Source organism: Gorilla gorilla, chromosome 20 (genome assembly GCF_029281585.2).
Source record: "Gorilla gorilla gorilla isolate KB3781 chromosome 20, NHGRI_mGorGor1-v2.1_pri, whole genome shotgun sequence".
Taxonomy (NCBI): Eukaryota; Metazoa; Chordata; class Mammalia; order Primates; family Hominidae; genus Gorilla; species Gorilla gorilla.
Genome location: NC_073244.2, coordinates 26,452,626 through 26,511,395, shown reverse-complemented (window position 1 = coordinate 26,511,395; position 58,770 = coordinate 26,452,626). Strand labels below are relative to the sequence as shown.

Below are 58,770 nucleotides of genomic sequence, written 5' to 3'. Positions count from 1 at the left end.
TACTGACTTAGCCTCTTTCAGGCCCCATCTCCCAAAGAGAATCAGAGAGGGGCTCTGGAAGCCATTTAGACTGTCTGGCCTCTTCCCTAGTGAAAATGGACTTGGATACAAAAAGGCAACCTACTGACCTCAAAGATATCAGCCCAGATACTGAGCATGGACCTCCTGCCTCCCCAGGACAGACGTCATCTAAGCCAGATCAAAGCCCACACTGTTCCTCCATGTGCACCTTTCAGACATGTTCCTGAACAGCCCTCCAGAATTGTCTGGAGATGGGACAAGAGGTGATGGAGCTCCAGGTTCAGAATGGCTGCCTCATCCCTCCCTCCTGAAAAGTCTATACCTGCTGATTAGAGCTCTCACACCTTAAGGGGCTTAGCCCTCCCCAAGTAAGTGTTCCCTAAAAGGACCTTCTGGTCTTTTTCTACTCTGAGCAGAGTGCTCAGGAATGACACCCTCTATGCTAGGGAATATATGACCTCCACTCCCACATGACTTGGTTGACTGATGAACTGATGCCCTGAAGAGGAAAAAGAAGCAGGAACAGCCTGTTTCCCCAACCGTGATGTCTGTTGGAGGAACCCCAAATAATATTGGGTGGTAAACACACAGGCACTGCCTAATAAAATTAAGGAAATTTAAGTTGAATGTAAAGGGAACTTATATGTCATATGCAAAATTTAAGTTAGTGAATTTTAGAAGAAAACTTTGTAAGGGCATTAACATATAATTTTAATATATAATTTTAATTTAATTAAAATTAATAAATTTAATTTTAATAACATAATTTAATAGGAAGCTATAAAAATTATCTGCACTTGCTGTGTAAACAACTGAATTTTGGGTAACTATGTAAAGGCCATCTATGGGCTTCAAAAGGTATCTGCTACTTAATGTTATAAGACATTTACTTTCAAATATTTGCTATTTTTAACCAGTGCCTTCCCATGATATGAATTTTCCTCTTTTTTTCTTTTTTTTTTTTTTTTTCCTGTGATGGAGTCTCACTCTGTCACCCAGGCTGGAGTGCAGTGGTATGATCTCAGCTCACTGCAAACTCCACCTCCCAGATTCAAGAGATTCTCCTGCTTCAGCCTCCTGAGTAGCTGGGATTACAGGCACCTGCCACTGTGCCTGGCTAATTTTTGTATTTTTAGTAGAGACGGGGTTTCACCATCTTGGCCAGGCTGGTCTTGAACTCCTGACTTCGTGATCCACCCGCCTCAGCCTCCCAAATTGCTGGGATTACATGCGTGAGGCACTGTAACTGTTCCTATATGAAAATGTTTTATTGTGAGGGAGCATTTCTATGAAAACAATAGTAAGAATTTTGCCAATTTGCATTATTAAAATAATAAAACTTTTTGGTGAGTTTATACTTTTCTTAACCAAATGCTCCTACAGATAGCATATTGCACAGATGTTTTGATTTGTCCTTTCACCTTAGGTCAATTTTTCTTAATTTTATTCATCCAATTGTATTTACTTTAGATAAAAGAGACTCTGTAGTTACCATGTGGTCTATGGATCCGTACTTTGTTAGAAATATGAATTCTCAGTCCAAACTCAGACCTATTTTATAAAAATCTAGATTTTAAATAACACTTTGAGGTAACTTATGGGTACATTAATGATGGTTAAGTGGAGTAATTCTGTTCTTAAAAGAGGAGATGTTTATATGAGTGAGTTGATTTGTCCAAAAGGTACAGTTAAGATCGTACCTTTCAATGTATATACATTTTATCTAAAAAAAAAACTAAAAAATTAATAAAGGGATGGGAAATGGGTTGAAATATCAATGAAACAAAAATGGCACATGTCAAGTTGCTGTTAAAGCTGGGTGACAGGTCTATTATACACCTTCTTTGTATTTTGGATATGTTTTTAATGCTCTGTAATAAAACACTTGTACAAAATGACAAAGTTGATCTACACTTAGCTCTTAAGCTCTTACTTTTGTGAAGAGAAGGAGAAAGTGACTGTCGGGCATGAGCAAGTCTGATTCTATTTCTTGGTTACACGAGTTTGGTCTATAATAATTCATCAAGTTTTCCATAAATGTTTTGCGCATATATTTATGTATGCATGCTATACAGCAATCAAAATTTAAATATTACATGTTTGCATAATAGTTATAAATTAATATTTGAGAATAATAGTAATGCTTTATTTTGTTTTCTTTTAAAGGCAGACACGTGGCTGTGTGCAGTGGCTCACGCCTGCAATCCCAGCACTTTGGGAGGCCGAGGCAGGCTGATCACCCAAGGTCTGCCCAACGTAGTGAAACCTCGTCTCTACTAAAAATACAAAAAATTAGCTGGGCGTGGTGGTGCATGCCTGTAATCCCAGCTGCTGGGGAGACTGAGGCAGGAGAATCGCTTGAACCTGGGAGGCAGAGGTTGCAGTGAGCCGAGATCCGCGGCACTGTACTCCAGCCTTGGCGACAGAGCAAGACTCTGTCTCAAAAAATAAAAATAAAATAAGGTAAGATAAAATAAAATAAAATGGACATGTGTGCTCAGGGCACCATCAGATGTATATTAATATTCCAAGTTATTGATTCATGTTCTAACCTTTGGGTGACCCCCTAGGTCTTTTAATTTTCACTTCAATTCGGTAAGTAGCATGGTTTTTTGTTTTTGTTTTTGTTTTTTTTTGAGACGGAGTCTCGCACTGTCGCCGGGGCTGGACTGCAGTGGTGCAATCTCGGCTCACTGCAACCTCTGCCTCCCAGGTTTCAAGGATTCTCCTGCCTCAGCTTCCCAAGTAGTTCGGATTACAGGCGCCCGCCCCCACGCCCGGCTAATTTTTTGCATTTTTTGCATATTTAGTAGAGACGGGGTTTCACTACGTTAGCCAGGCTGGTCTCGAACGCCTGACCTCGTGCTCCATCCGCCTCGGCCTCCCAAAGTGCTCCGATTACAGGGGTGAGCCACCGCGCCCGGCCAGTAGCATGATTTTAACTTTTTGGGATGTGATTTTGTTTTCAGCAAGGTTCTCCCCCGAGAATGATGCTCACCGGGACCAGGGCACACAGCACAGTGCCCTGTGCATAGTATGCACTGAGCACACATGGAACCAGGTTCAATCAGGAACAAAGCGAGTAGCAGAGGTTGGTTCTGCAAAGTATAGTAAGTGGGAAATGAGTTAAGATTGCAAGGTCACAACTCAGCAGCAAACGTTTTTACATGCATTTGAAAAACCATTTATAACTAATTCATCAAAACTGTTGATGAAGGCCAGGTGCGGTAGGTCACACCTGTAATCCCAGCACTTTGGGAGGCCGAGGCGGGTGGATCACGAGATCGAGAGATCGTGACCATCCTGGCCAACATGGTGAAACCCTGTCTGTACTAAAAATACAAAAAGTTAGCCGGGCGTGGTGGCAAGCGCCTGTAATCCCACCTACTTGGGAGGCTGAGGCAGGAGAATCGCTTGAACCCGGGAGGCGGAGGTTGCAGTGAGCCGAGATCGCACCATTGCACTCCAGGCTGGGCAAAAAGAGCAAAACTCTGTCTCAAAAAGAAACAAAAAAGAAAAAGCTGTTGGTGAAAAGCAATAGTTTGGGTACTTGGCTACACACTGTAATCACCCTGAGAGCTTTAAACCATATTGTTGCCCAGATCCAACTCCAAGGATTCTAATTTAATTGGTCTGTTGCAACTTGGGCTTCAGGGATTTTAAGTTTACATCCTGCCCCGCCCCTCCAGTCATTCTCCACACCCCCCCGCCGCCACCACCACCCTCCCCACGAAGTCTCACTCTGCAATGGCGCGATCTCTACTCACTGCAACCTCCGCCTCCCACGTTCAAGCCATCCTCCTGCCTCAGCCTCCCGAGTAGCTGGGATTACAGGCGTGTGCCACCGTGCCCGGCTAATTTTTGTATTTTTAGTAGAGGTTGGGGGGGGGGGGGGTTTCACCATGTTGGCCAGGCTGGTCTCGAACTCGTGACCTCAGGTGATACGCCTGTCTCGGCCTCCCAAAATGCTGAGCTTACAGGCGTGAACCACCGCTCCCAACCCCGCAGGTGATTTTTATTTGCCAGGGGTAAGAAGCACTGGATCTGATGAGGAATGCATTAGCTGTGAGTGATTTTCATGTATGCTGCGGGGATTTGCCCCATGGCAACTCTGGAGACTGGGGTTTTAGAAAACATCTTTGCCCTGTTAAAAATTAGAAGATGACTTCAAGACATACTCAGCTGCTTGGCTAAATTGCAGAAAGAGAAAATGCCTTCTTCAGAGATCTTTTTTTTTTAAACTTGGTTTCACTCTGTCACCCCGGCTGTAGTGCAATGGTGTGATCGTGACTCACTGCAGTCTTGGTCCCCCAGGGTCAAGTGATCCTCCCGCCTCAGCCTTCTGAGTAGCTAGGACTACAGGCGTGCACCACCAGACTTGGCTAAATTTTTAATTATTTTTTGTAGAGATGGGATCTCGCTATGTTGCCCGGGCTGGTCTTAAAACTCCTGGCCTCAAGTGATGCTCCCGCCTCAGCCTCCCTAGTAGCTAGAACTACAGGCACAGGCTACCACGCCTGGTTTCTTTTTTAAAATGTGGCTACTAGAAAATGTAAAATTCATATGTGCTTCACAGTTTATTTCTTAGAGAATTGTCTCCCTTGCGACATCTTAGGCTGCCTGCTCAAAAGACTGGAGGCTAGGAAAATGATGAAATCTGAGATTTTAAAATAATTGTCATTATATTGTTTCCATTTGCGAATAACATATGTATACTATTCACAAATAAAAACTTTATATACAAAGTTAAATGCAAATGTTCCCCAGGAAGGGCCAGTTTCCAATTCAGGAAGGAAGCGCGCCAGAAAAGGGTTCAGGAAAAATCTTTAACTCTTGCCTTATTCAACGCATTCTCAGATCACGCCTCCTGGCAGGCATGACCTGAGGGGGCGGGGCATGGAACTGTATCCAATCATGGGCGCTGGAGTGGGAACTGTCCAATCAGGTGCGCAGCCAAGGTAGAGGGGGCGGTGTCCTGGAGCTGGCGGGGCCTTTGTCTCGCTCCAGCCAGTGCTCAGGGTCCATCTTCATTGCTTAGTATCCTCTGCTCTAGTAGGTCCCGGTGACTGTCGCAGCCTCTGTTGCCCTCTGACTTGCACATGCTGTGAGATCCAGAGCTAAGACTCCAGGACATCCCGGAAGCAGAAAAATGGTGAGTGTGCCAGGCCGCGCATCCCGAGGTGGGGGCAGGGCTGGTTGAAACCGGCCGGAACCGGCAGTGACGGGACTGGGGCCTCCCAGCTGTCAGCTCCGGAGTCTGCGGACTGGAGTCCCGGCAGGCACAGCTCGGCCCTCGGTCACCTCCGGGCACAGGATGCGAGGTGGGCCAGCAGCTAGGACCCTGGGCGGGCATCCCGTTCCGTTCTCCCGCTTCCCGCCCGGAGCCCACCCTGGGAAGCGCCCCGCGAGTTCTTACGTCTGCCCCGACTGCGGGGACAATGGAAGCGTCCTCAGGGCAGAGTCCAGACCCCGTGTGTGGTTTGTGCGTGGGAAGTGCTGTGATCCCGGGGGTCCTCAGTTTTTTCCTTCTCCTGTTTAAAAACAATGGGAGTCACCTTTAAAATGTTGAAAACTTATTGAAGTTAACAGTGATTCATGCTCAGAGAGCACCCAGCCACGGTTTGTGCTTGGGGGTCCAGCCGAAGGGCTTGAAGGAAAGTTTTTTATAAAGTGCAGGATGAAGCAAACCGAATTCAGTAACTGACTCGTTCCAGTTACGTAGTCATCTTATTTAGACTATTCAGGTTGTCATTGCCTGGTTATGTAATCAGAAGTTAATTGAAGGTTTGTGGTTGCTTAAATCTGAATTTTGTTTCCCCCTAAGGTAGCAATTTACAAGAAATGTATTTGCCTTTGATTTTTTTTTTTTTTTAATGTAGGAACTCAGGGCACTAGAGCCACCTCAGTCTAACTGCCTGCTATTTATTTAACACTGCACAGAAGTGGTTTTCTCTTGGATTTTCCAAATGTGTGGCAAACACAATCTCAAATCTACTACTCTGTTGCCCCAGCCTAACTCTGACTTGCAGTTGAATTTTAAATTTTCAGTTCTTTCCTGACATTCTTCAACACCAACTTCCCCTCTCTAATTCACAACATTATCAACTATTAGTCCTTTTTTGTACATTTCAGACACAGTATTTTGATCATTATTTCAAAGAGCAGCGGATGGCACTTTTTAGAAAAAGAATTCTTTTTCATTTGCAAACATTTTACAGGAGATGAAAGCAGAGAATAATCCCAACACTCCACCATAAAAAAAAAAAAAAAGACCAAAAAACAAAAACCTTTGTGCCAATCTCCCTTTAATCTTTCCTAGGCACAGACACCTTATCAGAATGTTTTTGGGTTGAGGTTCCACTTTGGAAACTTCACAGGGCAATGCATCCTCAGCCACCCTGTGTTATTTTCCTGGTTTTGAGTTTCAGAACTGTCTGGGGATGACATGAGATGCCCACAGTGGCTGTGTCTCCTGAGGTGTCTAGTGAATATCAGCCCCTGGGCCATCTCCTCTCAGGGGCGACCCTGCGAGGTATGGGAATGTGGCCTCTCTGTGGAGTAGTTGGTGCATTGTGCCTGGGAGAAATCAGGTATACCTTTCCTCTGAAAGCAAATCCATTAGGACATTAAGATTTTCTTCCCCAACTCCCAGTTTCCATTTCTTAAAGATACAATGCTGGCCAGGCAATTTGGATGCTGGTATTGAGGAGAAAATTTTCTCAGATTGGTGAAGAGAGAAAAAAAATATCCCCAAGGACAAGGAACACCCAACCCAGTGAGGCAGTGCAAAAACCTGCAAAGCAAAATGCATCTAAGGGACACAGTGGGGCACAGCACAGTGGCTCTTGGTAGAGTGGTTATTGTCCACTTCAGTGAGCAGGATGGGGGCGGGAAAATGTCCCAAATGATAGAATGGCTTGACTTGACATCTGAGTCAGATATGTCTGTGTTCCAATCAGCATTGCCGCTTCCTGAGTTTGTCACCTTGGAAAGATTTCTTTGCTTATTTTAACTTCAGTTTTTAATTAAGTGTAAATTGCATTTTATCAGTAGAGCTTGAAAGGTAGTCTGTACTGGCAACCTGGTTTTTTCACCAACCCAGGCTTCTGTGCCACCTGATTATAGTCTCATCTGCCTGCATGGACACAGGAAGAAGTCAGAGCATAGCCTCTCCTGGGACACAGTCTATAGCATGAACCAGTCCTTCCCTAACCCCGCACTGTCCCACCCATGGCTTCTTGATAGCAACTTTCCCTCGTTTGCCTTTTAGTTCCCCCCCAAACCCTTTTTTTATGTGCACACAGTGTGCCCAACGCCACCCCTCAATTGTCAGATGTCCAGTAGTTCAAGACCATGGGCCTAGACCTACCTTTTGCAGAAGCAAATACAAATTAGAAATAAGGGGCTTCATTCCCCCACTTGAAAATGAGGGAAGACATTTTGTTCTTTTGCCTTTTCCTGAAGGATATAATTTAGAAAACTTTTATTATTGATTAATTTATTTTTTTGAGACAGAGTCTCACTCTTTCACTTAGGCTAGAGTACAGTGGCATGATCATAGCTCACTATAACCTTGAACTCTTGGGCTTAAGCAGTCTTGCTACCTCAGCCTCCCAATTACCTAGGACTATAGGCATGCACCAACTTGCCTGGCTAATTTTTTTTTTTTTTTTTTTGATAGAGACAGCATCTCACCATGTTCCCGGAACTGGTGTCAAACACCTGGCCTCAAGAGATCCTCCTGCCTTGGCCTTCCAAAATGCTGGGATTACAGGCATGAGCCACCATGCCCGGCCTAGACAACTTTTATATGTACCATTTTTCTCTGCTTCTTCAAAATATATGTAAATCTTTTTTTTTTTGAGATGGAGTTTCACTCTTGTTGTCCAGGCTGGAGTGCAGTGGCACAATCTCGGCTCACTGTAACCTCTGCCTCCTGGGTTCAAGCAATTCTCCTGCCTCAGCCTCCCGAGTAGCTGGGTTTACAGGCGCCCGTCACCACACCTGGCTAATTTTTTGTATTTTTAGTAGAGACAGGGTTTCACCATGTTGGCCAGGCTGGTCCTGAACTCCTGACCTCAGGTGATCTGCCCACTTCACTCCAGCCTGGGCAATAGGAGCGAAACTTTGTCTCAAAAAACATGAAGGATAGGATTTAATTCAGCAATCCAGAAAGCTAAAGGGTCACAGATACTGAAGGGTATCTCTTCAGTATCTGGAGAGATAAAAACGATAGGTGTTTTCAATAGAAAACTGCTGCTCCAAGGTAATTACTAATATGTGCAGGCTGAAGGGCTTATGCTGCGATAGCAAGACCAGCTCAGAGTACGCCCTGTACCTTGGTTTCTATTTATATTTTAAGAAGAGTTGGCATAGTTATATGTACTCTTGTGTAGACAAACTGCATCCATTTAAATTAAAGAGTATTTTTTCGGCTGGGTGCAGTGGTTCACACCTGTAATCCCAGCACTTTGGGAGGCTGAGGTGGGAGGATCACCTGAGGTCAGAAGTTCAAGACCAGCCTGGCCAACATAGTGAGACTTCGTCTCTACTAAAAATACAAAAATTAGTTGGGTGTGGTGGCGAACGCCTGTAATCCCTGCTACTTGGTAGGCTGAGGCAGGAGAATTGCCTGAACCTGGGAGGCAGAGGTTGCAGTGAGCCAGGATCACACTACTGCACTCCAGCCTGGGCAAGAGAGTGAGACTCCATCTCAAAAAAAAAAAAAAAAAAAACAGTATTTTGTACTATAGTGTAAATATAATAGCACAATATTTATTTTGGACAAACCGCTTTAAAATAATGATTTTAACATTCTGGGTTCTTTTGAAATATAAATTATTTTAACTGAATTAATATTACAGATAATTTTCTAATACTACATACATTATGACTAATATGTTAAAATTGTTTATCCTAAGATATTTATATCTTATATCAAAAGAAAATAGGCCAGGTGCGGTGGCTCACACCTGTAATCCCAGGAATTTAGGAGGCCGAGGCGGGTGGATCACGAGGTCAGGAGTTCGAGACCAGCCTGGCCAACATGGTGAAACCATGTGTCTACTAAAAATACAAAAATTTGCTTGACGTGGTGGGCGCCTGTAATCTCAGCTACTCGGGAGCCTGAGGCAGGAGAATTGCTTGAAACAGGAAGACGGAGGTTGCAGTAAGCCAAGATCATGCCACTGCACTCCAGCCATGGCAACAAGAGCAAAACTCCGTCTCAAAAAAAGGAAAAAATATAGTAACAAATTGTTACAATAGATATTAACCCCACCTCTGTCACATCAATTAATATGCTTATTAATTAATCCAACAGGTATGATTATAGGTCAGCATGATTTTAGTGTCTATATGTATATATGTATTTGAGACAGAATTTCAGTCTGTTGCTTAGGGTGGAGTGCAGTGGCATGATCTCCGCTTATTGCAACCTGTGCCTCCCAGGTTCAAGCGATTCTCATACCTCAGCCTCCTGAGTAGCTGGGATTACAGGCACGCACCAACATGCCCGGCTAGTTTTTGGATTTTAGTAGAGACAGGGTTTCGCCATGCTGGCCAGGCTGGTCTTGAACTTTGGACCTGAGGCTATCTGCCTGCCTCAGCCTCCCAAAGTGCTTAGATTACAGGCATGAGCCACCGGGCCTGACCTTATTTTTTCTCTTCTTTCTTTTTTTTTTTTTTTTTTTGAGATGGAGTTTTGTTCTTGTTGCGCCAGACTGGAGTGCAATGGCGCAATCTTGGCTCACCGCAACCTCTGCCTCCCAGGTTCAAGTGATTCTCCTGCCTCAGCTTCCTGAGTAGCTAGGATTACAGGCATGCGCCACCAAGCCCAGCTAATTTTTTTAGTAGAGAGGGGGTTTCACCATGTTGGTCAGGCTGGTCTCGAACTCCCAACCTCAGGTGATCCGTCCGCCTCGGTCTCCTAACGTGTTGGGATTACAGGCGTGAGTCACCACGCCTGGCCCTATTTTTTCATTTTACTAACTTAGGCATGCAGCATTTACAGAACTAATAAATGCAACGGATGCAGTCACCCACCCATGGATATAATAGCTCTTCAGTTAGCTATGCCACAAGCTCAGATATAATTCCAATATGTGAACAACGTTGGTTTCCTATTCCTCATCAAAAGATGCCAGTGGATGTTGTTAGATGGCTTCCAATATAAATCCCTAGTCCAATGGCCAGCAGATGAGACAGCAGCAAAGATGGAAGAAAAACCTCTAGAAATTCTGGATAGAATATGTATCTGTTCTTCAGAATGCGTGTGTTTCTCATGCTGAGAGTAGCTGTGCACTTTGGTTCTTTAAAGAGAAACATTGGGGGGAATTTTTTCTTGCTCACTTAACCAATCCCGTATCTAATCTGAGTATTCCTTCAATATGCTTTCAATTTCTTTCTTTCTGTCAATATAATCTTCCACAGACTAATAACTGTTTTTCTCTCCAATGCCTTGGGTGTTTCAGAAGCTCTGTTGGTTCCTTGTGTCTGTGAGTGAGGTGGGCTGTCACGGTGACAACTCGTGGAGCAACTCCATCCAGACTTCTTGCTGGGCATCCAGTAGTACTTTTTCCATGTCATCGTTGTCAGTAGTTACTGAGGCTGGAGGCCGGGCGTGGTGGCTCATGCCTGTAATCCCAGCACTTTGGGAGGCCAAGGCAGGAGGATCACTTGAGGTCAGGAGTTTGAGAGTAGTCTGACCAACATGGCAAAACCCTGTCTCTACTAAAAATACAGAAAATTAGCCAGGCGTGGTGGTGGACGCCTGTAGTCCCAGCTACTCGAGAGGCTGAGGGAGGAGAATCACTTGAACCTGGGAGGCGGAGGTTGCAGTGAGCCAAGATCACGTCACTGCACTTTAGCCTGGGTGACAGAGCGAGACTCCGTCTCAAAAAGAAGAGAACCCCAGAAACTTAGGCTGGAACACCACTTTCATTTCCATTATTGTGAAAATACAATTCTAACCAGGAGTGCTCCAGGCCCTCCTCCTGCAGCCCAGGGCTCTGCTCTGTGGCATGGTGCTGGAGTGCAGATGCAGCAGTGAGGGTCTGTGTGGGCTGCAGGCTGTAGGCTAAGCTTCACGGGCAGAAGCACCATGGCCCAGTACTCTGAGTCAGGAACCATTGATTTAATATATAAATAGCCAAGAACATAGATGCCTCTTCCACAGTTTCTCTTTTCTTTTTTTGAGACGGAGTCTCCCTCTGTCACCCAGGCTGGAGGGCAGTGGTGTGATCTCGGCTCACCGCAACTTCCACCTCCCAGGTTCAAGTGATTCTCCTGCCTCTGCCTCAGCCTCCCAAGTAGCTGAGATTACAGGCGCCCACCACAACGCCTGGCTAATTTTTTGTATTTTTAGTAGAGACGGGGTTTCACCACGTTGGCCAGGCTTGTCTCGAACTCCTGATCTCAGGTGATCTGCCCACCTCGGCCTCCCAAAGTGCTGGGATTACAGTAGTGAGCCACCGCACCTGGCACCACAGTTTCTACAGAGAAGTAAAACCCTACCTTCAGCAGGTACCTGAATTTGGTTCCAAGTTGCAAAACTACCTCCTGTCATGAAGATGTGGGAAGTTTATCTTTCATAGAATATAATCAACTGACCTCCCCAATTCCCAGGTGGGTTTAGGATAAACTACCTATGACAAGTGAGTGCTGTCACATGGTCTTCTTGAGGACTAATTATGACAACCTTCTTTCTATCTTTGCAATCTCTTAGCAAATTGCCTGCAATTAATGTCACATTCTGGCTTAATTGTGTAATCATATGGTTTTTGCTTTGTGTTCTGCCATTGTGGAGAGTTTTTCTGGGGTTGGAGATGATTGTGCTTTTAATTACATTTTTGAAAACACTGTCTGAAATGACCAGGTATGATACAAACATGTAAGGTACCCATCAGACTTCACCCTAGAGGGTCTTTGCCTCTTGGGCTTTAAGTCACAACCCACAATTGTGCAAACCCCAAATTGCAGGCAAAATGGTCACTCTGCCTATTTGTGATCTATAGTCCTTTGTAGAGCAGTCAGATCAGATTTCTACAAAAATAACCTTACAGGGCAGCAACCAACCATTCCACCTCTTTCAATGTCCCTGGCATCTTCAAATCTGAAATGAATTCAGAGACAAACCCTGTCAGGGTTACACATATGCATTGATTAGACCTAAGAATTTAAAATGTTCTTTTCCTTCTCCTGTACAAATGCCTGAGAATGTGCAGAGGGCACCTGCTACTTTCCCATACCTCTGAAACCTAAATCTGAAACCCCCAAATTTGAATCCAGGCCCTGGGATTTGAGAAAGTAAAAGAACTTTTATCTGAGGGATGCAAGTTCTGTTAGTTATCAGGCTCAGAGAGACATTAAAATGAATCCAGAATTATGTCCCACTTCTCCTTTGAGCAATGTATTCATCTCTTGAAACTGCTTGTTACTGCCACACATAGCTGTAAATTAATCTAATAATGCCACACGCGACACTATAGCCCACACCTTCTAGCTTAACCCTGTATGGCCAATCACTAATCAATGTTATTCCTGTAAACTAATGAGAATCCTTGACAAAGAACTTTTTATCAGCCCACTTTCTATTCCCATTTTTTACCTTTAAAAATCTACCTCTTGACTGGGCGCAGTGGCTCACGCCTGTAATCCCAGCACTTTGGGAGGCCGAGGTGGGTGGATCACTTGAGGTCAGGAGATCGAGACCAGCCTGGCCAACATGGCGAAACCCCATCTCTACTAAAAATATAAAAAAAATTAGCCAGGCATGGTGATGCATGCCTGTAATCCTAGCCACTCAGGAGACTGAGGCAGGAGAATTGCTTGAATCAAGGAGACAGTTTGCAGTGAGCTGAGATCATGCCACTGCACTCCAGCATGGGTGACAAAGTGAGACTGTCTCCAAAAAAAAAAAAAATCCGTTTCTTATTGCTGCTATTCAAAGTGTACATTCAAGTCAACTTGAATCTATGCTCCTGGGTTGCTATTCTTGCTATTCTCAAACGCGGCACATATAAACTCTCTCTACTTATATTAATTTTACCTCTTTTTTTTTTGGTTGACATATCATTTATTTATTTATTTATGTATTTATTTATTTTTTTGAGACAGAGTCTTGCTGTTGCCCAGGTTGGAGTGCAGTGGCGCAATCTGGGCTCACTGCAGGCTCCGCCCCCTGGGGTTCACGCCATTCTCTTGCCTCAGCCTCCCGAGTAGCTGGGACTACAGGCGCCCGCCACCTCGCTTGGCTAATTTTTTGTATTTTTAGTAGAGATGGGGTTTCACCGTGTTAGCCAGGATGGTCTCGATCTCCTGACCTCGTGATCCGCCCACCTCGGCCTCCCAAAGTGCTGGGATTACAGGCGTGAGCCACTGTGCCCGGCCGACATATCATTTATAATGTGTTAGAGCAGTCTCTATGACTGGATCTCTCCTCTGGTTTTGCGCAGCATGCTATAACACCCAATAATGCACAGCCAGGTTGATGTCACTAGAATCTGCATATAAGCACTGGCTTCTGGGACTCATGAGACAGGACCTGACTTTGGATTGAGAATGTACAGAAAGCCCATAGGAAACATTTTCTGCATCGTGACAGGTCAACATCGACATTTTAGAGCCCCACCCTTCAAAGTGTGGTCCTTGAAGATTTCCAGATCTTGTCCTCTGACCTGCTGCAGTTGTGTGAGAGGCTCTTGGTGTAAATAGAATCTGATGGCAGAATCACCCCAGCAGTGGGGGCTCCAGGCCACAAAATATCTACAGCCATGACCGTAACAACCACACCTACCTGTAAGCTGTGATACTGGAGTAAAATATTCCTGTCATTCCTCTTACCCAAGCTAACTGATTAAGGACAGGTGATATCACATATGGGTTTAGGATCTGAAGCTCTACCAGGGAAGTTCCATTGTCTATTCTGTTCCCACAGAATCAGTCTCAGTGTTTCCTGTTTGGATTGCCATGGGGACATCAACCCAGAGTGACTATAGACCCTCTTCCCAGCACCTGAGAGTCTTTGAGACATTTGAGGTTGTTGTGTGCAGACTGGGGTGAGGCTGACAAAAGGGTCTAATTCTGCTACCATCTAAGAGGGAGGGGAATAAGTCATTCAGTGTTTCTTCTCTTTCTCACAAAAATAATCTCTTTGGTTGGTTCCTAGATGGGAGTTGTTCCAGTTTTCACTTGGGTGAAAAACAAGGAGAGCTGGAGACTGATCAACCAATTACTTTCATTTCATATGGCGATTAGAAAAACAGATGAGGCAATCATAATCTCTGCAATCCAGGAACTGTGTCTGTGGCAAATGAATAAATGGCTGAATTTCACACCATGGAGTCAGTACAAAAAAGGGACGTGTGCAGGGGATTTAGGGCCACTTTCCTTATGTTGGGAACTCTGATATCACCATCTGAAGGGCCACTCATGAACAGAAGAGTTGTTATTATAGTTATTTTTTCTTTTCTATTTTTTGAGGTGGAGTCTCGCTCTGTTGCCCAGGCTGCAATGCAGTGGTGCAGTCTTGGCTCACTACAACCTTCGCCTACCGGGTTCTAGTGATTTTCTCCTGTCTCAGCCTCCTGAGTAGCTGGGATAACAGGCGTGCACCACCACGCCCGGCTAATTTCTGTATTTTTAGTAGATATGGGATTTCACCATATTGGCCAGGCTGGTCTCGAACTCCTGACCTTAGGTGATCCACCCACCTCGGTCTTCCAAAGTACTGGGATTACAGGCATGAGCCACCACTCCCAGCCCTATAGTTATTATTTCTATTGCTTTTACCTTGTGAAGACTAAATATTTAGCTTCTAATATACATGTCCTAGAAAATACTATGCATTTTGGTTAAATTCCTTGTTACTGTATGTTATAAAATAGACAGGGAATTGGGTGAAATAGATTAAAATCACACAAACTTGGGGAGTCAAGTTTCTCTTGGGCAGGATTAGAAAACACGGAATTGGAAATACCCCAGTGACACGGAGATCAGAATTCTACCTAGGGCCCTCTCCCTGTCCCAGCCTTACCCACATTTCACCTCTTCTGAGGCCTCATCCAGGTCCGGCTCCACCTTGGAATCTCCATACAGAATTGATTAAAGGAGATCAGAGTTTGGCTCCTGCTGCCTCTCCAGAGTGGTTGTTCACAATTCTTCCAAACCCAAAAGCAGATAAATGGAAGCAAATAACTAAATATTTTTGGTCTTTAATTTTTTTTTAATTAAAACCAGTGTTTCCAGAGGCATACCACCTAGCAAACCATTTTCTATTCCTGCATATCCAGCAGTTGCTCCAGGAATCACAAGAAAGTAAATATAAACCCAATGCTGAGAAATCCCTTCAAACTACCCTTAATTTTCCCATTCTGTATTTCATTCTTGGGTCTATCTTCAGCTTTTATTTCAAGCTTTTTTATTTTTTTTAATTTTTTTTTTTGAGACAGGGTCTCACTCTGTTACCAGGCTGGAGTGCAGTGGTGTGATCTCTGCTTGCTGCAACCTCTGCCTCCCAAGTTCAAGCAGTTCTCCCACCTCAGCCTCCCAAGTAGCTGGGGCTACAAGTGTGTGCCACCACACCCAGCTAATTTTTGTATTTTTAGTAGAGATGGGGTTTCACGATGTTGGCCAGGCTGGTCTCAAACTCCTGACCTCAGGTGATCCACCTGCCTTGGCTTCCCAAAGTGCTGGAATTACAGGCATGAGCCACCGTGCCTGGCCTATTCCATGCATTTAAAAAAAAAAAAAACAAAAGAAAGGCTGGGTGCAGTGACTCACGTCTATAATCCCAGCACTTTGGGAGGCCGGGGTGCGGGCAGATCAACTGAGGTCAGGAGTTCGAGACCAGCCTGGCCAACATGGCAAAACCCCATCTCTACCAAAAATAGAAAAATTAGCTGGGCATGGTGGCAGGCACCTATAATCCCAGTGACTCAGGAGGCTGAGGCAGGAGAATTGCTTGAACTGGGGAGGTGGAAATTGCAGTGAGCCAAGATCGTGCCACTGCCCTCCGGCCTGGGCAACACAGCAAGACTCTATCTCCAAAAAAAAAAAAAAAATCAGTGATATAACAAGAAGAAATTTAATGCTGGGCTTTTCATATAAATCCAGGGAATTATGGGACAGTTAGTACCCACCTCCCAGGGTGTTATGAGGATAAATTCACATTATGTCATCTTCCCAGCACAATGCTCTATAGTGTGCCTCTGAGCACACAGCGCATGCTCCATAAACATCGCATTAATGCATGTGCGCATGTTGTTTTCCAAATGCAGACTTACTCAGACATGAGCTGCCTCTGGAAACTTTAAAGGACCAACAGAGAATGCCATGTTTTAGAATAGTGATTGGTGGTTTTTATTTTGGACCAAAAGCATTTGTGTTCTAAGAAGAGTGTAGATATGAGGGACTGTGTGCTGTGGCGCTTTGTCTAGTTGAGTGCTGTTATAAGTGATCTAGGGCAAGCAGGGTCAGCATTAGCTGTGAATGAAGCCAATCCATGGACCCCTTTCAAGCCTGCAGAATTGGCTGGGCACGGTGACTCACACCTGTAATCCCAGCACTTTGGGAGGCTGAGAAGGGCGGATCACCTGAGGTCAGGAGTTCAAGACCAGCCTGGCCAATATCGTGAAAGGCCATCTCTACTAAAAATACAAAAATTAGCCACCCGGGCATGGTGGCATGTGACTGTAGTCTCAGCTACTTGGGAGGCTGAGGCAGGAGAATCACTTGAGCCTGGGAGGCAGAGGTTGCAGTAAGCCGAGATCACGCCAGTGCACTCCAGCCTGGGCGACAGAGTAAGACTCTGTCTCAAACAAACAAACAAACAAAAAAACCTGCAGAATCAAATTAGTCTGGGGCTTGAAATACCAGATGATTTCTCCGAATATTAAAGTTTAAGAGGCAATTCTTAGCTAAGTGATTGTCAGCTCATCACATTCTAGTTAGGATTAAATGGCCAGTTTGAAGAAATACCCTTACTGTGTCCTCTCGACGGATTATGTTGGCCTGGGTGGAAGCATCCATATTGTTTTAATTAAGTGTCCCATGTAATTGTAAGATAAAGCCAGAGGCAATCATGAGGGCTCCCAGACATAATGTGAGAATTGAGTTCAGCCTTTTTGTGTGTGCGAGACAGTCTCACTCTGTCACCCAGGCCCCAGGCTGGAGTGCAGTGGCGCGATCTTGGCTCACTGCAACCTCTGTCTCCCGGGCTCAAGTGATTCTCCTGACTCAGCCTCCCCAGGCTTTGTTTTTTTTTGTTTTTGTTTTTCTTTTTTGTTTTTTTAGATGGAGTTTCACTCTTGTTGCCCAGGCTGGAGTGCAATGGTGCGATCTCGGCTCACCATAACCTCTGCCTCCTGGGTTCAAGTGATTCTCCTGCCTCAGCCTCCCAAGTAGCTGGGATTACAGGCATGCGCTACCACACTCGGCTCGTTTTGTATTTTTAGTAGAGACAAGGTTTCTCCATGTTGGTCAGCCTGGTCACAAACTCCCGATCTCAGATGATCTGCCTGCCTTGGCCTCCCAGAGTGTTGGGATTACAGGCATGAGCCCCAGTGCCCAGCCCCCAGGCTTTGTTTTAAAGAGAGGTCATGGGGCCTGCTGTGCTTGGTTTTCATGGGAGCAGGGGAGTGGGGCCCTATGGGCCCTTTGCTGCAGCAGAAATTGCTGCCATCTCTGGCATGGAAGGGCATCTAAAGGCAGGAAACTGGAGACTCACATTTTAGTCTTTAGGTAGAAGCTCACTGTTCCTGAAATTCTCCTGTGACAAGGACAAAGGACAAGCAAGTGTGGCCTTTTCTGCGTCTTTAAGGTACATCTGCCTGTGGGTGCGGTGGTAGCAGGTGAAGGGGTTTTGCTGATGCTTTAAAAGGCACATTCTCAAGTTACAGATGTGATTTTCCACATAATATCACCTGAGAAGGAATCCCAAAGAAGGAGCAAGAGGAAGAAATGGCTGGTTCTCAGGTGAATGTGTCCCAGCTCAGGGGTGATGTTCTCTTTTCGTTCTTGAATGTCTTGGCTTTAGAACTTACAAACTTTTACTTCTCTACTTCTGATGTTCCTACCTAACCAGTTTGTTCTAGATACTTTTTTTCCTCCTTTTCTTCTTATAAATATTACTTCTTACTATAGTAGTTAAGAGGCGCTGAAAAATACTTCTCTTTTATATATCAGAGCCTTCTCCTTTATTCTTTGTATCCAGGCTTCTTACATACCATGACCAGTTCTCACCATCGAGTGTATGACCTGCAAGAATAAAAATGTTCTCTTTGTGACTGGGCACAGTGGCTCATGCCTGTAATCCCAGGACTTCGGGAGGCTGAGGCAGGAGGATCGCTTGAGGCCAGGAGTTTGAGATCAGCCAGAGCAACATGGCAAAACCCTGTATCTACTAAAAATCCAAAAAATTAGCCAGGTGTGGTGGCAAGTGCCCGTGGTTCCAGCTACTTGGAAGGCTGAGGCAGAATCGCCTGAACCCAGGAGGCGAGGTTGCAGTGAGCCGGGATCATGCCACTCACTGCACTCCAGCCTGGGCGATAGAGTGAGACTGTCTCAAAAATAAATAAATAAATAAAGTTCTCTTTGTGTCACATCAATGTGGAAAGGTGTAGATACCTAAGATCTCTATTAGGGGTGGCGTAGGGTCCTGACATATTAGTGAAGAGGGGAATGTGTATTGTTTAGGTTCCATCTGGATGTTCCATCAGCTCTATGCAGAAACAGGATTTTTGTTTTTGTTTTTGTTTTGAGACAGAGCCTCGCTCTGTCCCCCAGGCTGGAGTGCAGTGGCGCGATCTCGGCTCACTGCAAGCTCCACCTCCTGGGTTCACGCCATGCTCCTGCCTCAGCCTCCCGAGTAGCTGGGACTACAGGCGCCCGCCACCACACCTGGCTAATTTTTTGTATTTTTTAGTAGAGACGGGGTTTCACCATGTTAGCCAGGATGGTCTCGATCTCCTGACCTTGTGATCCACCCGCGTCAGCCTCCCAAAGTGCTGGGATTACAGGCATGAGCCACAGCGCCTGGCCAGAAACAGGATTTTAAAAATGCACATTTAAAGAGGATGGCACTAATTGCCCAGAATAACTCAGAAGATTCTGGGAAAGAGAATAGTTAGATAAGACTTGCTCTTTAAAATGCTGAGGAAAGACTATTTAAATACATTATTAGAGGTTATAAAACCTGGGAGATATCTGTAGCTTGAACTTTGCATAAAGGTGTTTCTTTATGCTTAGATTCAGGTTATAATTTACTTTTTGTTGCCAATAATATCATCAATAATATCATAGCTCTGATGATTGTCTGCCCATGTGTGTTGACACCACACATCAATTTGCTCTATTGTAGTTCATGTTAATTTCTTTTTTTTTTTTTTTTTTTGAGATGGAGTCTCGCACTGTCGCCCAGGTTTGAGTGCAATGGCACAATCTTGGCTCCCTGCAATCTCCGCCTCCCACGTTCAAGCAATTCTGCTGCCTGTGCCTCCCGAGTAGCTGGGATTACAGGCACGTGCCACCATGCCCAGCTAATTTTTTGTATTTTTAGTAAAGATGGGGTTTCACCGTGTTAGCCAGGATGGTCTCGATCTCCTGACCTCGTGATCTGCCCACCTTGGCCTCCCAAAGTGCTGGGATTACAGGCGTGAGCCACCGCGCCTGGCCCAATTCATGTTAATTTCAATCACTTGGTTAAGGCTCTCTGTGACAGATTTTTTTAAATTATAAAGTTAATTATTTTTATCTTTATTATTCGTAAGTACCTTGGGAGATTTACTGACTGATGTACATAAACCATCACATTTAATCTGCAAACTTCCCTTTCTTTTTAGATTCTCTTTGCTTAAAGCTTGCTTTGGAAAATGAAGGCTCATCTTTGTTTACTAGTCAGATAAACTGGGGCTCAACCACTTTGTGTTTGACAAAATATTCTTGATTCGGACGCCTTGGTATCACTGGCTAGCTTGTAGAAATTCAGAAACTCAGGCTTCACCTGAGATCACCTGGATCAGACTGCATTTTAACAAGATCTGTAGTTCATTGTTACGTACATTAAAATTTGACAGATGCCTTCTAACCCATCGTGACTTCTCTGTATGAATAATATTTACAACTTATTCTATAATCTGTAGACATAAAACTCAAACTGTATATGCCTGTGTTGATGCTCTTAATTTTATAGTGATTATTTAGAAAAGTATCTACATTGGTTTTGTGGATTCTGTTTTCCTTTTTGTTTGTCGCCCAGGCAGGAGTGCCATGGCATGATCTCAGCTCACTGCATCCTCCGCCTCCTGAGTTCAAGTGATTCTCCTCCCTCAGCCTCCCAAGTAACTGGGATTACAGGCGTGCACCACCACACCCAGCTAATTTTTGTATTTCTAGTAGAGACAGGGTTTCACCATGTTGGCCAGGCTGGTCTCAAATTCCTGACTTCAGGTGATTTGCCTGCCTCGGCCTCCCAAAATGATGGGATTACAGGTGTGAGCCACCGAACCTGGCCAAGTGGATTCTGTTTTCTTTCCTCAGTGTTAGAGAATACATCAGAGAATATTTTTGTTAAAAATACCAGATTGAATAATTCCAGTAACTCTCATAAGTCACAGCAATTCTCTCTTTTCACATGGAGTCAAGAACTCTGCCCATTGACAGTTGGTCACTATGTTTTGTTTTGTTTTTCAGGAACTGTTGACATTCAGGGATGTGACCATAGAATTCTCTCTGGAGGAGTGGGAGTTTCTGAACCCTGCTCAGCAGAGTTTGTATAGGAAAGTGATGCTAGAGAACTACAGAAACCTGGTCTCTCTGGGTGAGAATACCTTCAATACACAATTTCTATTTCACACAAAAGATTTTATTTTCTTCCTCTGTAGACTGTTTGGTGGGGATTTCTGCTTTGTATAGATGAGTTTTAGATCTCTGCTTTCAAGGAAAACTTGGGGATTTGTTGGGATAGAGAAGAAAATTTTCAAGATGTTTTATGTTTACATTAACTTTCTTCTACCTTGAGGTGATGGGCATTTTTCACTCTAGTTTAGTGGTAATTCTATTTTTTAATTTTTTTTTATTTTTATTTTTTGAGACAGAGTCTAGCTCTGTTGCCCAGGCTTGAGTGCAGTGGTACAATCCAGCTCACTGCAACCTCCACCTCCTGGGTTCAATCGATTCTCCTGTCTTAGCCTCCTGAGTAGCTGGGACTACAGGTGCCCACCACCACGGCCAGCTAATTTTTGTATTTTTAGTAAAGAGGAGGTTTCACTATGTTGGCCAGGCTGGTCTCGAACTCCTGACCTCGCATGATCCACCCTCCTTGGCCTCCCGAAGTGTTGGGATTACTAGTGTGAACTACCCTACCCAGCCTTTAGTGGTAATTCTTGGAATTCCATTATAAAAATTCCTTTATAAAATATTATTGGCCAGACCTTAAAATCCAACTTCTACCACCAATTTTCGATTAAGTAGTATTGGGTAGGGAAGTAAAGACCCACAAATATAAAATATTCTAAACTTTCTGTTTAGAAATATTATTTTGTTACTAATTTTCTTTTCTTTCTTTCTTTCTTTTTTTTTTTTTTGAGATGGAGTCTCACTCTGTTGCCAGGATGGAGTGTGCAGTGGCGCAATCTTGGCTCACTGTAATCTTTGCCTCCTGGGTTCAAGTGATTCTCCTCCCTCAGCCTCCCAAGCAGCTGGGATTACAGGCACGTGCCACCACACCTTGCTTATTTTTGTATTTCTAGTAGAGATGGGGTTTCACCATGTTGGCCAGGATGGTCTCGATCTCCTGACCTCATGATGTGCCCGCTTTAGCCTCCCAAAATGTTGGGATTACAGGTATGAGCCAACGCGCCTGTCCTTATTATTAATTTTCTGGAATCATCTATAATATTCTCTCTTCTCTACAGAGCACAACACTAGGTTGGTAATTGGAGAATCCCAGCAAGAATCACATTACTTTTTTCTAATAAAACAGGTCTTACTGTTTCTAAGCCAGAACTGATTAGCTGTCTGGAGCAAAGACAGGAGCCCTGGAATGTGAAGAGACATGAGACCATCGCCAAACCCCCAGGTAGGTTGGATGAATGAAACACATGCCACAGGTGAAAGCTCCAAAGGCCAAGAATGAAGACAGACTTCAAGAGTTATTTGAGAAGCTCTGCTCCAATGGAGATGATTTTTTTTTTTTTTTTTTTTTTTTTTTTTTTTTTTTTTATTGATCATTCTTGGGTGTTTCTCGCAGAGGGGGATTTGGTAGGGTTACAGGACAATAGTGGAGGGAAGGTCAGCAGATAAGCAAGTGAACAAAGTTCTCTGGTTTCCCTAGGCAGAGGACCCTGCGGCCTTCCGCAGTGTTTGTGTCCCTGGGTACTTGAGATTAGGGAGTGGTGATGGCTCTTAACGAGCATGCTGCCTTCAAGCATCTGTTTAACAAAGCACATCTTGCACCGCCCTTAATCCATTCAACCCTGAGTGGATACAGCACATGTTTCAGAGAGCACAGGGTTGGGGGTAGGGTCACAGATCAACAGCATCCCAAGGCAGAAGAATTTTTTCTTAGTACAGAACAAAATGAAAAGTCTCCCATGTCTACCTCTTTCTACACAGACACGGCAACCATCCGATTTCTCAATCTTTTCCCCACCTTTCCCCCCTTTCCATTCCACGAAACCGCCATTGTCATCATGACCCGCTCTCAATGAGCTGTTGGGTACACCTCCAAGCCGGGGTGGTGGCCGGGCAGAGGGGCTCCTCACTTCCCAGTAGGGGCGGCCGGGCAGAGGTGCCCCTCACCTAATGGAGATGATTTTTGAGGAACGTGATTGTTTCTTCTTGCTCTTGTACAGAGGCATCTTCTGTCTAATGCTCCTAAATTCTCTAAAAAGTAACCTTCCTTTGAGGTTACAGTGAGAGCCAAAGTCCTCTTCATGGCTTATAAGAGACTTTATTATCTGACTGCCCTTTCATTGTCTTGGGGCACACAGAAATATATGTGTATTTTTGAGGAACTCTATGTTAAATTATTTTTTTTCTTTTTTTTTTGAGAGAGAGTTTCGCTCGTGTTGCCCAGGCTGGAGTGCAATGGCTCAATCTTGGCTCACCATAACCTCTGCCTCCTGGGTTCAAGCGATTCTCCTGCCTCAGCCTCCCGAGTAGCTGGGATTACGTGTGCCACCACGCCCAGCTAATTTTGTATTTTTAGTAGAGATGGGGTTTGTCCAAGTTGTTGAGGCTGGTCTTGAACCCCCGACCTCAGGTGATCCACCCACCTCAGCCTCCCAAAGTGCTGGGATTACAGGCATGAGCCACCACGCCCGGCCTTTAAACTATTTTTTAAGGTTTTTGTTTTGTTTTGTTTTGGTTTTGGTTTTTGTTGTTGTTTGTATTATGTCTGAAATGTGTGAGAGTATTCGTGATAACGGTATTTGGTTCCAAAATCCCAGTAACACCACAAACAGATGTGGTGTGTTTTCTGCTTTATGATTTCTTATGAAGTTTCTTTCTTTTTTTTTTAATAATTTTTTTTTTTTGCGACGGAGTTTCACTCTGTCACCCAGGCTGGAGTGCATGGCGCCATCTTGGCTCACTGCAACCTCTGCCTTCTGGGTTCAAGCAGTTCTCCCACCTAAGCCACCCAAGTAGCTGGTATTACAGGCGTACACCACCATGCCCAGCTACTTTTTGTATTTTAGTAGAGACGGGGTTTCACCATGTTGTCCAGGTTAATTTGTAACTCCTGACCTCAGGTGATCCACCCGCCTCGGTCTCCCAAAGTGCTGGAATTACAGGCGTGAGCCACCGTGCCCAGCCCCTTATGGAATTTTCAAATGTGATTCTACAAAAATTCCTACTCAGTAATTTTGTTACAATGCTAAGCATCTCCCTAAATATAAGAAAATCTAATGTTATTTTATTTCTACATTTTATATTTTTAGTGTGAACTAAAATTGGTAATTTAAACTTTATTTTCCCAGATTCTTCAACTATATTAGTTGAGGTGTGTATACATATACACACAAATATACCCACACATATACGTGTGGGGAACGTGTGGTTACTTTTCACAAATTAAAAGTATATAACTATTTATTATGTAAAGTGTAATGATTTTGTATATGTAAACATTGTGAAGTGATTAATACAGTTAAGTTAATGAATGCATCTGTTACCTCACAGAGTTGTTTTTTTTTTTTTTTTTCTTTTTTGAGACGAGTCTCACTCTGTCACATAGGCTGGAGTGCAGTGGCGCAATCTCGGCTCACTGCAACCTCCGCCTCCCAGGTTCAAGTGATTCTTGTGCCTCAGCCTCCCAAGTAGCTGGGATTACAGGCTGGTCTCAAACCCCTGGCCTCATGTGATCCACCCTCCTTGGCCTCCGAAAGTGCTGGAATTAAGCCACCATGCAGAGTTTTCTTTTGTAGTGAGAACACCAAAGGTCTGCTGTCTTACTAAAATTTAAGCATATGGAGCACGTTTGTCCAACTCATGTCCTGCTGGCTGCATGCAGTCCAGGATGGCTTTGAATGTGGCCAAACACAAATTTGTAAAGTTTCTTTAAACATGAGATTTTTTTAAAGCTAATCAGTTATCATTAGTGTTAGTGTATTTTATGCGTGGCCCAAGACAATTCTTCTTCCACTGTGGCCCAGGGAAGCCAAAAGATTGGATACCCCTGATATAGAGCATTATGATTAACTATAGCCATGATGCTATGCATTAGATCCCCAAAACTTATTCATTTCAGGACTGGAAGTATGTACTCATTGAACATCTTCCCATTTTCCCCACTTCGAGACTGGGTCAACCAGCTTTGTACTCTCTGTTTCTATGAGTTCATCCTTTTTAGATTACCCATAGAGCTGAGGATCATGCATTATTTTTCTTTCTGTGTCTGGCTTATTTCACTTAGCATAATGTCTTCCAGGTCCATCCATGTTGTTGAAATGTTGGCAGGATTTCATGATTTTTTTATGGCTGAATAATACTCTATTGTGTATATATGTCATATTTTCTTTATCCAGTCAGTGTCCACAAACATTCAGGTTGTTTTCATGTCTTGGCAATTGTGAAATGAACATGGAGATGCAAATATTAGAAATACTGATTTTATTTCCTTTGGTTACATACACAGAAGTGGGATTGCTGGATTATGTGGAATTTTTTAAAAATTTAATTTAATTTAATTAATTTATTTTTGAGATGGAGTCTCACCCTGTCACCCAGGCTGGAGTGCAATGGCACAATCTCACTTCATTGCAACCTCTGCCTCCCGAGTTCAAACGATTCTGCTGCCTCAGCTTCCTGAGTAGCTTGGATTACAGATGCCTGTCACCACGCCCAGCTAACTTTTGTATTTTTAGTAGAGACAGGGTTTCTCCATGTTGGCCAGGCTGGTCTCGAACTCCTGACCTCGTGATCCGCCTGCCTCAGCCTCCCACAGTGCTGGTATTACGGGTGTGAGCCACTGTGCTTGGCCTAATTTTATTTTTTTAAAGAACGTCCATACTGGTTTTCATAATGACTCTACCAATTTACAACACACCAACAGTGTACAAGATTTTTTTCTTCACAAATTTGTCAACACTTGTTATCTCTTTTTAAAAATGTTTTTATGCTTAAAATTTCTTTTTTTTTTTTTTTTTAAGAGAAGGGGTCTCACTGTGTTGCTAGGGCTGGCCTTGAACTCCTGGGCTCGAGCAGTCCTCTTACCTCAGATTCCCAAAATGCTGGGATTACGGGCATAAGCCACCATACCCAGCCCTATTCTTTTTGTTTGTATGAATTTGTGGGGTACAAGTGCAACCTTGTTACACTGATAGATTGCATGGTGGTGAAGTCAGTGCTTTTAGGGTATCCATCACCCAAAAAATATAAGTGTCTCTTGATAATAGACATCCTAACAAATGTGAAGTGATATTTTATCATTGTTTTGGTTTGCACCTGCCTGATGACTGGTGATGTTGAGGTCCTTTTCTCATACCTGTTGGCTCTTTGTCTTCACTGGAAAAATACCTATCCATTCAGTCTGTTTTTCAGTTTGGTTCTTATTATCATTCTTATTATTGTTTTTGCCTTTGATTTGTATGAGTTCCTTATATATTCTGGATATTACCTTCTTATCAGGCGTATGGCTTGCAAATATTTTTTTCTATCCTGTAAGTTTCCTTCTTTTATTTTCTTTGCTGTGCAGAAAATTTGCAGTTTGATGCAGTCCCACTTATTTATATTTGCTTTTGTTGCTGTGCTTTTGGTGTCATACCCCAAAAAATAACTGCCAAGAACAGTATCAAATAGGATTTTCCATGTTTGCTGGATTATATAGTAATTCCATTTTTAATATTTTGAGAAACCTTCATAGTATGTTTTTTACAGTAGCTGCATCATTTTTGCCTACCAGTGGCTCAAAAGGCCTCTCAATTTTCCATATCCGTAACAATTTTTTTGGGGGGGTGGTTACAGTTGTTAATGGCTCTCCTAATGGGTTTGAGGTAATATTTTACTGTGATTTTACTTTGTGTTGGTCTAAAAGTTAGCAATCTTGAGCATCCTTTCAAATGCTTATAGGCTATTTATGTAACTTCTTCGGAGAGATGTCAGTTCAATTATTTGTCTGTTTCTTAATCAAGTTACTCACTTTTTGTTGAGTTTTAGACATTGTTTATATATTGTGAAAATTAACTCCTATCAAATATGTGATTTTCAAATATTTCACCCATTTCTTAGGTGACATTTTCACCCCACTAAATTTTTCCTTTGATGTGCAGAAATTTTGAAGTTTGATGTAGTCCCATTTCTCTATTATTTGTTCCTTATGCATTTGATTTCAGAGCTAAGAAAATGACATCAAATTCTTGGCCTTTTGTAACAAGAAATTAGTGCCAAGTCCAATGTCATATTTTCCCCCATATACTTATCTAGGAAGTTTGTTATATTTTTATGTTCAAGTATTTAATCCATTTTAAATACTGTTTTTATATGGTGCATGTAACGGAAGGGCTCAACTTTATATTTTTTCATGTAGATACTCAGTTTTCAACATCATTTGTTGAAAAAACTGTTTTCTTCCCCATTGTGTGGCCATAGCAATCCTATGTAAGGTTATTTGATTATGTACACACATGCTTAATTCTGAGCTATTTTGTTTTATCATCCATTTATTTTTCTTTGTGCTAATACCACATTATTTCTATCTTTATAGCTTTGGGTAATGTGTTATAAAACCAGGAAGTGTAATACCTCTTTGTTGTTCTTTTTAAAGGGTGTTTTGCTAGTTATAGCTCCTAAAAGAATTTGAGAATCTTAAATATATTTCTGCAAAAAAATAAAAATAAAAACTACCATGAAGATTTTGATAGATATTACATTGAATTTGTACGTGGCTGTGCATGTTGACATCTTAACAAAATGAAATTATCTGATCCTTGAGCAAGAATATGTTTGAGTGGGTTTAATTTCCACATTTTTTGGATTTACGGTTTTACTTCTTCTGATTTCTAGTTTCATTCCATTTTGGTCAGAAAATAAACACTGTATGATTTCAGTCTCCTTAAATTTATTAAGACTTGTTATGTGTCCTAACAGAATGCTCTGTGCGTAATTGAGAATATTATGTATTCTGCTGCTTTTAACTGGAACGTTCTGTATATGTCTCTTAGGTCTAATTGGTCTGTAATGTTTTAAGGTTTTTATTTTCTTATTGATCTATCTGATTTTTTTATATTCATGATTGAGAATGAGGCCATGAAGTCTATAATTATTGTGCTGCTGTGTATTTCTTGCTTAACTTCTGTCAATATTTGTTTTATGTATTTGAGAGTGCTATGTGTTATTGTTATATAACTGTTATATAACAGTTGTATGTGTTATAGATTCCCGGTAAATGGATACATTTTGCCATTATATAATACCAATCTTTATCTTTTGTAACAGTTTTTTACTTAAAGTGGATTTTGTCTAACTATGGCCACCCCACCCACTTGAGCTTACTGTTTGCATGGAATATATTTTTGTATCCTGTCACTTTCAGCCTGTTTGTCTCCTTAAAACTAAAATGAGTCCCCTAAAGACGCATATTGTAAGATTTTGGTTTTAACTCATTCAGCTATTTTACTTTTTCAAAGGGTTCAATCTGTTCATATTTAAAATAATACCAGAAAGAAATAAAATTACTAGTTGCGTTTTGTTTTCAATTACGTTCTGTGCTTGTCATAAATACGTTTTCCCTCATTTCCTCTCTTACTGCCTTTGTTTTTGTTTTGTTAATTTTGTAGTGGCATACTTTGATTCCTTTTTCATTTTCTTTTGCATATCTTCTATAGGTATTTTTGTGATCACCTTGAAAAATGAGTTTATGAAACATAACAATATGCTTAAATCTCATCTTTACTTCAGTTGAATATGAAACTATACCTTTTTACATCGTTTGTTATTAGTGTCACGTTATATCATTTTGTATTGCGTATCTATTAACAGATTTATGCAAATTTGTGTTTTGGTTTATTAAATTCTATGGCAAGATTTTCAGTTTTATGCATTATTATTATAGTAGAGAATTGTAGATCTGTGTATATATTTACTTTACCATTTCTTATAGAACTATACACATGGTGACAAAGACTGACAGCTTTTGTTTATCTTATAAAGTCTTTATTTTTTATCCTTATTCTAGAGGTAAATTTTTCCAGGTAAAATTTTCTTTGTTGGCAGTATTATTTTGCTTTTATGACTCAATATTTATAAGTGAAATGTCTTTAATTTGCTGATACCATCTATTACCTCATTAAGTTATCTGTTGTGGCTCTGTAATAATTTTTTTAACTTAGTTATTGTATTCAGTTCCACAATTTTTGTTTTTTTAAAAAATACTTTTAATAGTTTTTTAAATCTCTGTTGATATATCATTTCCTCATGCACTATTTTCTTGATTCTGTTTAGTTGTCTACATTCTATTTTTGCTCATTGAACATGTTTAAAATGATTATTTTGAATTCCCTGTCAGATAATACAAGGATCTTCATTTCTCAAAAATTGATTTCCGAAGAATCATTTTATTCCTTTAAAGGAATATTATTTCCTGTCTTCTCTCTATGCCCTGGGATCTCTGGATGACATTTGGAAATTTATAAAATAAAAATTTATAGACTGGCTCTATAGACTGACTCAGCCCCCCAAGTAGCTGAGGGTACAGGCGAGTGCTACCACGCCTGGCTAATTTTTGTATTCTTTCTAAAGACGGAGTTTCACCATGTTGTCCAGGCTGGTGTTGAACTCCTGAGCTCAAGCGATCCACCTGCCTCAGCTTCCCAAAGTGCTAGGGTTACAGGCATGAGCCACCATGCCCGGCTTAGTTTGTATAATTAAGTTGCCTGCATGTAAAAAGCTTTCTTTGCATTTTCATCTATATTCCTCGACGTTTATCTGAATGATAGCATAATTTATTCCTAATTCATAATCAGTGTTTTATACCGTATTTTACAATATTTATATTGTTCTTACAGTAAAAGATGTAAGTCTTTTGTTTGCTTCTGCAGGCTAGATTACAGCCTTACCATTTTGTGTAAAAAGAAGAGCAACATATTAATAAGTTTCTCTAGTATTATGTAAGTGTTTATTTCTTAAAAATTATTTTCTCAAAGCTTTTTATGAATAATTATAATGGGGTTTCTGTGAAATATTAATGCTCTAACTGTATGCTCTTGATTCAAAAATGTATGCTTTTTATGGATAGCCAGTCATGGTTGAAAATTGTAGCTATCTAGAAGGATTCTTCATCAGTACTCCACTATGTTTATTCAGAATTTTATGGGTTATAGTTTCTTTTAATTTTGCTTTGCAATTTTATATTTATTTGTTACAGTTTTTATAATAGGCCATTTGACATTCATTATATTTTTTAGTTTTTATTCATATATTATAATTTTGTATGACAGTATTCAGCTCTGTACATTTTAAGACAGTGTGAGGCAAAAGTCAGATATGAATCAGCCATATGTTTATTACCAATTTAATTATCTCTGTGTTTGACTGAATAAGTATTACCCATTTTGTTTGTGACTCTTATATTTACATTTTTGTTCATCATCAGTGATGGTTTTATCCTGTTTAGATGAGGAGTCATGAAAATTGTTGTAAATTCAACATCTATTCATTGGTGAATGTATATTTTCTTTTTGTGAGAGAAACACTTGTGATTTGAAGGTAATTTTTGAAAAGCTTTATAACTTTATTTTAGGTGTAATTGTTTACTTTTAATTGTGCAAAATACATAACATAAAATTTAGAATCTTAAATATTTTGTTATACAGTTCTGTTGTGTTGGGTATATTGACATTGTCGTGCAGTGTATCTCCACATGTTTTTATCTTGGGAAACTCAAACTCAACATACATGAAACTACTCATTTTCCCCCTTGACTGACCCTTTACAAACACCTCTCTATTTTGTTTCTGAGTATAACTACTTTAGATGTCTCATATAAATGGATTTATACAATCCTGTCTTTTTATGGCTGGCTTATTTTACTTAGCATCACGCCATCAGATTTATCTTTATCGTACATGTTAGAAGATTTCCTGCTTTTTTTTTTTTTTTTTTTTTTTTTTTGAGATGGAGTCTCGCTCTGCTGCCAGGCTGGAATGCAGTGGCGCAATCTCGGCTCACTGCAACCTCCGCCTCCCAGGTTCAAGCGATTCCCCTGCCTCAGCCTCCCAAGTAGCTGGGACTACAGGCACGTGCCACCACGCCTGGCTAATTTTTTTTTTTTTGTATTCTGGTAGAGACGAGGTTTCACCATGTTGGCCAGGATGGTCTGGATCTCCTAACTTCATGATCCGCCCACCTGGGCCTCCGAAAGTGCTGGGATTACAGGCATGAGCCTACATGCCTGACCCAATTTTCTGCTTTTTAAAAGCTGAGTATTATTCCATTATTTGTATATTATAAATTGTATTTTTCTATTCATTTGGTGAGAGAAGTTTGGGTTTCTTTCACCTATTGATTTTTGTGAATAATGCTACAATTAATATGGGTGTGCAAGTAACTATTTGACCATATACATGAAAGATAATATCTGTGCTACATTCTTTTTCATTGGTCTAATTGTCTGCCTTTATGCTAGTACTAAACTGCATTTATTACTGTAGTTTTGTCATGTGTTTTGAAATCAGGAAGTGTGATGCTTCCAACACCTTTCTTTATTTTAAAGATTATTTAGCTCTTCATGGTCTCTTGAGATTTTATTTGATTTGGGCATTGCTTTTTTATTCCTGCAAAAAATGAAATTGGGAATTTGAAGGGGATTGCATTGAATCTGAACATTACTTTGGGCACTGTAAAGATGTTGTACAGTATTAATTCTTCCAATCCTTGAACACGAGCATGCTTAAGAATGTGTTTAATTTCCATATATTTGTGGATTTTTTTCTATTACTAATTTTTAGTTTCATTCCATTTTGGTCATAATAATAGTCTATAAGATTTCCATTTTTAAAAGTTTGCTAGGCCAGGCGTGGTGGCTCACACCTGCAATCCCAGCACTTTGGGAGGCCGATGCAGGTGGATCACCTGAAGTCAGGAGTTTGAGACCAGCCTGACCAACATGGAGAGACCCCATCTCTACTAAAAATACAAAATTAGCTGGATGTGATGGCACATGCCTGTAATCCCAGCTACTAGGGAGGCTGAGGCAGGAGAATCGCTTGAACCCAAGAGATGGAGGTTGTGGTGAGCCAAGATCGTGCCACTGCACTCCAGCCTGGGCAACAAGAGCAAAACTCAGTCTCAAAATTAAAAAAAAAAAAGTTTGCTAAGAATGGCTTTGTGCCCTAACAAGTGGTATATCCAAGAGAATGTGTTATGAGCTATGGAGAAGACTGTGTATTCTGCTGTTGTGTGGAGTGTTTGCTATATGTCCGTTAGGTGTAATTTTTAGAGTGCTTTGAAGTCCTCTGTTTTTATATTTAACATTCTACCTTGCTTTATAACTTATTACTGAAAGTGGGATATTGAAATATCTTACTATTATATTGCTGTGTATTTCTTCAATTTTGTTAATGTTTACTTTATATATTTGGGAACCCTGATGATAATATATATGTTATAGTTTTCTATAACATATACAAATTAATCTTTTTATTATTATATAATGTCCTTCTTTGTCTCTTGTGAGAATTTTGACTACAGTATATTTTATAACAGGGTTTGACCTAAAATGTATTTTGCCTTATGTAATTTTGACCTAGTTTCTTCTCATTTGGTTGACATTCTAATAGAATGACTTGTACCATTCTTCTTTTAGTCTATTGTCTTCTTCAGATTGAAAGTGAGTATCTTGTAAAAAGAATGTAGTTGAATCTTGTTTTTACACCAGTTTATGTCTTTCGATTGGGAAGTTTATTCCATGAACCATGAATATTTAGTTTTCTGATAGAGAAGGGGTTACTATTGCCATTTTATTGATTGTTTTGATTTTTGTTGCTGTTTGTCCTTCTTTTTCTCCCTTTTTATCTCATTTTTTCATGTTTCTTGGCTGCTTTTATGTCTTTTGAGAAATGACCATGTCCTTTGACCACTTTTTAATGAATTATTTCTGTTTTTCTTATTGATTTAAATTTCTTTTTTTTTTTTTTTTTTGAGACGGAGTCTTGCTCTGTCGCCCAGGCTGGAGTGCAGTGGCACGATTTCGGTTCACTGCAAGCTCCGCCTCCCGGGTTCGTGCCATTCTCCTGCCTCAGCCTCCCGAGTAGCTGAGACTACAGGCGCCCGCCACCATGCCCCACTAATTTTTTGTATTTTTTAGTAGAAACGGGGTTTCACCGTGTTAGCCAGGATGGTCTTGATCTCCTGACCTCGTGATCCACCCGCCTCGGCCTCCCAAAGTACTGGGATTACAGGCGTGAGCCACCACGCCTGGCTTGATTTAAATTTATTATAGATTGTGAACATTAGTCCCTTGTCAGGTGCGTAGTCTACAAATACTTTTTCCCAATAGGTTGTCTGTTTAGTCTATTGATAGTTTGTCATTTTTGATTGTGCTTATTGGATCCTTTTTTTTCTTTGTTAACTTAGCTAGTGATATAGTGATCTTGTTTATCTTTCAGAAAAAATTATTTTTTTTATTATTTGAATGGTTTTCTTGGTTTCAATATTATTTTGTTCTGCTCTGATTTGAATTATTTCTTTTCTTCTTCTAGCTTTGGATTTACTTTGTTCTCGTTTTTCTCATTTCTTTATGCATGGTATCAGGTTGTTAACTTGAGATCTATCTTCTTGATATAAAAGTTTAGCACTATAAACCCTCCTAACACTGCTTTTGCCACATTCCAAGGTTTTGTTACATTTTGTCACTGTTTTTTTTTTATTTTGAGATGGAGTCTCACTCTGTCACCCAGGCTGGAGTGCAGTGGCGCAATCTCCGCTCACTGCAACCTCTGCCTCCTGGGTTCAAGTGATTCTCCTGCCTCACTCTCCCAGGTAGCTAGGATTACAGGCGCCTGCCACCACGCCCGGCTAATTTCTTGTATTTTTAGTAGACACGGGGTTTCACTGTGTTGGCCAGGCTGGTCTTGAACCTCTGATCTCGTGATCCGCCTGCCTCGGCCTCCCAAAGTGCTGGGATTACAGACGTGAGCCACCGCGCCTGGCCTCGTCACCATTTTTATTTGTTTCAAATAAGTTTCTGATTTCTGCCTTAATTTCATTGTTTACCCAAAAGTCATTCAGGAACAAGTTTAATTTTCTGTATTTGTGTAGTTTTGAGGGTTCCTCTTGCTATTGATTTTTGAGTTTATTACACTCTGTTTCAAGAAGATGATTTCAATTTTTCTGAATTTTTGAAATCTGTTTTGACTGAGCATGTCGTCAATCTTAAAAGTATATTCTGTGTGCAGATGAGAATGTATGTGTGTCTTCATTAGATGAATTATTCTGTAGATGTCTATGGTCAAGTGCTGAGTTTAAGTCCAGAATTTCTTTGTTAGTTTTCTGCCTTGATGATGTGTAATGCTATCTGTAAGGTGTTGTCTTCCGCTATTATTGTGTGGCTGGCTAAGTCTTTTTTTTAGGTCCAGTAATAATTGCTTTATAAACATGGGTGTGCCAATGTTGAGTGCATACATATTTAGGGTAATTAAATATCGTTGATTTATCTATTTATTTATTGAATCCTTTATTATTATGTAATGTATTTGTCTTTTTTACTGTTGTTGGTTTAAAATCTGTTTTATTAATACAAGAATAGTGACCACTGCATTTTTTTGTTTGTTTTTTTCCCATTTGTGTGATAGATGTTACTTTTTCCCTTTACTTTGAGTTTATGGGTGTCATTATACGTGAGATGAGTTTTTCAAAGCCAGCAGGAGGTTAAGTCTTGGTTTTTTTTAAATCTGATTGGCCACTTTGTGTCTTTTTTTTTAATTAAAAAATTTTTTTTTTCTTTTTTGAGAGAGAGTCTCGCTCTGTTGGCAGGCTGGAGTGAAGTGGCACGATCTCGGCTTACTGCAACCTCTGCCTCCTGGATTCAAGCAATTCTCCTGCCTCAGCCTCCCTAGTAGCTGGGACTACACGTGCAGACCACCACGTCCAGCTAATTTTTGTATTTTTATTGGAGACAGGGTTTCACCATGTTGGCCAGGATGGTCTCGATCTCTTGACCTCGTGATCTGCCCACCTCAGTCTCCCAAAGTGCTAGGATTACAGGGGTGAGCCACCGCACTGGCCAGTTTTTTAAATTTTTTAATATATTTTTTGAGACAGAGTCTCGATCTGTCACCCAGGCTGGAGTGTAGGCGTGATATCAGCTTACTGAAACCTCTGACTCCCAGGTTCAAGTGATTCTCCTGCCTCAGCCTCCCGAGTACCTGGGACTACAGGCATGTGCCACCACTCCTGGCTAATTTTTGTGTTTTAGTAGAGACGGGGTTTCGCCACGTTGGCCGGGCTGGTCTCAAACTCCTGACCTCAGGTGATCCACCTGCCTCAGCCTCCCAAAGCGCTGGGATTACAAGCATGAGCCACTGTGCCTGGCCACCACTTTGTGTCTTTTAAGTGGAGCATTTAGACTGCTGTGTTCAAGGTTAATATTGATATCTTAGTTTTTGTTCCCTTCATGCACTCTGTAGTCTTGATTGTACAGTTGCTTTGTAGGGTCTGTGGGCTATGTACTTATGTGTGTTTTTGTGGTAGTAGGTATCATTCTTCCATTTCCATATTTGGAACACTCTTAAGCACCTTGTGATGCCAGTCTAGTGGTAGTTAATTCACCTAGTGGTTGCTTGTCTGAGAAATATTTTATTCCTCCTTTGCTTATGAAACTTAGTTTGCTGGAACATAAAATTCCTGATTGGAATTTCTTTCTTTTTTTTTTTTTTTAATCTCTTTTTTTGTTGTTGTTGAGATGGAGTCTCGCTCTGTGGCCCAGCCTGGAGTGCAGTGGTGCAATCTCAGCTCACTGCAACCTCCGCCTCCAGGGCTCAAGCAATTCTCGTGCCTCAGCCTCCCGAGTAGCTAGGACTACAGGTGCACGCTACCATGCCAGGCTAATGTTTTGTATTTAATAGAGGCAGGCTTTCACCATGATGCCCAGGGTGGTCTTGAACTCCTGAACTCAGGTGATCTGCCCACCTTGGCCTTCCAAAATGCTCGGATTACAGGCGTGAGCCACTGCACCCGGCCTCTTTCTTTAAAAATGTTAAAAACAGGCCCCTAATATCTTCCAGATTGTAAGGTTTCTGTGGGGAGGTCCACTGTTTGATAGAATTCATTTTTTAGGTAATATGGCCCTTTTCTCTAGTTGCCTTTTATTTTTTTATTTCATGTTGACCTTGGAAAGTCTGAATACTATGTGCCTTGAGGATGGTTGTCTTGTATAGTATCTCAAAGGAGTTCCTTGAATTTCTTGTATCTCTGTGTCAACCTCTCTAGCAAGATGGGAAAATTTTTCGTAGATTATATCCTTAAGTATGTTTTCCAAGTTGGTTACTTTTTTTCCTTCTCTCTCAGGAATACTAATGAGTCATAAGTTTGAACCCTTTACATAATTCCATATTTCTCAGAAGCTTTGTTTGTTTGTAGTGAATTCTTTTTTCTTTACTATCTTCTGACTGGGTTGATATAAAGGAGCAGTCTCTGAGCTCTGAAATACTTTCATCTGCTTAGTCTATTCTGTTTTTAAGGCTTTCAATTGTATTTTGAAAGTCCTGTAGTAAAATTTTCAATTTTTAAAGTTGTGTTTGGTTCTTTCAAAGGAACTAGTGAGATCCTTTTGAGGTAACGAAACACTCTGGCTTTCTGTATTGCCAGCTTTCTTTTGCTTTCTCACCTGAGGGAGCTGGTGCTTCTTTTCCTTTTGAATTTTCTGTCATTTGGATGGGGTGTTAAAATTTTTTTGTTTCTTTTTTTTCCTTGAGGGTTTGGCTGTGGTGTATGTTGTGTATAATCAATTGGTGTCATTTAAGGTTGTTTTCAGAGGTCAGAGGCTCTGTCTAGGTCCCTTGGTCGTAGATAAGTTCCTGCAGTGGATTTCATAGAGTGCTTCATGTTGAAGCAATGTATTCTTGTTTGGTGGTGTAATTCAGGCTGCAGTCCAAGTAGATGGCACTTAAGAGTGCTCTGGGGAGGGAAGATAGTGTGTGAGAGATTATTTTCTTTCCAAATTTATTTTGGGGCCTTGGTGATATTCCCTTCGACTGCTGGCACTGCACCCAATTCCTTTGCTCCAAGGAGGGCTTTGGTGGTCTGTGCTTACCCTTCCTTAGGGACAGTTCACACTTTTAGGTCACCAGGAGACCCATATTTATCAGGGGTCCTGCTGTTCTCCTTTGCTTGCAAAAGTAAGGATGGGTTATGGAATGTGTCTGTGAGTAGTCTGGTGATGCCGTGGCTCGAGGATGGAACACCAGGCAGGGCAATTGCACCATGGGTTTGCAGTATTGCACCTGCAGCCCAGGATTTTTAGTCCAGCAGGTAGCTGTGGGGCCCACCCAGCTTGTGGTCCCCCAACTCAGCAGGTCTGTCTCCAGTGTCTTCCCTGGGAGCAGGCTGAATTGGCTAGGCTTGTCCCAAGCCATCTGCATTGAAATTGCTGAGTTCTTCCAGATGTTCTATGCTGCTAGGCTTCCTGGGATGGAAACCATGACTGGTCATCTGGCCACACCCTTCCCAGTTTATTCATGTGAATGAAGGGGAACTCAGCTCACATGCTGGCTCATGATCCCATGCCACACTCTTCTCTGTGTGCTGACAGTGTGGGCTTCTACCCCACTTAAGCTCAGACCACATATATCAGCTTGATATTATCAGGCAGTGTGCTGAAGACCTGGGCAGTTGGCACTGGGCCCATGGATTTGTCCTCTGGCCCTTTGGGGTCAAGCACCATCTGTGATATAAGTGGATGCCGTGCTGTGGGCACCCTTCTGCAGGACCAGCCAGGTAGGTCATCTTGGACGGTGCCAGCAGGCAAAGTGGTGCATGGATCAGATTCACCTCAGTCCCATGATAGCTACAACCCTACTCTCTCTCAGCCTGGCAGACAGCAGCAGATGGATCCCCTCAGTGCAAGATGCAGAGCTTCGGAGGATGGGCACCTATGGTCAGCTACAGCTGCATAGCACAGTGAAAACTGCAGATTTCCACAAGAGTTTAAGCTGTGCCTCTGCCTATTCTCCAGGTGGCTCCCCCTGCCAGTTCACAGACGTATAGGGATCATATGAGAGTCTATAATCAGGAGCTCAGACTAGATTTAGCTGGGAAATGCCTTTCAAGGAGAAGGAACCAAAGTGAGAATCTCAGAGGTCCATGGCTAGACTGTGTTGCCATGGGGTTTCTTCACATATCCCTTCCATAAGACTGGTCTGGATCTACGAGCCAGTCCTGGTGCCCAGTGACTTTGAGCAAGCTTCCCATCTTCCTCATCAACCACAGTGTCTGCATTACCTCTGAATTAAGCTTTTTCTCAAAAGATCTGTTTAAAGTATGATGTTTTACTCAACATTTTGTTTTCTCTCCTTGGAGTGAGGGTTTCCCAGCTGCATCTAGTAAGTCATCCTGTCCTTTTCTTAATTTTCTATATTAGATTTGTAAAGTATATGTATCTGAGTCTGAAAATAACAAGTGGGATATTCTGTTAATTTCATATTTCAGCTATGTCTTCTCATTACACTGAAGACCTTTTGCCAGAACAGGGCATGCAAGATTCATTCCAAAAAGTGATACTGAGAAGATATGGAAGCTGTGGACTTGAGGATTTACACTTAAGGAAAGATGGGGAAAATGTGGGTGAGTGTAAGGATCAAAAAGAAATTTATAATGGACTTAACCAATGTTTGTCAACTCTACCTAGCAAAATTTTCCCATATAATAAATGTGTGAAAGTCTTTAGTAGATCATCAAATCTAAATAGAGAAAACAGAAGACATACTACAGAGAAACTTTTCAAATGTATGCAATGTGGCAAAGTCTTTAAATCTCACTCAGGCCTTTCTTATCATAAGATAATTCACACTGAAGAGAAACTCTGCATATGTGAGGAATGTGGCAAAACCTTTAAGTGGTTCTCATACCTTACTAAACATAAGAGAATTCACACTGGAGAGAAACCATACAAATGTGAAGAATGTGGCAAAGCTTTTAACTGGTGCTCGAGTCTTACTAAACATAAGAGAATCCATACTGGTGAGAAACCCTACAAATGTGAAGAATGTGGAAAAGCCTTTCACTGGTGTTCACCCTTTGTTAGACATAAGAAAATTCATACTGGAGAAAAACCCTATACATGTGAAGACTGTGGCAGAGCGTTTAACCGGCACTCACATCTCACCAAACATAAGACAATTCACACTGGAAAGAAACCCTACAAATGTAAAGAATGTGGGAAAGCCTTTAACCACTGCTCACTACTTACTATACATGAGAGAACCCATACGGGAGAGAAACCCTATAAATGTGAAGAATGTGGCAAAGCTTTTAACTCATCATCAATTCTTACTGAACATAAGGTAATTCATAGCGGAGAGAAACCCTACAAATGTGAAAAATGTGACAAAGTCTTTAAGAGGTTCTCATACCTTACTAAACACAAGAGAATTCACACTGGAGAGAAACCCTACAAATGTGAAGAATGTGGCAAAGCTTTTAACTGGTCCTCAATCCTTACTGAACATAAGAGAATTCATACTGGAGAGAAACCCTACAACTGTGAAGAATGTGGAAAAGCCTTTAATCGGTGCTCACACCTTACTAGACATAAGAAAATTCATACTGCCGTCAAACGCTATAAATGTGAAGAATGTGGCAAAGCTTTTAAACGGTGCTCACATCTTAATGAACATAAGAGAGTTGAAAGAGGAGATAAATCCTGCAAGTATAAAAAATGTGGGGAAGCTTTTAATCACTGCTCAAACCTTACTACGTAAGAATTTTTACTAAAGAGAAATCCTACAAATGTAAAGAATGTGGCAAAGTCCATAAATCTTGCTCAAGCCATTGAAATCACAAGATAATTCATACTGGAGAGAAACACTACAAATGTGAAGAATGTGGGGAAAGTCTTCAAGCATTGCTCACAGCTTATTGCACAGAAGAAAATTCATGCTGAGAAAAACTCTGATTTTAAAGAATGTGGCAAAGCATTTAATAACTACTATGAACTTACTCATCAGAGGTTTTGTGCTAGATAAAAGCAATATAAGTGTAATGATACACATTACATTTATCTGTGGAAAGATGTCACTAAATAAAAGCCTTAGAGTACACAAGGTGTAATGATAGTGATACATTACATTTGTACATGGAAAGACTTCAAAAATATAAGCCTTAGAGTACACAAGAGTTTTTATACTGAAGAAAAACATTACAAATATAAAGATTGGTGCAATACTTTTACTTATGTTACAGATTTTGTTGTACATAGGAGAATTTATACTGAAAGGTAACCCTCTAACAGTTGCTCAAATTTTATTCCATTTTAGAGAATTTACATTGGAAAGAAACCCTACAACTGTAATGAATATGAAAAAATTTGTTTAAAAAGTACACCTTAGAAAACGCTAGTTTAAGGCCGGGCGCGGTGGCTCACGCTTATAATCCCAGCACTTTGGGAGGCCGAGGCAGGCGGATCACGAGGTCAGGAGATCAAGACCACGATGAAACCCTGTCTACTAAAAATACAAAAAATTAGCCGGGCATGTTGTCCGGCGCCTGTAGTCCCAGCTACTCAGAGAGGCTGAGGCAGGAGAATGACGTGAACCCGAGAGGCGGAGCTTGCAGTGAGCCGAGATCGCGCCACTGCACTCCAACCTGGGCGACAGAGACTCTGTCTCAAAAAAAAAAAAAAAAAAAAGAAAGAAAACGCTAGTTTATATGAAAGCATTTAACAGATGCAGTAAATATAAAAAATTAATAAAAAATTAAGTCTAAATGAACATCAGAAGATTCACAGTAGAAACCACTAAGATGCTAACACTTTCAATGTTATTCTAAATCGGGGCATTGATTATAAAGAGTAATTCAAGGTTAACATAATTTAGTTAGCCTAAACAGGAATAGGAGATTAATATTTTGAGACAAACAATTATATTCAAAGTACACTGTTTTTGCATTGAAAGAATTTTAGATTTTTACAAAGGCAAATTTTGATGTAATTGAACTCTCAAATTACTTGATGCTGTGTCTTTATTCCTAGTGTCTGTATGAAAGCATGTGGTCAATTTCTGCTGCTCGGGGTTTGAGAAGTTCTATATTAGGATGTCATTTATATACTTTTCAACAGAAGATTGAGGACACTGAAATATGAGGTGTGTGAAGAAAGTACACAGAGAAACTTGTGGTTGACTTATAAAACTTGTAAGTGCTGCATGAGATAGATGTTCAGAGTAATAGTCTTGTGCATTATTCAAATTTTAGTAAATTGTTTTACCAATTGCACATTAGATAGTATAGTGGATTTTGTAATGCTTTTCTTAGACTGTGAACTTAATTTGTTTCAATAAAACAAAATTATTTTTAATGTGTTAAGACAGTTGTGCATTGAATTAGGTGTTATCCTGCCACCAACATTGACCTATTTTACCTTACTCAAGTCTCTAGGTAACAGACGGTAACAACATACTATTCAGTAATATAGTGGAATGGCATCTCTAGTGATTCTTATCCTTAGTGACTTTAAACTTCAAATACGTTGGAGAATATTTTTTCCATAGGTTACATTTTTATTATTTTTCTTCTAATTATAGAGTCATTAAGATGGTTATTATGAAAATTACACAGGCATATAATCAAAAGCCATATATTTCTGAATCTTAAGTGAGTATGTAGAAGATGTTATCTCACATTTTTCTTTGAACATGCAAACTCTGTGGCCTTCCCAGACACACATAGACTCTTTAAGTTTTCACTTACATGAAAGTTTAATATACAAATATGTTACTCTAAAGATAAAGTGTAAGAGAATTATGAAGCAAGTAATTGTGTTTGAATGTGGATGTGTACCTATTTTGAGAAGAAAGAAAATATGTTAGAACAAACTGGTAATTTTTAAAGTGTTGATAAGTTACTACCAAACTAGAAACCTCAAAGAATTTCAAAGCAAATCTATTTTTCCCATTTGTATTGAATTCATTTTTTCAAAATTTTGTGGTTCCTAGTTCAGAATCTCCTTAAGTAAATCCAGGTTTTACTTGCCTGGTATTGATAGTAGACCTAATGCATAATTTTCTTTTTCTTTTTTTTTGAGACGGAGTCTCGCTCTGTCACCCAGGCTGGAGTGCAGTGGTGCAGTCTCTGCTCACTGCAAGCTCCGCTCCTCCTCCCGGGTTCACGCCATTCTCCTGCCTCAGCCTCCCCAGTAGCTGGGACCACAGGTGCCCACCACCACGCCCAGCTAATTTTTTTGTATTTTTAGTAGAGACGGGGTTTCACCATGTTAGCCAGGATGGTCTCGATCTCCTGACCTCGTGATCCACCCGCCTCAGCCTCCCAAAATGCTAGGATTACAGGCGTGAGCCACCGTGCCCGGCCAGTTTTCTTGTTCCAAAGTTTATAAAGTATTCTTTATATAATCTGCTCAGGAATTATTGGAATAATTTTTACAAAATTTAATGGTGCTTGCAAAATAATTTGAACATGTAATTTCATAGTAAATATATTGTAACATTTTATTTAGTACATTTTTTTTCAATTGGAGAACTCTAAGCCAATTTTTCCTTTGTTGCTCTTTTAATTTTTTTTTTTTTTTTTTTTTTGAGACGGAGTCTTGCTCTGTCGCCCAGGCTGGAGTGCAGTGGTGCGATCTCGGCTCACTGCAAGCTCCGCCCCCCGGGCGCACGCCATTCTCCTGCCTCAGCCTCCCGAGTAGCTGGGACTACAGGCGCCCGCCACCACGCCCGGCTCTTTTTTTTGTATTTTTAGTAGAGACGGGGTTTCACCGTGTTAGCCAGGATGGTCTCCATTTCCTGACCTCGTGATCCGCCCGCCTCAGCCTCCCAAAGTGCTGGGATTACAGGCGTGAGCCATTGCGCCCGGCCTTGTTGTTCTTTTAATTTTTGTAATTAACATTGAGTTTATTGATCTTACTGGGTTAATTTCTTTAGGTGAACACTAGGGAGATGTCATCAGTCATGGTAGTGTTAGTTTCTTTTTTTACCAACTCTTATGTCTCTACATCTGACATGGTGTTGTTTAGACATAAATGAAGTGAACAAACACAGAAAAGCACTACCATGTGTAATACACACTCCATAATTAGTGTTCCAATTGGAGTGAGTTGGTGGCTCCAGGAGATTAAAATTGCCGTGAGGACATCACCATTTAATATTCAGTGGACATCCTGTTAATATTTACTGTGTTTAACTCTTCAGATAGAATTGAGGCCCTGTGGTTATCTGCTTTCTTCATTGAATTATGCCAAGCAGCTACAAAAGGGACTGCGCAAGTTAAGTGCTTAATATACGTGTATTTAGTGAATGGAGCATAACCACAGCCTTCCAAAATATCTAAGTGGGCCTGAGGCCCGTCTTTCAGCACCCAGGGACCTCTGTTATGTCTGTGTGAAGGACAAAGACCAGCTAAAAGAATTGCCTTGGGAGGCCGAGGCGGGCGGATCATGCGGTCAGGAGATCAAGACCATCCTGGTCAACATGGTGAAACCCTGTCTCTACTAAAATACGAAAAAAAAAAAAAAAATTAGCCAGGGGTGGTGGCACACGCCTGTAGTCCCAGCTACTCAGGAGGCTGAGGCAGGGGAATCGCTTGAGGCAGGGGAATCGCTTGAACCTGGGAGGCAGAAGTTGCAGTGAGCCAAGATCACACCACTGCACTCCAGCCTGGGCAACAGAGACTCCACCTTAAAAAATAAAAAAGAAATAATAACTATAATAACTCTTCTGTTCATAAGTGGCCCTTCAGATGGTGACATTAGAGTTCCCAACATAAGGAAAGTGGCCTAAATCCCCTGCACACCTCCCTTTTTTGTACTGACCCCATGATGTAAAATTCTGCCATTTATTCATTTGCCACAGACAAACTTCCTTTACAAAGGCAAAAAGAGCATTGCTTCAGATTGTGAATGTATTTGGACATAGGGTCATTAAAGAGGTAATTAAGGTTGTGAGTTCATTGGCATGGGACCTAATTAAATATAATGGGTTCTTAGAAGAAGAGGTAGTAAAGACAGAAGCACAAGAGAAGATTCTGTTAACACAGAGTTAGAAGACAGCCATCTACAAGCCAAGGAGAGAGGCTTGGAGAAGTCATTCCACCAACATCTGTTAGATTTCTAATTTCCAGAACTGCAAGAAACTAAATTGCTGTTTTTAAGGCCCTTCATTCTGTGATGCTGTGTTATGGCAGTCCTAGCAAACGATTACAGCCTATTAGTACACACACACAATATTCCCTGCAGCATGACTGACATGGAAATAGGATGTTATACCAGGCTGCATCAGCACTGAAAGACTAAACCGCTGTGGGGAAGAGCCTCCCTTATGGAATATTATAAAGACATGTGCACGCACACCTCCTTCCCTGATGGGATATGGGGATCAGTTCTTGAGATGACACATTGCAGGAACATGCGTAAAGTAGTCTCACCCCCTTTTTTGGTACGGCACATTCCCCCATTTTTGCATAAAAACTTCCCTAGTCATAGTGTTGGCTTTTAAGTTTTGGAGAAGTTCTGTAGGACTGAAGCTGCATGCCACAGGAGATGCCTGGGGTGGGGAGTTAAAACAATATAAACTGTAGCAACATGCAAAAATGCTCATGGCCTGATGTAAAGTGAAAACAAGATGAAAGCCTTTTCTCTAATATTTCTACAAGTATGTGAACAGAGACTTTCCACCTAACCAAGTTGCCACTGGGACGGATGAAGGCCAGATTGTATTGAAACAGGACTATGAGTCACTCCTGGGAAGGCCCTAGGACAGAGGTCAGAGAGTTTCCATATTTTAGTCTGGGACCTGGGCCTGTCCTGGTCTTCTCAGGTTCCTAGCTATAGAGACCTCTAGGTGCCCACTCTCACCACAGCCCAGTGCTGGCCAAGGTTAGTGGTGTAGGGCACCTGCTCTTTTTCCAAAGAGATGGAGGAGTTAGACTCATCAAACAGCTCCTCATTAATCTGAATGCGGCTCTGTAAACAGTGCCCAGCAGCCAAGCTAAAGAAGATTGATTGCCTGCCTTGTTTTTACCATAGATGACTCCTCTATTGAAATTTTGCCCTTCAGATCAGGTACATAGGAACATCTGCATAGATCTTCAGCCAGGAAGGAAACCAGAGGACAGCTTAAAGTCTTGGGATTCACATCTGAATAGATAAACTTAGTCCCCATTTTGCCAGCCATGACCTGGGTATGAAAATGACAGACCCACAAGAGTTTCAACATTTGACAACCTGGTTCTGTCCAGGAAGAATGCCCTCACCTCTTGATGCCCCTGCAATACATGGCAGTGGGGGGTGGTGTGGGGCTGTCTAGATGAAACGACGAGAGGACTGGCCTGGATCTGTTCTGGGTTGCCCTGTTATCTGTGGGTGCGCCTCATTAGAAATGAGGGCTAAGTGGACATCTGCATTATCGGAGAAGGCTTTTACTTTGAGCCTTTGTAAGGCTAAAACTCAGAAATGTAAGGATACCATGGAAGAGCATGTTACTCTCTTGAGCATCTCTCACCAAAGAAGCTGGATACAGAGTTGTCTCTAGGAGGTGGGGTCCTGGTTTCCTAAGTTCTGTTGGGTTCCATCACCAAGGAAGTATGTTAGACTCTTCAAGGTTCCATCCACTGGGCCCCTTCTTTCTATAAGACCTATCCAGAGGCCCCACCAGGCTACTGATTACTCAGCCTCCTCTCCTATGTCAGGCTTCTATTTGTATGTAATTATGAAATCACACCTTCCCCTTAATTCCCTGGGAAGACCTAAATGCAGCCTTGGTTTTATAATAGAAGAGACAGCTGGGTCAGAACCTTGTTTATCTTACCATTTCTGTGACTCAGTAAAAGCCATTGTCTATTTTCCGGCTTCTCCAGCCTCCTACCATACACAGTGGGGATTACGCTAGCATCTACCTCCTAGGGAATTTATCAGGTGTATATAAGACAAAACTTACAAAAACTATGGTGTAGGCTGGGTGCAGTGGCTCAAGCCTGTAACCCCAGCAATTGGGAGGCCGAGGCAGGCAGGTTGCTTGAGGCCAGGAGTTCAATACCAGCCTGTCCAACATGGTGAAACCCCATCTCTACTAAGAATACAAAAGTTAACTGTTATGCCCAGACCATTTGTTCCCCAAAGAAGACTACCAGAGTCCAGAGTCAAAGCCAAGCGGCAAGGATCTTTACTACAAGTTCGAACCTGGTCCCTCCATTCCACAGCATACAAGAGGGCCCTGAACAATGCGAGTGTTTGCTTTTTATAGCCTGAGAGTTACAGGGGAACAAAGGAATTCTTTTGATTCCCGCTTTTTCAGTAAAACTTTGAACGGCTGTCCCCTTATCAGTGACTTTCCTGGTGGTGTTTGTACTGGGCTCAGGAAGTTTGAGAGATATATGGCGATATGTGGTGAGATGGGAAGATGGGATGTGTTTGTACTGGGCTCAGGAAGTTTGAGAGATATATGGCGATATGTGGTGAGATGGGAAGATGGGATGTGTTTGTACTGGGCTTGTTTGTTTTGAGCCCGGGGCTGAGGAATGTGCCTGGCTCCTTTCATTCCCCCCTTTTTTTTTCAGGTATTTTTAGAGCCAATCTTGGGTCTTATAAGTCTGATTCTGCTTCAGCGTTTACAGGTTGGTATTGGGCTCTGAGGACCATGAGTTGTACAGTGTCAAACCTTTCTCTAACGAACCGCAAAATTCTGTTAACAACACAAGGTCCTACGGTAAGCAGAAATAGTAGACTCAGCAGGGGTCCAAGGAAGGGGGCTAACAGAGAAAACATAGATGAGTTCCACCATTGGTCTGCAGCTGAAGCAAACTGCCGTGTTCTTACTTTTGTGCTTAACTTGCGTAACTGTTGGACCCGGTCTTCTACGAGCCCTGATTTATTTATGTAGAAACAACAGTCTTCCTTTAGAAACATACACGTTCCCCCTTTTTTAGCAGTGAGTAGGTCTAAGGCCATCCGGTTCTGCAAGGTTACCTGTGCTAGGGACGTGAGCTGCCGCTGGAGGGAGGCAAGGGACTCAGCTGACTCCTCCATAGTAACGGCAAATTGTTGGTACAGCTTGTTACTTTTTATAAGGGTGTGACCTAGGGCTCCCCCAGCCAGTCCAGCCGCCATGAAGGATGCGGTGAGGGAGATTCCTGCAATGAGGGGGAGAAATATGGCTCGTGCAGGTCTCGGTCTAGGGTCTGGGTGAATAACAGCACTAGTCCAGTTACCGGTATACCCTAGGAACTCGCCGGCAGTAAGCAGAGTTAACGGGGGGACTAATGTGACAGGAAGACACAGTAGGTTGGTAACAGAGGGGCTTGATAGGTTTTTAGATAATGTTTTATTATACCAGAAGAATATGCCTGACGAAGCCCTTAAGGTGATGTTAGGGGGCGTTGCAGTGATGCTGCAGAGGCTGGAATTAGTTCCTGAGAAACAGTAGGGAAACTTTTCTTGACTGGGGTTTAGGTATAGTGGCACGTTAGGGATAGGGGCATATGAGAGGTTTCGGTGGTTGTTAGCTTGGGCTGAGGTGGAGGATCCCCATGGCAGGGGGACAGCGGTTAGCGGTGGACGCCCTAGAGTGGCACACAGAAAGCAGCCAGACAGGCTGTGAAGTCCTGTAAGGTGGGCAAGTTCTAATCCTTTTTGCAATAATTTTAACCAGGAAAAAGGACGTAAGTCTTGTGTCAGGCGGTTTTCTTGTCGCTGGATATTTCTATGGACCAGGGGCCGTACCTGCACTAGACCCCGCCACAGATAGAGGTGACTGCTAGGCCATGTGGAGGCGGAGGAGTAGTATACAGCCCCGTGTTGAGGCATGGTCCAGCGGGAGTTCCAGAGGTCTCTAACTATCCATGTATATGAAAGGTCTGTATCTCGTCTGCGATGGAAGGGCCATCTGGGATCTATCTGTTCTTTTTTCACCCCACCATTGGTATTTATGGATGTTACAATAGTTATAAGGGCAGCCGGCACTTTGGTGCCACCAATGGTGCTTACAATTGTATTCAGTCTGATCATACTCGAAGTATATTATTGGTGCCACTGGTTTGGCTACTGGGAAATCGGTAAAATTTAGTAAAATTGGGCTATTGCACCCTGAGGAGGGGCAATCTGCACTGGCCACTAATTTCCCGGGCTTATGAGGTTGCCCAGGATGGGTTTGGTTTTTATAAAGCCAGAATCTCCAGACAAAGGGATTAGGAGCTGGCTTTCTGTTTTCCCCAGCGGCCACTAGGGCGACTAATGTTAGAGTTAGACTACCTAACTGCATGTTTGCAGTGAGCTATGCTGCCGGCACAGGGTGAGTTTTAAGGGGTTGTTCTTAGCTCTGTCCACAGTCCACATGTCCGGTGCTTCAGCCGCCACCGTGATTGGCCCCAGAAGGTCGGAGGTTGGGTCCACTGGCTTGACGTGGGTGTAGTGGATCCACGACGCAATGCCTTCTACCTTTAGGGCGGTGGGTGTGGTCAGGAGTACTTGGAGTGGTCCTTTTTACCTGGGCTCTAGGGTCTCTTGTCGGTGTCACTTAACCAGGACCCAGTCTCCCGGCTGGTACGGATGGGGTGTCGGTGGGGGACTGGTCTCTTATAGCTCTTTCAGCTTGGGCCAGATTTCTTGGTGAATTTTCTGTAAGGCTTGTAAGGAAAATAAGAATTCAGAGACATTTTCTGTTTCAGACTTAAGCAGGTCATCTTTTAAGCTAGGAACCAGGGGTGGAGGTCTGCCATACATGATTTCATAAGGGGTAAGGCCCAGTTTGTAAGGGGTATTACGGGCCCGGAACAGAGCATAGGGGAGAAGGACTACCCAATTACCGCCAGTCTCTATAGTCAATTTAGTTAAGGTCTCTTTTAAGGTCCGATTCATCCTTTTTACCTGTCCTGAACTCTGGGGCCTGTAAGCGCAATGTAGTTTTTAATTTGCCCCAAGGATGGAAGCCAAGTCCTGACTTACTTTAGTGACGAAAGCTGGCCCATTATCTGACCCTATCTGGATGGGGAAGCCATACCTAGGAAGGATATCTTCCAGAATTTTTTTTGCTACGACCTGAGCAGTTTCTTTTTTTGGTTGGGAATGCTTCAGTTCACCCGGAAAAAGTATCTACAAAGACAAGTAAGTACCGGTACCCGTACTTTCCTGGCTTTATTTCAGTAAAATCTACTTCTCAGTAGATACCGGGCCTGGTTCCCCTGAGCCTTGTTCCTGTTGCAGCTTGAGATTGGGGGTATGCGTTGTTAAGCTGGCAGACTTTGCAACTTGTCACGATACTGCTGGCCATCTCAGCTATATGTCTGATTTTGAGCTTGGAGCGTCTGATCAGGTCTATCATCCGCCGGGCCCCCAGGTGGGTGGTTCGGTGGATGTGTTCTAACACCTGTTGTCCTAGTTTTTTTGGTAGGATGGTTTGGTCATTAGTATCAGTCCACCACCCATTCTGGATTTGTTTCAGGGGAAGTTTGTCAATCCACTGGAGATCTTGTTCTGAATACTCAGGGAAATATGGCAAGTCCCGGGGGCCCGGGTCAGGGAGCTGGAGTGCAAGGAGTTGGCTGGGAGCCTTCGCCACATTCCTTGCAGTTTGGTCTGCCAGAAAGTTGCCTTGAGCAGTTGGAGTAGTTAGTTTCTGATGCCCTGGGCAATGTACAATGGCTAACTTTTCTGGCCTCTATAGGGCTGTTAGCAGGGCTAGGATCTCTTGCTTGTTTTTTATCTCTTTTTTTTTAGCCGTCAGTAACCCTCACTCCCTGTAAATGGCCCCATGTATATGCGCCGCTGCAAAAGCATATCGGCTGTCTGTATATACTGTCAGCTTTTTCCCCGCCCCTAAGGTAAGAGCTTGGGTGAGCGCTATCAGTTTGGCCTTTTGGGCCGATGTCCCCGGAGGCAGGGGTTCCACCCAGATTACCTCAGTCTCTGAAGTTACCACCGCTCCAGCGTACCTCTGGCCTTGATGCATGAAGGTGCTCCCATCAGTGAACCAGACGAGGTCGGCGTCAGGAAGTGGGCGGTCCTGCAGGTCTTTGCTCAGATTATCATGCCGGGGGGGCCGCCTAGGTTGGGTGTACTCTGGCTGTAGATGCTCTTTCTGTACCACTGCTGCCAGGACCTTGGTCATTTTTTCAGTGGCCTTAAATTGCTTTTCCTCTGGAGTATCTGTTATTGTAAACCCGCTGGGCTATCTGAAGGAGGTCCTGAATCCGCTTCCCTCCAAGTCTTCTAATTTCTGGAGTTTTCTCTTAATATCTGGGGCTGCCTGATTTATGAAAGGCATTGTAACAGCTGCCTGACTTCCTGGAGCCTCTGGATCTATGGGGGTGTACTGTCTAAAAGCTTTCATTAATTTTTCTAAGTAGGTAGCTGGGCTCTCTGTCTTCCCCTGCAGAATAGAATATATTTTAGCCAAATTAGTGGGCTTGCAAGCAGCTGCCCGGAGACCTGCCATTAGAGTCTGGCGATAAAGGTGTAGCCGTCCCCTACCTTCTGCCGTATTGTAGTCCCACGCCGGCCTGGTCAGAGGAAAGGTTGCGTTTATGAGGTCGGGGTTGGCAGTCGGTTGACCGTCGTCCCCCGGGACCAGCTTTCTAGCTTCTATCTGTATTCTCTCTCGCTCCTCCGTGGTGAACAAGATTCGGAGGAGCTGCTGACAGTTATCCCAAGTGGGCTGGTGGGTGAACATGACACTATCCAGTAAAGCCAGTAAATCTTTGGGGTTGTCTGAAAACCGAGCACTCTGAGTCTTCCAGTTATACAGATCACTGGTGGAGAATGGCCAGTACTGGAGCCTGGGGATTCCTGTGTCATCTGGGGGTCCTATTTCCCGAAGGGGTGAAGCCACCATGGAGTCAGGCGGCTGAGGGGGGCTAGTCCGCGAAGTGCGCCCTCGCGTCCGCCCCGCCGGCCCTTCAAAGTTGCTTTCCCTTTCAGCGGGCCCGTGTGTGCCGGCCGCCTCCCGTCCGCCTGCTCCCTCCCGCAGCTCAGCCAGGGGGGCTGGGGCCTGGGGCCTGGAGGGGTACGGAGGGGGTTCTTGAACAGTGGGTCCCCGCTGTCAGGTAGAACAGGATGGGGGGGGCAGTTGGCTGCTTGGATTTTAGTGGTCGACCAACCCGTGCCTTACAGGGTTTAGAGGCTAATTGGAAAGGGGACAGCCAAAGAGGCGGGTTCTCAACAAGGTCCTGCCATATGAGGATATATGGGATTTGATCTAAGTGGCCCGCACGCCCAGGTAGTAAAATCTTGGACTTTACTCTAGTGATGACAGCAAGTCAGAAGGTCCCTTTGGGTGGCTACCCCACATCAAAGGCAGGCCATTCGGAGCGACACAGAGTAATTAGCTTTTTTTTCCTGATTTCTATACCAAGATCGTGGCCCCTTGCTCTAACTTCTTTGAAATTACTCGTAAGGAGAGATAGGGAAGTGCTCTGGGTATTACCCATCCTGTAATAATTTGTAGTCTCTTCCTATAAAGGAATGTGGGTTTGAATCCCTGTAAAGGAAATCTGATTTGACTTCTTAATGATATCTAATCGCAGGCGCACTTTGGCAGCCTTGGTCAGAGTTAGCTGCCTAGATCGTAGTCACGCTGAGGCAGCCCAGATCGGAGGCAGCTGCTGCCCGCCAAACTGGGGCAGTTCAGATCGCAAGCGTGCACCAGAAGCCCGGGTCAGAGTTAGCTGCCTGGGTCCCGGTCGCGCTGAGGCAGCCCAGGTCAGAGGCAGCTGCTGCCCGCCAAACCGGGGCAGTTCAGATCGCAAGCGCGCACCGGAAGCCCGGGTCAGAGTCAGCTGCCTGGGTCGCGGTCGCGCTGAGGCAGCCCAGATGAGAGGCAGCTGCTGCCCGCCTAACCGGGGCAGTTCAGATCGCAAGCGTGCACCAGAAGCCCGGGTCAGAGTTAGCTGCCTGGGTCCCGGTCGCGCTGAGGCAGCCCAGGTCAGAGGCAGCTGCTGCCCGCCAAACCGGGGCAGTTCAGATCGCAAGCACGCACCGGAAGCCCGGGTCAGAATTAGCTGCTGCCCGCCAAACCGGGGCAGTTCAGATCGCAAGTGCGCACCGGAAGCCCGGGTCAGAGTTAGCTGCTGCCCGCCAAACCGGGGCAGTTCAGATCGCAAGCACGCACCGGAAGCCCGGGTCAGAGTTAGCTGCTGCCCGCCAAACCGGGGCAGTTCAGATCGCAAGCGCGCACCGGAAGCCCGGGTCAGAGTTAGCTGCCTGGGTCGTGGTCGCGCTGAGGCAGCCCAGATTAGAGGCAGCTGCTGCCCGCCTAACCGGGGCAGTTCAGATCGCAAGCGCGCACCGGAAGCTTGGGTCAGAGTTAGCTGCCTGGGTCCTGGTCGCGCTGAGGCAGCCCAGATCAGAGGCAGCTGCTGCCCGCCAAACCGGGGCAGTTCAGATCGCAAGCGCGCACCGGAAGCCCGGGTCAGAGTTAGCTGCTGCCCGCCAAACCGGGGCAGTTCAGATCGCAAGCGCGCACCGGAAGCCCGGGTCAGAGTTAGCTGCTGCCCGCCAAACCGGGGCAGTTCAGATTGCAAGTGCGCACCGGAAGCCCGGGTCAGAGTTAGCTGCCTGGGTCGCGGTCACGCTGAGGCAGCCCAGGTCAGAGGCAGCTGCTGCCCGCCAAGCCGGGGCAGCTCAGATCAGAGACAGCTGCTGCCCGCCAAGCCGGGGCAGCTCAGACTGCAATATAGATCAGATGAGAGCCAGGGGACGTCTCCCACTGGTCTCCGCTGGCCGTCCTATAGCGCGTCCGCCAGGACTGTGCCAGCTCCAGTTTCAGACCTCGCGAGTCACAGATTCGGATTCAGAACAGACACAGACAGACAAACGGAGACGAGCCAGCTCACCTATCAGTAGATCGATCCTAGCAGATCCGTTGACCAGGGGTCTGGTGGGCTTGGGGGATCCCGGACGAGCCCCCAGATGTTATGCCCAGACCATTTGTTCCCCAAAGAAGACCACCAGAGTCCAGAGTCAAAGCCAAGCGGTAAGGATCTTTACTACAAGTTCGAACCTGGTCCCTCCATTCCACAGCATACAAGAGGGCCCTGAACAATGCAAGTGTTTGCTTTTTATAGCCTGAGAGTTACAGGGGAACAAAGGAATTCTTTTGGTTCCCGCTCTTTCAGTAAAACTTTGAACGGCTGTCCCCTTATCGGAGACTTTCCTGGTGGTGTTTGTACTGGGCTCAGAAAGTTTGAGAGATATATGGCGATATGTGGTGAGATGGGAAGATGGGATGTGTTTGTACTGGGCTCAGGAAGTTTGAGAGATATATGGCGATATGTGGTGAGATGGGAAGATGTGATGTGTTTGTACTGGGCTTGTTTGTTTTGAGCCCGGGGCTGAGGAATGTGCCCGGCTCCTTTCAAACCAGGCATGGTGGTGTGCACCTGTAATTTCAGCTACTCAGAAGGCTGAGGCAGGAGAATCACTGGAGCCCAGGAGACAGAGGTTGCAGTGAGCCGAGATCGTGCCATTGCACTCCAGCCTGGGCAACAGCGAGACTCCGTCTCAAGAAAAAAAAAAAAAGAAAGAAAGAAAAGAAAAAGAAACATGCAATGACAATTTGGGTCCTGACATCAGCAAGCTTATTCTTCACAGGCTTCAGATGGCCATATTGGTTCCAACCAACTTCAGCCCGTTTTTTAAAATCTCTTAAGCAAAGGAAATTTCAGTGTTTCAACAAGTTGTTTCTTGTCATTCGGAAAACCCAACTTATTTTAGTCATAGGTTTTGTTTTGTTTTGTTTCAACACTTTGGGGACAAAAATTCAGCTTCTGTCCAGTGGAGTACAGAATGATAGGGTATCATTTTTGTCACAGTTCAGGCTGCCATACCAAAGAACCATGGACTAGGAAGCTTATAAACAACAGAACTTAATTTCTCACACTTGTAGGGATTGGAAATGTGGGATCAGGGTGTCAGCATGGCTGAGCTCTGGTGATGACTCTCCTGAATTGCAGACTGCACACTTTGGGTTTTATCATCTGGCAGAAGGAGGGAGAGAGCCCCCTGGGGTATCTTTTTTAAAGCCAGTAATCCCAATCACGAGGACCCCACCTTCAGGACTTAATGATGCCCCACCTCATAGTACCATTACTCTGAGGGTTAGAATTTTCACGCAAATATAGGGGGAGAAATCATAACTCTCAAGATTATATATTTTTTTCTAAAAGCTGTCATTTTCTTCCTACTTGCTCCCTCAGTCTCTCTTTTTGTGTTTTTCTGTTTAATTATCTGTTTCTGTATTGTATTCCTCAAACTGAAAAGGCAAATTCCAATGCTACGAGATGCTCTATGTACAGACCCACATAAAAAGAACTGAGGGAGTGCTTAGGCCAATAGATGGAAGAAACGTGGGCTCTCAGGCCACACAAAGCCTTGCCAATTTCCACATGAGTGAGTTTAAAGCTGATCCTTCCCCAGTCCAGCTTCTGTTGAGAAGTCCAGCTTCTTATGAGGCCTAAGCCTCCTAAAGACCTTGAGGAAGAGGCACCCCACTAAACTGTGTCCAGTTTCTGGTCCCCACAAATTGTGACATAGTATTTGTTGTTGAAAGGTGCTAAGTTTCAGGGCAATGTTGTAAGAAAGAAGCAGATAACTAGCTTCATCTCCCAGGCCCCAAGATTCTCCATCCTTCTGCTTCTCTGTCTCAGGCTCTCTGCGGCCATAGCGGTCCCTTTCTAACTTCTGCCCAACTCACACCTGTGAGATTCTTTACTAAGGGTGGCTTCTTCTGACACATTCTTTTGCAGTGCTGGCTCCCTATTGTCATTGTCATCATGGTATAAATGTCATCTCAGTGAGGCATTTGGGTCACTCCATGTCATGATTTCCCAGCTCTTCTGTCAACATTCTACTTTATATTATAGCAGTTGCTCTTTTCTTTCACGTATACTTGCTTTAGTGTTTTTGGTCACCTGTCCTCAGACTGGTCCTCAGGGTACGGTGCAGGCATGATTCATTTTCTGTACCACATGTTGGGTCCACCAGGGTAGCTGGCACAGGGTGAGTGCAAGGGAAAGACTGGCTAAGTGAATGCATGGGGGAATCTCAAATTCTCCTTCCTGCTTTTGACCACTTGATAATGTGGGGATCGTTAATAATAACTCAAGGTGCATGACCTCGGTGTGACTTCTTTGCTCCAGCTGCTCCAGCAAAGCTCAGTGGGCACCAAAAACCCAGAAGGCTGTCACCACCTAGAGGCCATCACTGGCACTGCAGCCCCATGCAGGAGCCTCACAGAACAAAGCTATTTTTATGTTTGGGTCCTCAAGACACTGGCTCTCCAGGGTCCCAGGGGACAAAGGAGCAGCATCCGGAGACTCCAAGTGCGATAAGAGTAACCTTGGAAGCCTCCGTTGTCCTCTCTTTGCCTCCACCTTTTGGGGTGTGCTCTTTACTCATGAGGGACAACCCCTCATCCAGGGAAATTATTTTCTACCACTTCCAAATGATCATCTCAAGAACACAACAGGAACTAGTATTTTCCCTGGGCTTCAGACTCAGAGTCCAGTTATATGGCACATTTCGCTCTATCCCACCTTTATCTACCCAAGATGCCTCTGGGGTGACCATGCCTCACTCTGAAGGACTTCCAGGGAGTAGAAGCATTTTTGCAGTCTCGGAGCAAAGAGTCTTGGTTCACCAATGAAGAACCAAGGCCAGCAGACACTTATGGGTATGTGAAACCATTGAGGTCACCTACTTCAAGTACTCTTATTTATGAGGTATGAAAAGGCTTTGCTGTAGCCATTGTCTATGCTAGGCTGAGATGGGGACATAGCTCATTTCCATTTCAGGTACCTACAGAGTTGGACAGTAGGACCCCAGTCCTGTCCTCTTGAAACTGACCTGGAGATGACCCCAGCTGATGGAGAACCCTGGAAACCTGGAGGATCCTCCTGCTCATTCTTGTGCACCTGGACACGTAGCTAGAGGAGTGCATGCATTGGCTTATAGCAGAGCTGCCACTATTCTGGGTTTTTTTTTTTTTTCCTTGTCTTATGCCTGGTTTCTGTCTGCCTCTTCTCTATCCCCACTTCCATGGTCTTTCCCTGAGAAGTGTTTCTGTGTGTGTGTGTCTGTGTGTGCTTATCTGAGAATATGGAGACAAAAATAGCCTATGTGGAGAAGGAGAGCACAGGGCTTTCTATTATTTAGGGGCTCTAGTTTCCAGCCTCTTTTGGGGCCTCAGTTTCCCAATTTTAAAATGAGAAATTGGGATGGTTTTTCTTTTTTTAAATTTCAATAGGTTTTAGGGGAACAGGTGATGTTTGGTTACATGGCTAAGTTCTTTAGTGGTGATTTCTGAGACTTTGGCGCACCCATCATCTGAGCAGTAAACACTACCCAATGTGTAGCCTTTTATCCCTTACCCACTCCCATTTTTCCTCGCTGAGTCCCCGAAGTTCATGTATCATTCTTATGCTTTTGCATCCTCATAGCTTAGCTCCCACTTATAAATGAGAATATATGATGTTTGGTTTATCATTTCTGAGTTACTTTACTTAAAATAATGGTCTCCAACTCCACCCAGGCTGCTGAGAATGCCATTATTTTGTTCCATTTTATGGCTGAGTAGTATTCCATGGTATACCTGTACCACATTTTCTTTATCCACTCAATATTGATGGGCATTTTGTCTAGTTCCATATTTTTGCAATTGCAAATAGTGCTGCTATAAACATGCATGTGCAAGTGTCTTTTTCATATAATGACTTCCTTTCCTCTGGGTAGATAGCCAGTGCTGAGATTGCTGGAACAAATGGTAGATAACCTTTAGTTCTTAAAGGAATCTCCATACTGTTTTCCATAGTGGTTATAACTGCAGAAGCATATGCTCATCAAGAACATGGATTCAGACTCCTCAATAGTTGATGAAATATTGGGGTGGGATGGGTTTGTGTGCCCATGGGTGCTCAAGCCTCCTTACATCGCTAATGCAGATGGACATAGAGCTTGAGGCAGCAAGGTCTCTTTTCCTGAGCTGGCTGATTTCAATACAATGAACCAAGGTCTCTGATCTTGAAGCTGGTCCCACAAGACACCCCACCTTCAGCCACCATCTGCTCTGTGCCTCCCATATCCCGTGGGGCCCATGGCAACCCCATGACAATGAGGGAGCACAGGGCACTGGAACAGTGGGCCTGGGGAAGACACAAACACTTTTCTATTTCTCCCAAACTTTCGAGTGTGTTGTCAGATACTTAGTTTTGATTATGACTGAGATGATATGTTCATGTATTTACAACTGTTTAAGTGTAATGTATTTTGCAAACTGTGGGATAATGTCTTTCACTTTTTTTTTCCTCTTCATGTGTTCACAGATGGGTGGCCAACTCTGGAGCCCAGCCTGTTACTTCCCACTCTGGTGGTGAATCCTCCATAGTCTGGTATGGAGGTAAAGTTAAATATTAAATTCGAACTTAATTGAATCTGGACACAAACAATGGTCACCAAGTCCTGGAACAGGTTGTGTGAGCCCCTTGAGGCATTCATCCCGCGCTGTTTCAGAGAAATCTCTAATTCAGTCTATTCCTATACATTCGTTATTGAAAAACAATAGTCAAGCACAAAAACAAGTTGACCTTTTTGCGTTCCTTGAGCCCATTCGTAAAAGGCCCTCATGACTAAGCCTCATGCCAAAAAACTCATTACAAAAGAGCTAGGGTCCCAGATAGCGCCAAAGCTTCATGAGAGCTCTCCTCATCTGTGCGCGGATGAGTGGTCGACTCTGGAGCCCAGGTTGTTTCTTCCCAGTCTGGTGGTGTAAACATATACAGTCTGGTGAGTGTAAACCTTTTCCATTCTCCTCTTCCCATTGCAATTTGCTTATTATATCTGCAATCTGCTTATTATATTGATTTTCTTATTATATTATTTGTTTATTATATCTGCATTGCCATTTACATGGTATAAAACTTCTTACCCTTAAAAGTATTGTGTGTGGGTCTTTTCTTCTCCCCTCGCGGGTTTCCTGCACAGAACATTTTTGGTGTCACAAACAGTATTTGGAAACAAAAGTGTGCCGCTTTTTGGCCAGAAGGATGGGGCTGGAGGCTCAGGGACTTCCCATGTCTCAGGAAGGGAACTCCCCCAGTTTTCCCCCTTGGCAACTGAATGGTCAAGGGGAACTGGCCTTTGTGAGAACTGAGAATCTAAATTAGTGCAATTTAAACCTTTGACTGTGCGGGAAGTGCTGCAGGAGATTCCAGTCAGCAAAGGAGATGCTGAGGGATCTCCCAGAGTGGATGGTGTTTGCTTACTGCTTGTAAGTTAATGTGTCAAGATACGGGCTGGTTGCTATAAGAGAAATGTAAGTTGGAAAAGGAAAATGCCAGTGTGATTTCCAGACTGGCCCTGGCCCAATGCCAGGCCTATATCTTGACTGATCAGGCTCAAAGCTATCACCCTATTGCTGAAAAAAAGCAGCTGTCGGAATGACTCGGTCAGGTTAAAACTGAAGAACTACTTTGCTGGGGCTTGGAGCAGGTAAAAACCCAGCTCCTATCTCAAGGATGGGAAATTAAGCTTAGCAAAATTCAAGGACCTGCACAAACTGTAAAATACCTTGGCATCCTATGGAATGCAGAGATATATAGTCCATCTTACAAAAGGTAAAGGGGCTAAAATACTAGAATTTGCAACCCCTACCACTAAAAAGGAGGCCCAGACATTTATTGACATCTTTGGATTCTGGAGACATCATATTCCTCACTTGAGTAACATTTTACAATCTCTGCATGCAGCCACTAGAAAACGCTATGACTTTCATTGGGGAGAGACAGACAGCATGGCTTCTGAACAAGCTAAACAAGCGGTGCAACTGGCCCTGGATCTATGGTCCATCCAGGATGGGCCAGGAGAACTGCAAGTAACTGTCCTAGATCAACAGGCTAATTGGAGCCTTAGAAACAAGATGGGAAGAAGGTACCTTTCAGGTTTTGGACCCAGAAACTGCCAGAGGCCGGAAAAGCTTACACCCCTTTCGAGAAACAATTGTTAGCTTGCTATTGGGCTTTGCTGGAAATGGAACACCTCTGCTTCAACCATGATGTCTTTATGAGGCCGGAAATTCCTATTATGACTTGGGACTTGAGTTTCCCCAAAAC

At 43.2% G+C, this 58,770-nt stretch overlaps 1 protein-coding gene, 1 long non-coding RNA gene and 1 pseudogene across 4 annotated transcripts; 2 read left to right on the top strand and 1 right to left on the bottom strand.

Annotated features, from left to right (window-relative positions):
• The first annotated feature begins 4,981 nt into the window (after nucleotides 1-4,981).
• ZNF682 (zinc finger protein 682) lies at nucleotides 4,982-41,031 on the top strand. Of its 3 annotated transcripts, none has more exons than XM_019014843.3 (4): nucleotides 4,982-5,173; nucleotides 20,710-20,836; nucleotides 22,001-22,096; nucleotides 38,161-41,031. In XM_019014843.3, exons 1-4 carry the CDS (start codon nucleotides 5,171-5,173, stop codon nucleotides 39,429-39,431), a joined length of 1,497 nt encoding a protein of 498 aa, XP_018870388.2. In that variant the 5' UTR covers nucleotides 4,982-5,170; the 3' UTR covers nucleotides 39,432-41,031. The 3 variants fall into 3 exon arrangements, with proteins under 3 accessions (XP_018870388.2, XP_055228261.1, XP_055228260.1); XM_055372286.1 differs by lacking the exon at nucleotides 4,982-5,173 and adding an exon at nucleotides 5,181-5,342; XM_055372285.2 differs by lacking the exon at nucleotides 4,982-5,173 and adding an exon at nucleotides 17,457-17,994.
• Nucleotides 10,153-11,587, bottom strand: LOC129528776 (BCL2/adenovirus E1B 19 kDa protein-interacting protein 3-like; annotated as a pseudogene).
• Nucleotides 13,414-14,354, top strand: LOC134757716 (uncharacterized). Its single transcript, XR_010132101.1, has 2 exons — nucleotides 13,414-14,078; nucleotides 14,189-14,354. It is a non-coding gene; the product is annotated as an uncharacterized lncRNA (long non-coding RNA).
• Nucleotides 41,032-58,770: the final 17,739 nt, after the last annotated feature.

Bases quoted from the DNA above. Each gene is read 5' to 3' on its own strand.
- ZNF682 (XM_055372285.2), top strand. The intron at 20,837-22,000 runs GTGAGAATACCT...CTAATAAAACAG, and splicing joins CAGAAACCTGGTCTCTCTGG to GTCTTACTGTTTCTAAGCCA. The intron at 22,097-38,160 runs GTAGGTTGGATG...TTCATATTTCAG, and splicing joins GACCATCGCCAAACCCCCAG to CTATGTCTTCTCATTACACT.